Here is a 72,089-nt window from a genome sequence, read left to right on the forward strand (position 1 = left end):
CCCAGGAGCATGATGTGGTGCTGCTGCCAGATGTGCTCACTCCTCAGATGTGCTTCTCAGGTGTCCTATGAGAGATACCTTAGGAGGAACAGCTTGAGTATATTCTAGCTTCAGAAGAGAAAAACAAGACTTGATGACACAAATAACTTGTTATCTTACCCCTCTGCTGTCAGTAAACCAAGCCATCCTGTGTCTTCTCTGCTGGTAAGGCCACCAAATCCTGAAAGGCTTCAGACCTGTTCCAAGACCCCAGGCCCTTTTTCTGTGGGAACCATTGAAGTTAAGTGGTTCCTTCCAACCCAGTAATCATACACAGTTTAGCAAACATGAGGATGCTGATTTCTTGTCTGCAAAACCATTTCAGTAGTAGCATCAACATACTTTGATGCCACTAGAAGAGGACCATCATTATACTCTTCAGTACAAGGAGAACTGTCTAAGAAAAAGCCACTAAGTACTTCTGTCTCTTAGATCTACCACACCAGTGGTTCACATCAAGAAAACTGGATTCCCTGAACATTGCTAATGACTGCTTTCTTTTTCCATCTCCTTATTATTATGGTACAAATCTCTGTAAGAAAGCCTCAAGCCTGGTGAATGGAAAACTTAATTGGATATGCCCTGCTGAATATTTCTATTTTTGATTGTATAATTAGAGTGGGCAAAAGACAAAACATTTTATATTCAAATGGCTTTATGGACTGTAGTGTTTTTCCTTTATTTCCAAAATCATATGTGTCTATTTTAAGCTCTTTATTCCTAAAATATTCTGTCCTGGAACCTGACAGAATCTTCCTGAAGAAAATGCATGAATGGTAATTGTAGAATTTGGATCATTTATGAAAAAGGATTCAAAGCAAGACACTGGAGACAGCTGAAACAATAGGCAGGAAAGAGTATTCCTGCTCAGATTTCAATGGAGTGGCCTGATGATATTTCTGCATTCAAGATGGGTGTCCATAAAAAGCTGGTGGACAGGAAATTTAGCACCTTCATCTCCCTGAGTCAAAATATACACACAGTATTCTCTTTTGCCAGTTGAAAACCACAATTTCTCAACTAATCTGTGCATAAAGATAGCATCAGATAATTCTTGTTCCAGCTTTTCCTGATATGGGGCACAAAGATGTAACTTTAATACGTTAATGAAATCTTCATCCCATTATATGTAAACTGCAGGCAACAAGCAGATGCTGTCTTGCAATTTTTTGAGGTTGTATCAGCCTACTGTAGTTGAAAATTTAACATGCTGCCTACTCCTTAAATATGTGGATGTTTGCCTTTATTTTTGTTCAGGTAGGCCAGATACACAAAGTGAATTTATTTTACTTCTTTCTCTCAACTACACTACAACTTTAAAAGTAAGGGGTTGTTTTGTGAAAAGAAGAATTTGAGCCTGAAATTAATTTGTAATGGGTTATCAAGAATAAGTTTTAAAAAAGTTTCTCCCAAAGAAGAAAAACAAAGAATCTACGTGGGTTTTTTTAAGGAGTCATATCTCCTATAGAGCAAGAAAGACACCAATGGTCTTTGGAGTTTCTTTTTTGTACATTGGATAACTAAAGATGAAGTATTTATATTTTTGAAAAAAAACCCCAACATTAGAAAAAGGGGAAAAAAAAAGATTAAATAAACCCCCACCTTTAATTTTTTTTTACAAAAGCATTTGGAAGCATCTGTAGTTCTGACCAAAGCACTGCTGGCAGCTGAGCCCTCTGGCTGCAGTCAGGGCTCTCCTCCTCTCCCTTGGAGACTGGGGAGGGAAGTAGATGTAGTCAGCTCCTGAGGGCACACAGCCAGCTCTGGTGCCTCCCTGGCATCCCTCTTTCAGGAGCTCCCATGCTTTCCTGAGGATGGCAGAAGGCAGAGAAGGTTCGGAGCCACCTTCAGAGGAGGAGTTAGTGCCATCTCCATAGGAAAGCAATGCTAAAGCGTGAGCAGCTTAGAGCGTTTCAGCCCCATAAGCCACCTGATCCTAATGAGGAATCCCAAACACATTTGCTTTCTAGTGTTCCCTGTGAAAGCTAATTTGTCATTGCCCTTACTTACAAGCAGTCATTCATATTTGCATGGGCAGCTCTGCCTCCATATGGCTGGTGATCCTTTGAGAGGACAGGCTTGCATGCACAGCTACCAATGGCATATGAGAACATAGGAAGGAACAAGTACAGCCTAGAGGAATATTATTTCTCTGCTAAGTTCTCACAGCCCTGCTGGTGCCAGGATTTTGGCATAAAATACTGCATTTCCTGTGAGAAGCATCCTGATGTCTCAAGCACTGAGAGCAAAGGCTGGATCTTTGTAACTCAGGTGCCCATTGTGCTTCCAGCTGCTGCAGGTGAAACAAAGGATGAGGTATTTGGGACCAGGCTTTTGCCTTCCTCTGTTAAACTAATTGATACTTTGGTGCAACTGATGCTTCTTCAGATCTGATTTTAAGTTACTTGCCTATAGAGTGAGCTGCTTTCATAGGTAACCAATGTAGGACAACATGGATTAATTAATTTTGTATTTTGTGAAGCCCATGGTCTCTGAAAAGCATTTTTGTGTTTGAGCACCGATTCAGAGAAAATAAAAAGAATAATAAAAAACATTGGTCATATTTAATGAACCCCAAACTATTCTACGCCAGTAAAAGCATAAATTTGAGACACTGTTAAGAAAAATACTATCCTTGTCTGCCCCATTAATGCTTAGGTTTCCTTTGAAATATTCTGGGTGAAATTCTGTATTATCACACCCAGAGTGAGCCTGGAAAAGAACCAGGAATTTTTAAATGGTTGTAATAAAATATGATAGTATTCTTGGATGGGAAATTTTAGACAGATGGAAGGAATCCTGCTAATGCCCAACAATGCATCAAGCAATGTAATTACATGCTGTAGCCAGGATCCAGTTACTAATGCTTTGCAAGGCCTAAAGGTATGTGGAATCAACTATTTTTACAGCTGCCATAAAATAGCATTCTTCTTAATATTCCTCTACCTTTCTTGAGAAGCTCTGTGCACTACAGCAAATAAAAATTCTGGGTAGTAGCAGAGAAAAATCAGAAATTACACCAGAACAAAGTCTGTTTTAAACCCACAGTACAGCATATTGCATTGTACTGGTGTGATATGGTGTAGACAGAAATCCCCTGACCTAACCCAGTAAACTGTGTACTGAATAGACCTGAAACCACAGGTACCGGTACATATCTATATGTAACCCTCTCTCTTTGTACTGCTAGTGTAAATAAAACTGGCATTTTCCAAAGAGTCTTTGCACTCCACTTGGCTAAGGAATTCCAGATGGCAGTCAGGCACTGCTGTCAAAGATCACATGGGTCTTGCTGGCACACTGCAATTCCAAACCAAGTCAGCCATTTAGAGACACAATATTTCTCAGGAATAATACTTGATGCACACAGCCAGGAAAATTGGAACCAGATCTGGGGCTCATGTGCTGGAAAAAATAACCGTGATTACAAAAAGAATACTCTTAAAGGCTACATCATTGACTTCGGACTATGGATAATGATTTTGCTGTGCACAAAACTCCAGTGCTGAGATTGCTCAGTTATGGAAGTGAACTGCATAGTTGTACCTTCATATGCAACTACAAGCTTACTACAGCTGCATCTGTTTTACAAAGTGTACCAAATCACAACTGTTCTTTTTTAATCTTTTAATATATCACATATAAAGAAATTACTTGAAAGAATGTTTCCCCTTGTAGTTCTCTTTTGCAGACCGTTTTAATTTCATTAATTCACTTAGCAAAAGATTTGCATCAGATATGAGGAGACCAAGGAAGACATAAGAAGCTAAAGGCTTAGTACACTTTATTGCATGTGGTAGCATTAAGTTCTGGAAGAGTTCACATTCTATTCTTAATAGTTTTTCCATTCATTTCAGTCTCACTACAGCTAAGTTATAAACTGGCACTTGCCAGAGTCTATCTTACTACATATCTGAGGTATATGATGATTTATTATATAGACTTAACAAATCACTATATATCTAATATACTGTTAGCATTTTAAAATTATTATAGTTTTCCCACCTTTCTGTATGCTGCAGTTCTAATTCAGTTCGTAGTGATGTAAATGATACTGTCTAACAACTACTGCTAGGGAGGTCATGGAACTTGCTCACATAATCTTTCTTGGCTATGTAAATGAAAAACTTGAGTTCAGAGGTGAAAAAGAGTCATCCCTAGCTTTGTTATTTTACATGTATTCTGGTTGGCATTGTCTTCCGTCTTATTTACACAACAGTTTTCCTGATTCATGTTTTGCCTACGCGTATTGCTAGAGTTTTTGTTTTGAGCGACCAAGAAGATACAGTTGACATGATTGCTTTAGATGCTGAGATACTGAAAAGACACATCTGATTTCTTCAGGTTCCTCCTTGCACTGAACTCCAGCAATATTTTTATTAAGTCATTTTCTAATAGAATCCATGCAGCATTTGTTGCTTTTTAAGAGAAGGGAAGATGGCAGCTAATTGTATGCTTCATACCAGGATGGGAGTGATTAGATAATGATATATTTTTAATAGCAGACTCTTCTAGAGCAGTTGTTTCTGTGGGGGTACTTTATATGTTGTCCCTTTCTTTTCAGAGCTTTTGCTTGGTAGAAATATATCTTTGGGTTTTTCTTTCACAGCCTGCCTGAATATTGCTATTGAAGAGTTGTGCTCCACACATACCAAGGAGAAATTAAATATAAATAAAGCACTAAGAAGAAAGCATAGAAAAGGTGGCACATGATGATAAACCAGTGGCACTTTTGCATAGATAGTGCAAAGCACATCCTGCACTAATGCAAATGCCAAACAGAGTAATTTCTACAGTCCTTCAGGCATATTCACCACACAATTTTTGGACCCAGAATTAGCTTGGGGAGTAACAAAAATCAGAGGTTTTGAGTTGATTTTATTTGCAGAGATTAAAGCAAAAAATTTAAATGAATAGTAAACACTGCTGAAATTGAGGTTTGGGTATCAACATTGTCATTCTTGCAAACATTTCCAGTGCTATAAATCTTCCCACATTATGCTCAAAGATTTTCTTCTTTTTTTTTTGCAGTGGCTTGATGAAAGGTAACAGCACTTTACAAATATTATAAATTGCATAAAATAATTGCTAGCCTTGGGAGTTCTCCTTCCTCTGAATTAGTTTTTAAATCTTTGAAATGTAATTTAAAATAGGTATATCATAATTGCTGTGCCTAATTTTCCCTAACACTTTGCTTTCACATCCAAACCATCTCATTTTCTATTTTTCCTACACAATGGTTCTCTGCTGGCTGGCACAAACTATTATGTCTATGTCAAAAGTAGCTGGTACAATGTCAAAGCTTTTTTCCTCTGCTAAACCGAGTCACAAGCATTTTAACGCAATACAACTGGGACCTCATAATCCCTAACACAGAGCACTGTAAGCATAAGCAATTGACCAGAAGTCTCTTCAGAGATATTCAACTTGTATAATCCTGAAGATAGCTGAAACCTGATGGCTTTAAACCTATTTCCTAGCACACCAGATATCCCTCTTGAAGCATGTCTATGAATGTTTTTTTTCCCATCTGTTACTCATAACAATGTAGATCATATTTTAGAACCCCACAAGTGAAAATGTTTTTTAAAAAAGCATGGGTTTTTGCACAAGCACATGTCTACGTTACAAGGATAAACATGTTTTTGAGAAAACATGTGATATTAGCTCTTCTATTTTCCCATTCAGGGACTACTGTATGCAGTAATAGACATTGTAATGTTGTTGAACAGCATATATAAAATGCATCTGAAAGTTCCACACCACAAATCCACATACTTCCTTGTTCTACACCCAGAAACGTTCCTAGCAGCAACAAATGTAACCCATTTTATTAGATTGCTATGAAATCTTTCGCTATGTTTCAGAATCTATGATAATCCTCACTGATGTAAGAAATCCACGGATGCAAAATAGGTGGAGAACACACTAGTATCCTTTTTCATATATTGACTTGGTGAGAGCGTAGTCATTTGTTTTTACCTTAGCATCTGGACAGGATGATTTCAGTAGTCCCACTACTGTAGGGCAGCAGCAGACCCACAGCTTTGCTATTTTTGGGTTTCATACCTCTTTCCCTGCACAGGCAAGGAGAGGGAGTCTGGACCAGGATGCAGGAGGTCTCGTGTTTGCTCCTGCGTTCCTCAATGGTCACTGAGGCAATCTTGGGTATCTCACCCCCCTCCTTCACACTTTGATTTTCCTCTCTGTAAAAGAAGAATCACAATACTGACTTCCTCTGTGGTTTGCGTTGAAATCCATTGATGCAGCTATTGCTACTCTCAGAACCTCTTTAAAGCTGAAATTATTTTCTAATGTAGTTCATCTTTAAAAGACTTTTTTTTAATAAAAGAATCTTTCCTTTTTATTTTTTAACAGTCCATTTAAATTCATATTTTATGAGTTCCTTTAGCTTAAACTGTCAGAGATATTGTCTCTCTTTTTTAGCAGCTCTTGAAGTGGTAAAGTTAAGTATTACAGAGTAACTAATTAGGCCTTCAATTACCATTAAAATTGTTTTTTTTTTTAACAGCTACCTACTGAAATGAGAAACTTCTGGTCCTGTGGTGGGGCATGAAGTATCTCACTGTCCAAAATACAAGATCAGTTTACTCTTACATTAGATGGCTCTATTTATATATAAACTATTTCTAACTAAACATTACAAAGGAGTCTGTATTATCACAAGCAATTATGTAAGAAATAATCAAAAGACTTTTCCCCTTCAAAATGGAATTTGAGCCTAGCTATAATCAAAACTCTTCCCAACTTTGTTTTTGTTACATTCGTAAAGACTTGTTCAGAAGCCACCTTCAATCAGATCTGTAGAATACCTTGCATATATTTAAAAGGGAGGTCATTTTCTTGAGGAAGAAAGCTCTGGGAGATGTCCTAATTAAGATTATCCTCTCAAAAACTCAGCAAGGAGGACGAGGTCTTTTCTTTAAAAAGATACTGTTCTTAGTTGATTGCTGCTTCTTTCCGTTTTTTTAAACCCAAATGGCTGCTTTAATTACAGTCTGCAGCAGCCTCTCCCCAAATTGAAGGTTATTGTCAAGCACTCTCTGCAAGACAATGCTAAAGCAAGCTGAAAGATATAAAAATACATCCTGAAGTTTAAGCAGTTGAGACCTGGAGGCAATAAGCCCAGTTTTATGGTGAAGAAAAACCAGCATCATTCTCATTAGCACTCATTGTGCCTGCCACTTTCTGAATGGAGCCGGTAATTACCCAGGAGTCTATATAATTAGTTGTAACCCTTTCTTTAATAAGACAAGGAATCAGAAGGATGTGAACTATCATCTTCTTTAGGTCTTAGGCATGCAGGGAACCTCTAAACACACCAGAAATAAGGACACATTTGTGTCCTCAATTAAATTACCATAACAAAGAAGAGCAATGTCATTAGCAGCTAGGTTCGTACTGGTGGTGAACTGCTTGTCTCTGCACAAAGCTGGTGGTGAGCAACCCAAGCACACCAGCAGGGAGGAGGAAGCATGCCTTACCGTCCCTGGAAGGCAGCACTGCATCCTATCCCCAGGGGGTACGGAGCACTGCAGGCAGGTTGTAACTCCCAGGGCACAGGCAGCACAGAAGGACAAGCTGCCCTGCCAGACAGGGAACATGGAGCTGCTGCTTCCCTTGGCGTTGCAGTACTGACAGGCGCCAACTGCACTTCTGATCTCTCTGTTTTCAGCCTATTCTTCTGGTTATTTTGTTGTATTTTTGGCCATAAGTCTGAAAAGACTCCAGCCAATAGTTCCTGCCTATGAGGAAGAGGGTCCCAGCTACAGAGGTAAAAGGGAATTAAAAAGACAGAAAAGAGAGGGAGCATTCCCTTTTCCCTTCTTATTGCGGCTGTGCTGTGTGCAGAAAATGATTTCTCATCCATCCAGAGAGCCTCAGGGAGAAGCATAACCATGTATCTGAGGCTTGGATGCCTTTGCCTGCAGCACTAGATGCATATTTTGAGGACTCCCATCCATACACAGATTTGGTGTGACTGTTAACTTGTGAAATATGATCACAGTATAAAGTGATATGACTTAAGGCAGAGTCGTGGCTTTAAGAAAGAGAGAAAAATGATCGTAGTGCAGTAGATAACAGCACAAGAAGCTCTGTACAACATAACTTTCAGCCAGATTAAAGCTACGTTGGATTCCAGATTTGTGTGACCTTCTATCAGTTACATTAACTATTTGGAAGCTGGTGTTGATGGAGTCTTTAAGACAGAAGAATGTAGCTCTTGAGTCACATGTACTGAGATCATACACCAATTACTTGATCTCCCTCTGCAGTTAACTCCAAATAGACTCCTGTAATTATAAGAATGGATAATTGTATTTATTTTAGAAGAACTAAGACATCATTTTCTGTTATCATAAATCAAATCAGAAGAGTTCACTGTAACATTTTCCTAGAAATAGAGATTGCTTTTCTTTTCCTCACCGGATTATAAATGCTAATTCTAATCATGCATCAGTCTAAAGTTAACTTCAATGAACTTAGTCTAGTTGTACAGTAGTGTAAAGAAAGTCTGCTTACACTTGAGGATTATAACACTGATGAGTTTTCTTGGCAATCTGAGATCTCCCCACGTACCTTTGTCACTGGACAAGGCATCAGTCATTATACTCTCTGCCTGTTGGACATGTCAGGTTCCAGATTTAGACATTTTTATGGCCATGAGTCTTATTCTCCTCAGTTTGACCAAGAAAGATAGGAAATGCTCAAGTAAATATGAACTAATATATCATGGGAAGGTACATGTGCTTCAGTTTATTTACACTGAGCAGAAGCTTTGCAACTTTATATATGAGCACGTATTATGCTCAGATTTTATATCTATAGGGTCCTTGGAATGATTAAATCAAGAGAAAAATATGCAAGAAGAGGAAATATTTCCTCTTCACACTCTTTGGTCCTGTCTCACTTGCTTCTGAAACCTCACCATTGCTTCCCATAAAGCCAAATTGTGGCTGTGCCTCTTCTCTGTAATGGACACCAGCCAAAGTCAGAGAGCAGAGCAATATGGGGGTGGAATATGCTTGTTCATACTCCCCAGCAATTTGGACAAAAAAGCAAGCTAAAAGGAGGCAAAAATTTACACTGGAAAAAGCCTGGCACACCACAGATTTAGGAAGTCCATATGGGAAAAAGCATGAAAATTAAAGTTGGGGGCAGATTAATGTTTTGGTCTTTGGAGACTTCGGGATCAACATCTGAAAGCTATCCTGATCCAGAAACCTAGAGGTGGGAACTGCATCAGATCAGCCAAAATATCCTGACCGCTTATCTTAAGCTCTAGATTTTTATGCCTTTTACTTCTGTTTTTGCTGTTAACTTTACTTTAAAAAAATGAAGAAACAAAACTAAAAAGAAAAGTTTGATGATTTCAAGCTTTTCAGGAAATTAAAATTGGATATCTCTCTGAATCTGTGCTTTCCACTGAACAGCTTCCACTTAGATGAATTGGCATTTCCAAGAGAATTGTGTAAACAAATCAGATCTTCCCCGGGTTTTCTAGGAACCCCAGTGTTTTTAGCAACAAAACCTGCCTGAGATACGCAGCTTTCCAAGACTTTCTGACTGAATTTGTATCAAGATAAAATTTGAGGAACTAATCAGTTTTACCCAGAGGCATCTTTTTAAGAGTGTAACACTCTGTTACCTAAATGTAGTCTGTTGCTAGTCATAGTACTATTAAATAGACCAGGAGGAGAAATGACATCATTGCTGGTCCCAGATGCCTCCTCAGAGCAGTTATGAAAGAAGCAATTTCTAGTTTGGAGGTAAGGACAGAGCAAAGGAAGCTTCACAGAGCTTTGCAGTGAGGCTGGTACTGCCTTTTGCAGTCAGCAGAGCAGAAGTGAGGATGGGTTTTGTACTGCAGTGTGCCAGGGACAGCACTGGATGCACACAGAGCTAATGGGGAACATGCTCAGAAATGAGCTTGCACCACAACAAAGAAATTAATCACAATTTGTTGGCATGAGTCTGAAAACGATTTCTCTGACTTCAGTTATATTTGGCTCCAAGTCTCATCAGCATTTATAGTACTCAAAACACAGTAATATAAACATTGTTTCATTGGGCCAATCTACTACTGGATTTAAGGTCTATGAGAAGAGTGTATTTATCTTTGAAACATCATTGAGATCAAAGCAGCAGCAGTTTGCCAGCGCAGGCTCCGATGCTGTGTGGTTAAGAGAGCCTGCAAAGCTAGCAGAGCAAAACCAGCCTAAAAACAAGATGGAGCGAACTCTCTCTGTAATCCCTCCTTGGGGTTGGGATGCACCACAGGTTTAGTTTGGTGCTGCAGCTGGGACTAGCTAGTGATTACACTCCGAACATACTTAATCTCTCAGGCACATGTATCATTTCTTCTCATTGAACCCAGCCTGAGTACAGGATGGGCCAAACAGCATGAAAGGACAGCAATGAGAAACCCTGAAACCAGTTTTTCATCTGTCCCTTAGGATGAAAGAGGAATATATGAGTCATTTTCTTGTACAATGGAGAAGCCTGAATCCCACTGCATCTGGTTAATACCAAGGACTGTCCAAACAGTATTCCATTGTAATTTGTCACAGACTAAAATGTGACCATGAATGTTTCCTGCAGTATTTTTTTTGTGGGTTTTGAACTCAGCAAGAAAATGCTGTTCTTTCAGTGGAATTTCAGTTACAGAACTCTTTCACTAATGCCTAGTAATAAACCAATTCCATTAATAAATGATAAATGATTGTCATTGTTTCTGCACCTATACACTGAGCAACAGAATATTGAAGCACAGTGAAATGTGGGCTTGAGTTTATTGTTTTTTCTTCTTTTCAGAATCATGTTTTGTGTCTTTTTACACTAATGTTTCATAAGCTGCTATTGTAGCAATAAAAACAAAGCAAGGGAAAACATTCAGGAGTTACATCTGAGGTTTTACAAATGTTCTTTCTGAACATGAAATTGTTCTTTCTGAAATGCATGCAGGCTGGTGGGAGGGAAGGAGTTTTTCTTTTTCCTTTTTTCTCTTTTCTTTTTTTCTTCTTCTTTTTTCCTCTTTTCTATTTTCTTTTATTTTCTTCCTTTTCTTTTAGATTTTTTTTAAAACCAATATGGAGATTCTTGCTGAGTGAAGCAGCTTTCCTTTTTAATCGGCCTGTTTCATGTTCATAAAGATCCTTCTCCCCCTGACAGCTGATGACTGGTTGGTGTATTAACAGCTAAGCAGTATTCCATCACATTCCATTTGTATTGCTTTAGAGTGATTCTCACTTCCAGTAAAAGTTAGTCTGAACAGATACCTGGGGATTCAAGTGGTGTGTAAAAGGAGCAGAAACATTGCTCTGGCTTCTCCTGAACAACCTTATAATAGAGAGGACGTTCTGCTGAGACACTGGTAACTACTTACCTCGGAAAGAAAGTGGAAATGAGCACCATGCTAAACATGGTACATACTTCCTGCTGGAAACTAATTTTGTGAACCACACAAACATAGGTGGAACAGACAAAGAGACCCAGTGCAAAGCCTACATGAGATAGTTCTTCACCCTACATCAGGCTACCAATGTCTCACCAGTGATTGGACCACCCTGGACACCCCATGCTGCTCCACCTCCCTGAGATCAGCGCAGCCAGATCTCACTGCTTAGACTCAGTCACATAAACCAGACTGGCAGGCATGGAGCTAGCGCAGATGCGACCGGGCGTGTTGGCCCAGGCAAGGAGCTGCACCAACAGGTCTCCACTGCTTCAAAAGCGAGCTTGGGAGCATCCCCTGGCAGTGACTCCATCCAACAGCAGGCAGGATGATTATCCATTTCAGGAGAGGGAATGCAAGGGAGTGGCATAGAGAGAAGAACCTGAGCTCCCATGGGCTCTGTACCCCTGGCCAGGTTGTGGCCTCATACTGCTGCCTCCCTGCTTTCTCCACAGCACTTGTGGGAGCTTCTTGGCTCTGGCAGGGGGGCTCTTCACTTGGTCCTCATGCTGCAGATGATGTGTAAGTTCAGGAGCACCTTTGGCCTCAGCTGCCTCCTCCCACCTTCTTGGTGCCTGCACTAATCCACCCTGTAGAAGACAGGGTGCAGGTCAGGAAAAGCTGGTGTTGCCTTGGGGCTAATAAACACGCTGACCTGTATGTGGATGTTTGCACACTGCATTCCCACACACATCCTACAGTATTGACGCCTGAGAGAGCGTACCTGTAGAGTCAAGGACTTTTATTAATCTACACTAACAGGGAACGAAGTGTGTCATAAACTGGCTGCATTTCATATTTAGAAAGAGACTCAAGCTCTTAAAACAGCCTTGAACGACAGAACATATTCCCAGGAAGTCGACCCTTCCTGCAGCGGTGGTCCAGGTGGTGGGCACTTGCAGACATGCTGCCTGCCTGGAAGGCTCCTGCCCTCAGGCAGCTGCCAGAACTCGACACAGTGACCAGGCTGCAGTCCCAGCCATGCTGCACACAACAAGCTATTGCTGGTCTTAACTGCACAACAGTCAGACAAACATCCTCAAACAGAAGAACCCCACTTGAACAGCCTTATGTAATTTCAAACTAATGACACACGGATTAAAAGTCCACATCCTAAGGGAGCGGTCACAATGTGCTGGCCTGGTTCCTACCTTAATTCTATCCTGATATATGCACAGTGTCCTCAGACCAGCTGTTTTGATACAGGTGGATTTTTTTCTAGTATGCCACCTTTCTCTGAATGTTAATAATTTCTCTGCAATATTAAAATGAGCTATTTGTGTTTCTTTTTGAAGGCTTTATTCCCACTCACACCTCTCATTTGCAATTAAAAGCTCAGCTCTCACTCTGGCCAGCCTGGGATGCCACTGCTGCTGCCCACCATGGGTTGGGATGTTCACACAAGGTATTCTGCAATCCCACCTGGACTATCCATGACAGGAATAAACACACACACTAAGCCTCTCTCTACCACATCCTTCTTAAAAACCTTTTGTACCTTGAAGCATTCAGAACTTCATCTGTTAGGAACAAAAATCAAATACTGTTATATCACTTCTGCTGCCTCCCTGTCTAGGCATGTTGCCTAAAGTTGGTACATGCTGCTGCGGCAACAGGCAGTGCATTGTTCTGTTGTCCATGCCACTCTCAGCAGGCCTTCACCCCCTAATTAGGATGCCTAAGTAAAGAACATAGCAAGTTTAATTGAGATTGTGGTTTTGCTGTGTAAAGAATGGTGCCCACGACCTAGCGGTCCTGCTGTAATGGGAACGTAGGAGCCATGGAATACTTTGGCCATGGTATTATGTAAATTTTGGCAACTTCCTTCTAAAGGAGTAGATTTGGAGTGTGGGGAACATCAGGTTTAAAACAGCGTGACACTGCTCTTCTAGTCATTGTCTATGTGATCTATGAAAGTCACAGAGTAAAACAAAACCAGCAGGGCAAGAGCTTGATCCTGGGAATGCAGGTTGGCAAACTGAGAGCTTAGGAAATGCAGGATTATTAAATCAGCAAGATGAATTTTCCTTTTCACTGCTGTGCTGCATGGCAGTCCTGAGACATGTGATGGTAACACTCCCTTGCACCCTTGTTCCCCTTTGTGTACACTTTTAGTTTTGAAAACACTCGGTTTTCCAAATGTACATTCCTCGTTACTGACATCTGATGGCTTTGACTAATAGTTGAAGAGATGGGGAATCAATATTCAAGTTTGTTCATGTTGTTAACTGGTAATAAGGAAACAATAACTTTTAAAAATAACGTTTTCGAGTCTTGGGATTGTCTTGTCTATATGCAAAAAGATCTACTAACTTCCCTACAAGGATCAGGGGCAGTGCATGTTTTTTCTTGCTTGTTGCAAAGCAGGTTTTTAGCAGATGTGAGGAAGTCCTTTTCTCTCATGTAATATCTTTACTTTCTGCACTGTATATGTTAATATTAAGCACTCCACAGATGTTCCATATAAAAGAAGGAGTTTTTGACGCACAGAGCTCTGGTGTAGGGATTAAAATTTGTGTTTAGCAGCTGATTGCTCAGTGGTCTTACCCTAAAAGAACAATTAATTAAATAATTTTTCAAAAATCACAATGTGTTTTTTCCATCTCAGCCACTTGTTCCTGGCTGATTTAGTTAATATTGACCAACAGAAAAAACTATTAAAGACAAAGACACCATCAAGGTTTGGAAACCCTTGAACCACAAACTGCTGGAGAGCATTCAGAGGAAAAATCATTAAAAATTTATCCAGTTCTTATACTCTTCTATTCACATCTGATACTGGGTCATTGCTAATGACAGCTTGTCGGCTGGATGAATTTCTGATGTGTCCTGAAATTGCTGTTGCTAAATTCATCACCCCATCATGGCAAAGGGGAAAGGCTTACCTTTTCTAAAAGCAGCCTTCATGTGAACAAGCTGTCAGCATGAGCCAAAAAGCACCAGAATATCAATTTAGGAGCAGATTCTGCTGCCTTTCCTTCAAGCGAAGGGAACCGCAATCTTGAAGTACTGCTATGGAAATCAGTGTGACTACTCAAGGAGGGAGTCTCTGCCCCATGCAAATAAGAATGTCCCTGAATAATTTTGTTCATTAATTTCACATGTTAAAAAAATAATTAACAAAATAATTTCAAGAACAACTTCATCCAGTTCTCTTGTGGGAAATCTCCAAAGAAGACAAGCAGACTCAATTAACTATGGTGTTACCAGGGCAAGCACTCCAACAGAGCCAGAAGGCACTTCTGCCTCCTCCATGCTTTGCCATGAACACCTCCTGAAGCCAAATGAGGACCCTTGCTTTTAATTATGAACCCACCAATAACTTCAAATTTAGTTCTAGTAATAAAGTGTTTAGATGTGGCAATTATTAGGTACTAAGAAAAAACTTCCCTGTGAGGGTGGTGAGGCCCTGGCACAAGGTTGCACAGAGAAGCTGTGGCTGCCCCATCCCTGTCACTGTTCAAGGCCAGGCTGGACAGGACTTGGAGCAATCCGGTCTAGTGGAAGGTGTCCCTGCCTGTGGCAGGGGTTGGAACTGGATGAGCTTTAAGGTCCCTTCCAAACAAAACCAGGCTGTGACTCTGATTCTATGAATTCATGAACTGCAATTTGAGGACTTCCGAGATGACATGAATCTTTTCCCCCCACACCATGTTTTCTCTCAGACAACCAAATCTTGTATGTCAATGGTTGTGGACCTTTTCTGCCTTTCAGAGAAGCATAACTGGAAAGATGCATATAGACAGCTTGACCATACCCAGCTTCTGAAAAATTTCTATGCTTTGAACACTGTGCTTGTAAAAACATTTCATCTCTCAACACCATGCATGGCATCAGATGACAGCCTTCAGAAACAGACAGCCCCATTGTCAAAAAACTGACAGCTACCCAAGGCATGAGGAAGATGTTAAATGCTACCAGAGACAGAAGTATTCAAGTTGCTTTATCTTCCATTCAATTCAGAGTATTACATTCAGAGAAAGCTGGCACCAGAACATGAAGGCATGCTCAGTATGGCTTCTCCCAGAGTCTGAAAAACTTTGGAGTCTTTCCATAGCTGTCAGTCAGGTTCCTTGATAAGCCTATTTATCTATTTATTTATTTCAAGGGGAGCTTTTGAAAGAGCTGGTTGCAGTAGCAGCAATGAGCATAACCAGCTCTCCCACGTGCTTGGCCAGCAGAGCAGACACCAGGCGCAGGGAGGTAGTCCTCTGCCCACCCATACAGACATCCTAGCCGAAGGGCCTCCAGAGTGGAGCAGACTCATCTCCGCCAGCTCCAGCTTGAATAGCTGCCCATAGAGCTGGAGCTGGCAGCTCGCAGCTGCATGGATGGCCTCCAGCGAGCTCTGCTGCAAGTGCAGAAAGAGCAACTAAAAAAAGCAGGGGATGAGTTAATGCCAGACAACGGGTTATTCAAGGTGGGAGAATTGCCAAATGCTGGGAGAGACCCAGGGGCTTTTCCTGCCTTTGTTTTTGGCTTGTTAAGTGACTGACAGGCAAAACATTTATTTAACTCAATATTCCTCTTTTCTGTGAAGAGCTTTTGTCGGTGGTGTTTTGTTTTTTTTTTTTTAATTTATTTATTGGTAAAAAGTAATACCTTTGATAAGAGCAATATATAAACCAGAAGTATAATTATTACATTACTACTATAATTGGCATTTAATTTTGTCCAGATATATTACTGAATAAGACTGGATTGTTTTGCACGTGGGGAAAATACAGTGGTAAACTGAATAGCCATTATAATGGAAGAAGACAGAATAGATCATAATAAAGGTCCAGTCCACCTTGTCATATATGAATAAAGCCTTGAATTTTAAACAGTCTCCCTATGAGGTTGCTTAATGCTTGCAAAGACATAGCAAGTACTCAACAGCTGTGCTCACAGCCTTAATTCATCATGGGAAGAGGAGAATTCTATTACTTACCTGATTTTAGTTTTTTAATAATATATTTTCCTTTAGGAAATGCAGACTGAAAACAAGTTACATCAAATAAGTTAAATGGGAAAAAAACCAAACCCTGACCTGAAACCACAGCAGCTTATTCTGTTTTGCCCCCCCCCCCCCCCCCCCCCCGACTCTCTTCTCTAGTTTTGGTATTTTCAGAGTATCAGCTTCACCAAGAACTCTCTAATGTCATCAAGAACCAGAAGGCTCCTTTGCTGGTAACCTCCTTTATTAAAGACATGAAACATCTCTCAAAAGGTCCTTAAAAAACTTCCTGCCCTCTCCGGCAGTTCCAAGTAAAACAGACTGCCTTTCTGAGTACAGCTCTGGCAATGTACATTATCATCACCATCCCAGCAGTGAAAAATGGAAAATCTTTGACATAGTCAAATGAAATATTATGAATACCCACTTTAACTTCCCCTGGTTTTGGCCTTTCCATTACACTCCTCGGCTGCTAATCTGAGCACACTTTTCTGTGTACTTCCTTCTCTTTTGGGAATACTAGCTTTGCATGCAGAAAAAAAAAATATATATATATACCAGCCTATAAAGAGGTGCTGTTCCCCAGCAAGAAATGTTTATGATTTGTTCTAGGTCTGTAATGAATGTCATTAGAACTGCAAGCGTATTCTTAAATCACATTCCAACTGCTCAGCTTTGACTGGAGAAACTGCAATAGGTGCCTGGGACTGCTTTCCAACTGTCTGCATTTTTATTTGCTCCCGAATCAACTTGTGAATCCAAAATTTCTAGCCTTAAACTCAATAAGTTATTTAGCTGAAACTTTGGAGTTGTGGGGTTTGGGGGTTTTGATTTGCAAATGCCTAGGGCCCCCTTATGAATTCAAATTGTCTGATAATGGGTTTGCTTTTTTTTTTACTTTTTTTTTTTTTTGCTAACTTTTTCATGAAGCCCTTAAAATTCATTCATGAATTATGAGGGTTTTGCAGACCACAGCTGGAAAACCACTGCTACCGAAGCAGCAGCTTGCCCACATTATGCGAGTCAGACTTCTCATCCTAACCCTGCAAAGTACCATAATTTAAAAAACCAAAAGAATAATAAAATTTAGGAATAGGAATCAGACTGGGATGAGAGTTTCTGCAACCTGGTCTATTTAACACAGGACAACAGCAAGTAAACCAGAAGTAGCTCTGTAGCAGACTAACATGTAATAAGAACAACTCCAAACATGGTTGTAGACTTGGAAGTTAAAGATGTCAGTCTCCCCAAACAGGCTAGGCAACTAGGCTGCACACTGCTTCTTTGTAAAACCATTAGCTTCAAAACGCTTCTCATGAAGAACTTATTTCTGCCCCCCAGAAACAGCAGAGTGTGTTCTGAATAAAGTCCTTCAGCAAAGATTGACTCTTACTTGAAATGCACATCCATGCGATACACCCAGAGGCACTGGATAGGGAAACAGTGATTCAGACATAAACCCTGAATTAGTGCTTCAACTGAAAGAAACCCTTAAACCAGAGATGACTGCTTCAAACCTTCCAGATTGGAAGTGGCAGCAATTATTTTTCTGATTAGCTGTATCTGGCATAGCTGTCCCCTGAATCATCCTCACAGTTTTTCAAGGATACACAAGAGCAATGGCAGAAAGCTACTGTAGCTCTGGCAGAATCCTATGCAAACACTGGAGCATGCCCCAGAAAGCAACTACAAACAGACTGGGGAGTCCAAGATGAACTAACTAGGCACAGAGATGAAAAAGGTCCCAAACCAAACCACAAAATGCTTTACTGTGTTCTGAGTTCATCAGAAATGTTACAGGAAGTGTACTGAATTCCTGCAGACACAAGATTTTAATCACAAGTCCATTACAAGTTACTTCTCTAGCTTTAAATCTACCTGCAATTGTAGTTCTGTGACTTGGTTGGTCTGCTACAAACTTGCAAGAATAGAATTGCAACAGTAGGTCTTCCTGGGACACCAGCAAATTAGATTTTCATTCTAAAGGTCAATTTGTTTATATATTACCTATATATAAATTTGGAGACTTTAATAAAATGATTTGCCAAGTAGATTTCTCAGTCCCATACCCTCTTTCTGTGACTTTTTCTGGCATAAAATGATTAGGATTTAGGACGATGCCAAGTTCTCACTGCTGTCTCTCAAAGGGCCTCCAACTGAAAAGTTTTAGTTCACTGTGCCAACATCGAGAAATACATGCAATACACAAGCCAGATTGTTCTGAAGTTCCCACAGAAGATTTGAAGTGCTATTCAACATGACTGTTTACATTCCATAGAATAAGAGATTAAAAACAGGTGCTGAATAATTTTATTTGAATATTATTACAGTGCTTATCTGAAGAAAATGAATCTCTGGAATGTAATATAACTTACTCAAAGATTAATTCAGTGAAAATGATTCTTTGCCTCAGTGAAAAGTAGCCACTGAACTAACGTATAACATACTCTGTTATTTCAGACATAAAGAACTTTACAAGAGGGTCAATAATTACAGTGAGAAACCACAGAAATACACAGAAAACAAGCTTAAAGGTATGAACAATTTGTCCTTCTCCTAATCTAGAAATCAGTTGATCAGTGAGCGTCAACTGCTGGAAGCAGCGTGACCTGGACTATATGGAGGTAAACTTGAAACATGATGTGCAGAAGAGACAACCAAACTCTCCCTTCACACTCAACAGCTCTGCAGAGAAATGACAATGGGTGTATCATCTAAAGCACAAGTGAGACAAGATCACAGAGGCAAATGGGATTATTGTAACAACTGGAAAACTTCTCTCTCCTTTTTTTTTAATAAAAACTTCAAAGAAAATGAGTAGTCACCATCAGTAAGTGAGCTTTTGTTTAAACTGGGAATACTATGGAGAAACATTGAAGAGGTAACTAATAAATACCATCTGAAAAGTAAAGAACTCGGCACCAATTGAAATACTGAATTTATTTGCCCTCCTGGTATATACAATATAAAAGGGTCATTTTAATCAAAATAAGATTAATTTTCTCTTGCAAATGTTCAGGATTGACTCAGATTACTATCAAAAAGATCAGTTGAGTAATAAGCAGGGTCATACAATCATAGAATCACAAAATGGTTTGGGTTGGAAAGAATCTTAAAGCTCATCCAGTTCCAAACCCTTGCCATTGGCAGGGACGCCTTCCTGGTGTAGACCCGGTTGCTCCAAGCTCTGTTCAACCTGGATTATGTCAGGGTCTGAGGTTTGCTAGCCTAGACCGCCTACTGGATACATATATTGTGTTTCATTAAGTACTACACAAATGCTAATCGACCTTTAAGTTTAATAACCTTCTCCTGAGATGTCCCAGGAAACAAGGTAGTAAAATTAAAACAGTTAAGATGTCTGCTGAAAAGCAAATATATTTATTATGCACTTTCATATACACAGGGATTTTTGCTTAATATAATACAAGGAATAAAATAAAAATTTTACAATGTGAAATTCATTCAATGTACATTAAAGGCTATTTACAACCCACTCCAGGAAAAAACAGTCTATCTGCAAACCAAGTTAACTGAGGATTTCAGATGGGGAATATTAAGCATAACAGACATTTGCATAGCAGAGTAACTGATGAGGGAAAACACCTTTTTATTTTTAAATAAATGGTAATGTTCTCAATACTGATCACAGAGTAGACAAAAATGCATCAGTTGTGCCTCTGTACCTCTCAACGCATTTCTCTTCTGAAGAGTTTTTCCATATGCATACTGTATTGATACTGTTGTTCACAAACCAGTCCTTTTCCCTACTTCTCCCATCAAGAATTTCAGATGTCTTGTGGACATGACCTTGGAAGGGCCAGTGAAATAGGATGAAGAGAATCAGGATTTACATTTTAGTCAAGTTTTTTAGGTTGTGAGAACTGTGACATTGCCAGAGGAAACCATGCTGAGTCACGGCTATGCAACTCCATCTACCTCCCCTTGACTGTACAAATCTGAAAGAGCAGAACAGAGCAAACAACTGGGGGAACAAACTTCTTTGTATGCAACCCCCTCACAAATGATGATATCAAAAAATCACATGTGACAGCAATGTGGAATTACACAGACCTTCTGAGGAAGCAGGTGTTTTAAAGCAATTCATGCTCTATCCCAGTATTCAAAAATCTCTAGGAACTGTCATTCTGAAAACATTTTCAACAGGTCTGATTTCTGCTGATTTGGATATGAGGTTTCTCCAACAAGTGTTTTAAATGTAAATATTATTCACACAAAACCCACAAGGCTATAACTTGCAGCCCCTTGTGAAACTGGCCATACCTTTATGTCCTTTGTCCACAAGGTGCAATTAATAACAACACAATAAAATTAAATAAATATAACCTCAATGACAGTAAAGGTCAGTAGGAAAATGTTGGTATTCAGGGATCCCCTTCTACGGAACAAAACATATATCTAAACCTAAGAAAAGTTGTGTTCTTGCACCACATTGCAAATGTACTATACGTGAGGTTCAGAACAAGTTTGCTGAGAACATTTTGGTACTTTCTCTTTACTGAGCCACCAACCCTCTCAAGGCCATTCTGCCAGACTCCTGTTACGTTTGCTTTATAATTATCCCACAGGGACAAGAAATTCAACGCATTAAACATTCAGAATAATCAATATTGCTGTGTGTCAACCTTTAACATCTAATTTTACTAGAGGCTGAATGCCTGACTATAAAAGATTTTGTTTTATTCTTTTTTACATTTAGGAGCAAGCAAATAAGAATGGAGGTGCAGGATATTAAAAAAAATGTTCTGATGATTGATAATCGTAACAACACGACATGGAGCCTTTTAGTGCTCCCGAAGATGCACTACATACACATCTGGGGCTGATTATTGAAGTTTAAGTAAGGATAGCCACATATCTAATTAATCCTCTATGAAAAATAACCTCAGTTTTTTATCATCTTATTTCTGGAATGATCAGAATTTGAGTATGAAAAAGATGCACCCCAAGCCTTTAGAAGAAATACTTGTACAAAAATAGGCTTATTTTCTAAAGAGCAAGGCTGCGCAATGGTGAATAGTAGAATATAACTTGCATTTGTAGGAGAAAATAACCCACTTGTTTCATTTTACCACTCACGGAGCTGTGCAAGTAAGATGTGCGCATTCAAAGGAAAAAATCATACTGTTCACTTTTACAACAATGGCCTTGATTTTGCTCTCTTTCATATAAGCAAAATTCTGCTGTAAGAGTGGGGAACCTGCTTTCCATTATCCATAGATGGACTATCCAGACCACTGATCAACCGTGCTCCAGGTACAGATACACTCATTCTGGCTCTACCTAACCCATCTGAAGCAGTAACCACATTCATACAAGTTTGTGCTTTAAAAGAGTTATTGTCTCAGGACAGGGCTAACTCAGTAATCTCTGTATTCCCCAGATAACACTAACTGTTTGGCTCTTCCACTGTACTTTCACTGCATATTCTCTCAGCCTCAATAACAAAGTGTATTCTCCATGGTTTATTTACTGACATTCGCAATACAATACTTTAACTTAGAAAAAAGAAAGAGCTGTTTCTAATGTATAAAGATATAGATGAAAACAGGATCAGACCTTTTACTTTAGCACCTAAAACATACCCATATTTGGTTACCTCACTACTGTAACAATAACAGAGGCTATTTAAGATCAAGTGTCCAAGAGCAAATTTGCCTATTGCTTTCAGTGCTCACATCCATCCAGATTTGGAGCTGCAGTACCAGATAGTGGATTTTTGTCTCTTAAAAAATCCCAAACATACTGCAGATGTTTGCAGTCTGACTCCTACCACTGAACAGCGATTACATAGACAGAACACACAAGTACAGTATTTATAAAATACTGTTACAAGAGTTGTATTTCTGGAGATAACTTTTTGAAGAACACAGGGAACTGACCATACATTACAACAATGCAAATGTGACAAACTGTTTGCTTATTTTCTTTAGCCACAGGAAAATAAATACAAATAGCACTGCCTTTCCATACACAGCTCACTGTGGCACATGCACCTCTATTAAGAGTTCTGGAATAGGAAATCAGAATTCCTTGTTCTTACCATTTTCAGCTGTTGTCAGAGAAATACAGCATATATCTTTCTGCAATTAAAAAAAAAAGTGCTCATTCTGTGTATTAAATACAAAGTACACAAAATAAATTTTTTTGAAGCACAGAGGGTTATACTGAGAAGGCAGCCTGAAAATGTAGGCACGTTACAGTAATTAAGGTAACTGTACTGTATAATCACATTCTTTGAATTTCTAGGTGGACTAAACGAGCATTGTATGCTTTCGTCCCAGCCAGCTGATAAATCATTCAGAGCAGAAGCACTTCTGTTCGTAGCATCATGGAATTGGTCTGAAAGTACAAAATAAAAATATTAAGGTTTGAAAGACTCTATAATATGACCAGTGTTGTAAAAATGACAGCTATACCATTTCTAATTGAAGTTAAAAGCACACAACAACACTCCAATAACAAAAAGTATTTCCTGCCTAACTCAAATCCCATGATTGATCCCCTGTGCTCTCTCTATCATTCAAAGTAGCTACTATGTCCCCGCAGCAGGAGAGCTTCCCAAATTGAGCTCGGAAGTAGCAGCCAGGGAAGGAAAGAAATTCCTCCTGTGCTCCAGTGGAGCAGTTCCGATATGATTCTCCACAGGTGACTAATTCATTCACTGGTCAGGGAAATTACTGTTTTGGTGTTCCCAACGTGGCAATAAGGGAGGTAAATTATAGCCTGCACCAAGCAATTCATAATCCACACAAAACTGTTTTAAACTTCCATGTTTAAAATGATGCAGTGAAAAATCATTAGAGAAAAAGCAGAAGGAACCACTTAGTTATCCATCACCTCATATGCTTAGCCACTTGCATAATCAAGTACTTGACAAAATTCAGTACTACTGAGTTTTCAATAAAGTGCTATTTGTTCTAGACACAGCAAAAGCCCAACTTGAGTTTTAAAACTAATGTGGAGTGTTCAAATTTTGTTTTTTCCTGCTTTGCTTATCTTTAAAACCAACAAAGATGGCAAATTCATAAAAACTAGTCTTTTGATGACAGGTCAGGGCAAAATCAATATATCCTAGGTCAGAACCATACGATTTATTTACAATACAGTGCATCATGAAAGGAAGCAATAAATATCAGGTACAGGTACATAAGAGTTAGGAAATAAAATTCTTGATTATGTGTTTTAACATGTTTTATGGAGCCAGGAAAAAATACAAACAAATTTAAATGCTGTTTAGACATGATGTAGAACTGTGGGAATCTGAAATCCTTTTGACTTTTATAAAAGATTTAGGGCCAATGCTCTCTCACCTGCTTATTCCTTTCTGTGGCTGCTCCTGTTCTACTGCCTCTGCATTTTTGCCTGCCCCAGAGCTCATCTGACAACTCCCAAATACTTGCATTTATTTTACTAATGCACAGATTCTAGTATATAGTTTTTTAAAACATCGTATTGTTTCAAACATTTTAGTTTAACCAAAATGCCAACACCAAGGAAACATCTTACAGTCCTGCACAATATTCTAACACTCTGCAGTTCCCAAGAGATCCCAGCTACATCTAGAGAGATGCAGTTCATTAAAATGAAAACCATTTCCAGCACATTTTGGGGAAAAAACTACATGTTTTTACAGCTAAAGCCTCCCATCTGTGGATTCTGCACCACCTGCAATTGTCCTAGAAACCTGCAGCCTGTGCTGATCTGCAGAACTGAGTCAGTAAGCAAGAACTTTCCTGCTCTAAGGAGCAGCAATCTGATCTGTCAAAAAAGCAGCATTTACACAAACAAAAATATGTTGTCAAAAAAAAGCAAATAAGCAATAAGAGATGTGCATGCATTTCAAAGATGCTGCTTCTTTGAAATTCAAATAGAAAACATTAATTAATACATTCCCAATACCCTCAAAAAGATAAACGTCAAAGATGGAGAAAATTAGTTCTATTTTAGCTGACTCACTGACACTTTACATCTAAAAAAGCTATACAAAATTCCCTTAAAATGCAGTATGGGAGAGAATGTAAGAAATCTAAATGAACCCCAATGATTAAGAACTATAGAATGGTCAGAAAATTGGTACCATAACATAGATTCTAATCTTGCTCTGAAAAATGCCATCTCTCTTATAGGAAGGTTACCCTCACAGTTACAGAAATACAAATCCAAAGCTTTAGCTTAGTATTTTAACTTTTTAAATCTGTAGATAATTATGCTACAGAGATTTCACATTTAAAATCCAAATTCACGTAAGTGGTTGCCTGTAACTTACAAGAATCTTCAGAAGCTTCCTGAAAATCCATTTTTGTAAATGAAATAATTACTGTATCTGAAAATCACACGCATTAAAATTCCCAGCTGTCAATATGTTTGAAAATTCCAAATCAATGCTCCATAAAACTTGCTGGTTTACTTAGTCACATATCAACGATGGGGGGGGGGTATGATTAAAGCAATCAGAATGCAATTGAAAATATGATGGTGATCCAGTTCCTCTATGGTTGATGCTTTTAAACAACAGCAAATAAGTATTTACCAAGTTAAGATTTTAATATTCATGGTTTTCATTAAGAAAGCAATTATGATATAAGCGACAATGAAACATGATTTTAGTGTATGTAAAATGCACATGATGAATGCATTTGCTTCGTTTGTGCTTGGACAGGTTACCTTTTATAATGGTGTTTCCTTCTTGTAGTTGAAACTTGGGTCACTACCTTCAATCTGAAGTTTTAAGGCTTGCTTAAGGCTGAGTTCTGTCTCTGCAGGAGGATAGCCTTCCAGAACTTCCTGATGCCCTCTATCCTGCACTGTTCGTGGGACAGAAACCCTACCAAGAAAAACCTGATTGCTCTGAAGATGGTAATTTGGATTTGTCATAATTCCATTTCTCTTCTTCTGCTCTCCACTGTGTTGGTGAATTAGGAACTGCTGCTGAGATCGACCAACTTCTTGCTGACCTGGAGGGACCAAAATTTTGCACTGTGTCTCTGTCGGCATTGATTTAAGCTGCACACTGGTCCCAGATTTGGCAATAGGTACACGTTTGTCAAACTGAGTCATTTCATACTCTAACACTTTTGGTTGGGAGGAACTACTTTGTTTTATTTTCTTTCCAGCTGACCCAGATTTACTGGCGTTGTCCATTTTCCCCCCTCTGTTAGCTTTCGTTGATTTCAAACTAGGTTTTACTTGGCTCCATTCAAACTCACTGCTTGGTGAGTTATGATTTTGGCTTAGGGAATGAGTTGTGGAAGAAGGAGAAACAATAGACTGCCTACTTCTGCTGCGTGGCAGGGAATGTTGTTGTATTTGCTCTGTGAACGACAGGCTGTGGAAACTATCGATGGGCACTGTCTGAGCAGTCGCAGTTGATGATGTGGTGCGGAGAGAAGAATTTTTGGAGCTTTTCAGGGAATTATTTGATAAAGATGACTTCTGACGGTCAACTGTAGAATCAGGTGACTCTGAAGGAGAACTGAAGGCATGAGCAGGTCCATTAGATAAGCCACGCATACTAGGCTGCAGATCTCCACCAGTGCTCCCTGAACTATTCGACTTCATTGTTAAGGACTGCATTTTAGAAGAGACGGACTGTAAGGGTTTTTGCTCCATTGTGTGGACTGGGGATGGAGTGCAACCATTCAGAGTAGATGCACCATATTTTTCCAGTAATTTAATGATCTGAGAGTGTCCATTTTTGGCTGCAACACGCATTGCAGTGCGCCCAAATTGGTCAGCATGATTTGGATCAGCACCATGCTCCAGTAATACTTGTACAACATCAATGTGCCCTTCTTGGGCTGCAATGCAGAGTCCAGTAGCACCTTGATTACATGTATGGTCAACAAGAGCTCCATGCTCGATGAGAAGCTGCACTACCTTCACATGACCTTGCCATGCAGCAGACTGCAAAGCTGATCTCTTCTCATTATCTGCAGCATTCACATCTGCGTGGTATGTTATCAGCACCTGTACCATCTCAAAATGGCCCTGCCAGCATGAAACATGGAGTGCTGTTCTTCCCTCAGCATCACTTGCTTCTACGTTTGCACCATTTTCTAAAAAATACTCAGCCATTGTAAGCTGGTTTTCTAATGCTAAGATATAAAGTGTTGGCCGACCATCAGCATCTTTGTAGTTTACATCTGCCCCATGGCTGAGCAGCAGTTCAACTATATCTCTGTGACCTTCTAAAGCAGCAACCCGGAGAGCATTTCTCCCATCATAGCCTTTCTGATCAATATTGGATTTATTTTCCAGTAATATCTGCACACAATCATAGTGGCCTTCTTGTGCAGCTAATATGAAAGGTATGCGTCCATCATTATCAATTTCATTTGTTCTAGCACCTTGTTCTATAAGAGCTTCACATATCAACCTGTGACCTTCAAAAGCTGCCATATGCAAAGGTGTCCAGCCTGCATCATCTCTGTGATTTTCATCTAACCCCCTGTCCAGCAGAGTCCGAACTACTTCAACATTGCCTTGTGCAGATGCTATGCTCAGAACAGTTCTCCCTTCACTATCAATGCTATCAACAGCTGCACCCCAAAATAAGAGAGTATTTACAACTGATGCATGGCCCATTGAGGCTGCTGCCAGAAGTGGTGTACGACCATTGTTGTCTGTGTGATCAACATCAGCTCCTCCTTCTAGAAGTAGATCAACAACATCTACATGTCCTTCATAAGCAGCTACCAGCAGTGGAGTCATGCCATCTTTATCACAATGATCAACTTCAGCACCGCGGTCAATTAGAAGGCTAACCACTGAGGCATGTCCTTTACTGGCTGGTACACAAAGGGCAGCAACAGACAGTGCAGTCCTTCCATCCACATCCTCATGGTTTACCTCTGCACCATGATCCAGCAGGTGCTCCACGATCTCTTTATGCCCCATGTATGCAGCTGCAATCAAAGCTGTTCTGCCCTCATTATCAGCTTTATTAACTTCAGCACCATGTTGAAGCAGATTCAGCACAATATCTTCATGTCCTCCCCAAGCTGCTGCTCGCAGTGCTGTTCGGCTATCAGCATCTGCACAGTCCACTTTGACTCCAGCATAAAGAAGAGCAGAGACCACCTCTGTGTGCCCACCCCATGCTGCAGATCGCAGTGCTGTCCAGCCATCATGATCAGTGTGATTAACATTAGCCCCACAACCAATCAAGCAATTGACAACCTTGGTATGTCCCTGACGAGCAGCTAAGGTAAGTGCTGTTTGCCCATGAGTGTCTTCTATCTCTAAATCTGCTCCCCGTGAAACCAGTAAGTTAACGACATCGAGATTGCCGCTGTATGCTGCATTGGCCAAGAGCGTTCTCCCATTGGAATCACACTGGTTTACTGATGCTCCATTGTCTAACAAGGTGCGAATGGAATCTTCTCTCTCCAGAGCCTGCCGAACAATGCAAGATGTGCGGTCATCTTCACTGTTGACGTGAGCACCAGCTTTTACCAGCAGCTGTAATACTTCTTGTTCTTTAGGAATTAGGGTTGACAGCGAGTCTTTAACAGGTGTGCCATTCCATATCATCCATAATGCCAGCTCTGAAGTCTCTAATTGTAAATTGGAATTAATTAAATGCAATGCAAACTCTTGAGCTTCCAATGGTGTAAGATCCTTTGCTCGGCAAGTGTAACTCATTGCCAGCATTCTGTGTCCCTCTGCTGCATTGCACAAGTATTTTTGTGTACAGTGCTTTACATCGAGCAACCATTCTGCAAAACTGTAATGAAACAAGATTTTTGTATTTCCAAGTCCGTCAACAAGGACTTTTGACAAGACATCCAATTTGCGTTGAAAGTCTTCCATCGTCTGCATCATATTTTTGGTCCACACTGCATGATACAGTTCTGTTGTGGTTAACGGTCTACAGGCTGCAAGAATGACGTTAAGAATAGGCTGGACCTTTGCAAATTGTTTTCTCACAAAAAGCCTCTGACAGAGCCAAAGGTAGAGGCCATTTAATGTCCCTGGAATATCACGGATCTCTCGTAACATAATAAAATTCTCCACAACTCCATCTAGGACACGTTCTAGATACAAAAAGCAGCCACTGCTTTTGATGTGAAGCTGATTCAGCATTTCTGCAGTTTCTTTTGTAAGATGTTGTCTCAGTGCTTCTTCCTGATCTAAACGATGCAGAATATATTGCTGCACATCTTTCACAATGTAAGCCTTTCGAAGATCATCCAGACTTATTTTTCGAAAGCCTATTAAAAAGGAAAAGATATATTATTATTATTTCTAATCTAGTTTTGCTTAACTCAATGTTAAAATAAATAAATAAATGTCAGACATTTCTGGGTAGGGAATACCCACAATAATATATTTTGTGTGTACACATATTAAATGTAAATAAGAATAGCAAAGAACTTTGATAATAGACACATTTTTATCATCATCTACTATAAGAAGCAATACATGCTACTAATGAAGAAAATACTAAAAATCACATTGCACCTACCTTGGACAATACTAAATACCTAGGCAAAACCACCAGAACTGCAACCAAAACAAGTTTATTAAGTATTATTATATCATTAAAGGAATAATCCCTTCTCCAATGTGGTTAAAAATGGAATTCCAAATAATTTTCAGCTATTTAAATTTAGACAACTATTTTATTCATATATTATAGAAAAAGTTAGTCACACCAGGTGCATAGGTATGATGCACATGCTAAATGTGAATATGCTAAATATGCGTATGTTAAAGTGATCTACATATACTGATCACTTTAACTTGATCACCTTAATTTCTCTTAAAAGATAGCTTTTATGATATAACAGAGAGACACCCTCAAAAGTAGTTTCTCAGTATGCACTGAAAATTACCTAGTTACAGTAATAAGGGCTGAGTTTTAGATGAACACCCCGGTTCTTTGGTAAGTGACTCACTCTATAAGGAAATAGGTTTTCTCACAGTCAGGTGATCTCATTGTTCTTCCAATTTATTTATGGGAAAAGGGGAAATTATTTCACACACGTACTGTGCATATCTCCTCTCTACCTGCACACATGTACATCTTCCCTGCACAAAGCAAAGAACACTATCCTTAGCAGCACATCCAAAGAAGTCCCTAGGCCAACCCCAGCAGCCTTAAGGCTCTTGGGAATGAGGAATGAAGATTTAGTTGTATGGTCTACACAGTTATTGCTGCCATTTAAAAGAATGCTCTGGTTGTGCCAAGTTAAGCATTTGACGAAGAGCTAGCTTATTTGATTAATGACACATTGCACTGTTTGAACACTAGCTTTCCGGAAGCTATGGGAAAACCACAGAGGTCACAGGCACAGCAGTTTAAACTACAGTGTTTTAGGGCAGAACTGTACCTCATTTCTCCAGGAACAGGCTGTAATCTCTTCCTTCAGCGTAGCAGACTGCAAACATTTCCTTACAGTCAGCTCAGCTAGTCATAAAAACACCCAACTCTGCTTCTCAAACCAAAGCAGTTACTAATCTCCAAACTATACTGAAGAAAATGCAACCACAGAGCAACACATTCAATTTTGGCCCTTTTTCCATGGAAGAAATAATTTTAAGTGAGACTCAGAAGGATGTTACTTTCAAATCTGTATTTTTCATTGTATTTAAACATTCAGTGGATCAAACTGCTCAGTTTGTGAGCTTGTTCTGACTGAAAATTATGCCTGGTAACAGACCTGTGTTTTTTGTTCCCAAGTGTCTCTAGCAAAGGTTCTGAATGTCACATTAAGCTTACTCTGTTTAGTCTACAGGAGTATTGTACAAACACAACAGATTAGAACTGAGAGGTAAACTGTGTCAGTGTTACTAAAATATTTATTCTCCCCTTAATAATTATGGTAGCACTACAAACCTAACAGGAGTGAATCAATAGAACACCTAAACCAAAATAGAATACTTAAACAAAAATCATGCTTCTCCCCAAAATCAAATCACTTTTGCACAGTCATTTCTTAGGCTAAGACTACACTGATATGATTGTTTTCTTTAAGATTTGTGAATGAGAAGGCCATGAACTTTAAGTAACGTCCTAACCTGACCTGCAGAATGGCATAATTCATCAATTTACTATGTATTTGATTAGAATATTCTGTACATAACTTTGTAAAGCCCTAAATTCTTGCATACAAGCCAGATAAGAAACTTTACTGAATAAGAAGAGACAATGTCCTCTGATTCTGCAGATCCCAAGCTTCCACTTCAACTGAATGCTTCTAGGTTAGGACCTTTCAGAAGATACAGAAGTGAAAACAGAGGCATTAGAACCAGGACATTGCTTGGTGCATGCCTTCAGAGCTGTATACATACTCAGAACTGTAAACAGACACAAGTGTCCCTCTGGTTGTCTGGTGTGCAGGGAACAACTCTTTTGCTCAATTCAGACCAAATGCAACCACTGCATTCACTCACCTTGCAGCTCTCTGAATCTCTCTGTACCCTCTCACTTGGCTGAATAATAGACAGAGCGCTATGCATACTCTTCCTCAACATGGTTAGTTGTGACTCTGCTCACAACATACCTATTTCTCCCATTAATCCCATGCCCACATCCTTCCTTCCAATATATATCTGCTTATGTCAGCTATTTTTATTTTAAAATTACTGGGTTTTTTTTCCTGTTCTTACAGGAATTAATTTCATTTCCCCACAAGAAAACCTCTGACTGACTCAAGACAGCAACCCTAAGATTTTTCAGCTAATGCTCAGTATTGCCTGACAACTACACTTCATGTCCCTTGATACTTAGCCTTCACATGAAAGCTTGTAGGCTGATAACTGTTTAAGCATCTTTGTCTCAGTATGTGTGCTTCAGAAGCAAAGAACTTCCTATGTTCTTTGAATACCAATCTTCATTTTGCTTCCCAAAAAGTGAACAAAACTATTTTGGATGGGATACAAAAAAAAAAAAAAACAAGCCCTCAAAAAAAAGTAAAAGGGTTAGTGTGTTTGGTTATTGCTTTTTTTTCAGTGGGGGTTTCTTTTATATGAGACTGTATCATTATTTTATTCCATTTTAGGGTTAAATTATTGCCCTACTCTCTACTTAAGATATACCAAATGTCTAAGCACTTTAGCCAAACAAATTTCAGAAGGCTTCAGGACAGTGAGTACTCCAGAAGTCAGTAATTTAAACAATTTGACTGTCTGCATGTTCACAGCAGCTAAAAACCAGTTTTTTTCTTTTTCAATATTTCCAAACATTCCTTGTTAATGAGATCCTCTATACTGAATCTGAAGACCAGTCTGTATAGCAAGCAGCACACTACACTCAGCTGTTCATACATCCCGGGCATGATCTGCTCTTTAAGGCCTGGGATTAACAAACTGCCATTGAAACAGACTTTTCAACAGAAATAGGTTAATCTTAACCACTTCACCATGCCATAGTACAATAAGCAAATAATTCAAAGAAGGCCTTATAGATAGAGCTATTATTTTAAAAAATAATCTCAAATTCTTGTTGCTAGTTTGAAGGAGCAACACAAAGCTGTATTTTTTTTCCCCCCAACGAATGAGGTCATTTTACATTCTTAAACAAAGATCCCGCAAACTTGCTCTTCAACCCTACTAAATACAATAAGTCACTTTCATGAGCAAGAAGCACCAAAACATTAAGAGAAAGCTCATTTTGTTTCAGATGCATTCCCATGAACTACTTAAGCTCAGCGGAACAGGAGACAGAAGTTGAAGTCCCATGACCCTGTTTTTTTGCATTGTTAAAATTCTTACAACACATCACTTTCAACCCAATGGAAGCTCTGATATGGATTTTCTTGATTTATTAAATTCCTGGCAGTTCTGTAAACAAATTAGTTCAAATGTATTTCTTGGCAAGATCCAGGGTCATTCAAAGTGAAGGAAAAAAAAGTAGCATATTGGCTATATAAACAGTTTTACAGTATGTCAACCTTTTCAAAATTTAATAATAAAAGTAAGCGATTACCTGGCAGGTTCCAGAAAACACTTAAAAATATCCTTCTACTTTCATATCTTTAAATACATTTACATAATTAAATTACAAAAGTTTTAAGTTCATTTTAATATACTTCATTTAACTGCATTGTTAGCTTTAAAATAATCAAAATTATTAAAAACACGGCGATTGTTTGGAATTAATAGCTGACACTGCTACTCTAAGCATGTATTAAATTACTTATTTCTATAACAATTTATGCACAGCTGCTCAAAATGAATAAGGTGTCCAGCAGAGTAAGATGCACCTGAAACTCTTTTCCATATCACCACTATTTTTGGCTAAGGAGATGACTGCAGAGGCTCATCTGTACTGGACACCCAAAAAACATTGTCAGGACCAGGCTACTGCAGTAATCCTGCTCCTGGCCATTGATAAGACTTGCTGACAAACAGGTTTAGCTCTCATTTCAGCAGATACCTGGAGAAAGTTTTCACTGCATGAAAATTTGAAGTGAAAACTGACTGTAACCAAATTAATATTGGTTAACATAAATTTCATATTGTACTCCAAATTTTTTTGCAGAAAAAAACTACAGATGGGACACATTTTCCTAAAACAATCCAGAAAGGATTCCCATCTTCTTAAAGTAAGAATGAAACTGAGTTGTTTTTTTTTCTCCAAATTAAAGAAACAAATTTAATGAAAATTTACAGTGATTATATTATCATTATGATTGCAAACATTTATTTTCTGTGAAAATGGAAGTACCAGAAATTCAGTACAATAACATTCCATTATATACCACTTATTTATTCAGTCATGAGGGCATAAAATACTTATCGCTGATCTTGAATTCTGTGTGTCCACCAATTAAATAGCTTTATAAATTGGCTCCAATAAAAGTAAGCATTCAAATACCATAAAGGAAAAGAAAAGTTTTCCCTAGTACAAGCTTTAATGACAGTCTATCCTTGTCAGGCTAGAATGAGAAAAGAAATCAACATTATCTCAAGTTTTGCAACACAAACTTGCAATGTGTCTGAATTTAACAAAAGCTTCAGCCACGCTCCTCACATTCTCACTATACCTTTCACAAACTTGAAAACAGACTGTAAACAGGAAAATCATCCAACAATGTATTAAGCAGGCAGTGGTCACTTTGGCTGCAATGTCACAATTTTCCTTTATAAGTGGGTAAAACTAATTTCTCCAAGTAGACCCTAAAATTTCTTCTCAATTTCTATCCAATTACTTTGAGATTCATTCTTTTCCTGCTGTACCTTTTCCACAATGAAAATGGGATTTTAATATCATAAATCAACTTTATGTTATTCATCAAGTCATTCTCTGTGGAAAGGAGAAACTAACTCATTCAAATTACATTTATTTTAAAGGCATATCCATTAGTTTGTCTGACTAATGGGTAAAAACCCATTACGAATTCCATGTGGAAACACACTTAGAAGACAACAGCAATTTTTAAGGACTAGTCTAACACATTGTATGATTCAATGGAAAGGAAATAGAACTGCTCTGAAGGAAGTTTTGTCTGTTACTTTGGCAATGACAACTTATCTAATCAGCCAAGCTTTGACAAAACTATTCCCATATGAACATCCAAAGGAGCCCTGTGAAGCTTCCCCAACATTTCTTTTAGTTCTCACATGCTCCCAAATACCAATCTTCATGTCTGCCACTGATTAATACAGTGCTTCATTCCAAAATGCAATTATCCCATTGACCTTTTGCCACTGTGGAAAAGAGCAAGCCTATGGGTCTATGCTCTATAATCACATTTTTGTCCTAATTGTGGCCTTAATACACACAGGCTTTATACATAGGCCTGGAATCCAGTCTAGATATTGCCCTTTATTAAATTTCAGAGAACTTCCAATAACAATGTCATTATAGTGAAGAAATATTCTCATGACACAGTAAAGCCTGGATGAAGAAGCTGTAAAGAATTTTTTACTATGTAACCTTTGCCAAAGGTATACTCCAAGAATCCCCATCTACATTGTTTCGCTTTCAACTTCCACCTTCAAAGATTATTCCCTGCTTTCTGAAAATGAGGGGAGAGATTTTAATGGCAGATGAAAAAAAAATATTCTTTTGAGGTTGTAAGGAATGTGTGTACACAGCTGACATACTTCCACATCACCACATTATTTTAAAGCTTTTTAAAACTAGCAAAGCACAAGGAAAAGTCAAAGCAGAAGTAGCATATTCTTTGCAGAAGTACTGCAAAGACGTAACTTGCCTCTAAAGTGTTTGGCTGATTTAAGCTTTCTATAGTCCTTAGTGAACTGGAATGTGTGTTTTTTAGAACTATTATTGTTATGATTGCCATTTTTTAGAACTAAGCATGCATCAGTATTTTCAGCAATGACCAGGGGTCTTGTGAATACCACGTTCTAGTTACAGGCACAGGCAGCTAGCACTTCTTATGCTCTGTACTCACCTGTAAACATTTTTGTAATGGCTTTACTCTGCTTGCGGGCAGAACACAGGAGAAGCAGCCAGGGAGGGAAGAACTCAAAGTGACCAGCTAAAAGTTCTGCTATTGTTCCAGACAAACTTGTAGAAGTCTGTTCACCCTCAGAAACGTTACAGCCCTCATCGACAGAATCCACAAGCAGGAAGAGGCTCTGCTGAGGGGCCTTCATTCCCAAGAGAGGGAGTAGAATACACCTGCAAGGAATGTGAATCAAAATCAGTATTTTAAATACATTTAACAGAACATTGACTATCATACGGTCATTCAAGTCAGAGCTATGTTCAACCTAAAATGCAAAGCTACCTTTTTAAACAGTCTAAGGAGCTTTTTAAATAGTTACCACAGAAAATACTGAGGTGGACTGAACTAACAGAAATAGTTTGAACAATCAGTGAAGCAATTCTTGTTTAGACAATATTACTTTTTAAAGAACTTATAACAACACTTTAAAATTATGTCATGCTGTTCAAGACTGAATAGAATACTTGCAAATGTGATGCTTCGCTAAGAAAGAAGCCACTTGGCTTAAAGTTTAAGAACTTTAATTACGGCTGTCTCTGCCAAAACTGTTGATATTGCTTATCAGAAACTAATAGCAAACAATAGTCAGTTGTAAAACAAAAGTTGGAATAAAAGACACAAAGTTCAGAGTGGAACTCTGAATGAGGAACAGTCTTACAAAGGACAGAATTACTGCCACACCTTCGTAAATGAAATGCAAATTAATTTAGTAGCAGACTGAGTAGTTATTTTGATGGATTAGGTTTTATTTATATTGAAGGTGCCAAGTTCCTATTACTAGAAAAGGATTCTCTGTATCCTCAGGATGATAGCATCTATAGCAATGCATCCAATTGTGTAGCTAAAAATCTCACCTGTGCATGTATGGTTGCCAACCTTAACAATACTCTTTAAAAATATATTTAACTTTGCATTTATATATCTTTACATAGCTACTACACAATGGCCATGTGTCTATCCAGTATTTCCAGGCTACAATACTGTTATTTGGGAAACTGCATAATGATTTACGCCCATAAGTTTCACTGTCTAAATTATCTTTGAATATATTTCACAAGCAAACTTTGACATTATAGTAAAAAGATTCAGAAAACTAAAGGAGGTGAGAAAAAAAAAGTGCCTAACAGTTTACTCTTTAAGATTTGTTATTTGCATGTGTCCAGAAAGCATGCACACCAAAAATACTTTTTCCATTTACTCAAGACCATACTAATTTTTTTCAAGTTTTACTGAAAAAATTTATCTTCAGAAGACTTTGGTTGATACATTATTTAAACTGAAATTAAACTGCAATATTGCTACAAGCTGGGAGTACCACTGGGCTGTGGTACAAGTCAGAAGGTAAAAATGACACAGAAAAGGGGAATATGACATAATTGCTCACTATCCAGTACGGAAACTGTAAGGTATCAAAGGTAACAAGGACATACTAGATTTCAAACTATGAAAAGGAAGATTTTTTTAATGCAGTGTGTAACTAAGCTGCAGAAGGCCTTGCCATGGAATGTTGTGCATTTAAACTGAAATATAGACAAGTCTATATTTAAACTGAAGCATTTAAACTGAAATATTTAAACTGAAATATAGACAAGCATTTAAACTGAATTATTTAAACTTTTAACTGAAGTTTAAACTGAAATATAGACAAGCATTTAAACTGAAATATAGACAAGTCTAGCCTGTTAATGGAATAACACTACTCATTTTAGAAAGGATTCATAAGCATTGTTAGTAGAAGATTTTTTCCTTGTTTTCTGACTGGGAAAAAAAACAAAATTAAATAAGAGTGGTGCAACTTTCATGCCTGATAGTAACACAGTAGAATCTAGCATAGGTAATCTATTACACTTGGAGAAATTTCCCCAAAGGTATAAACCAAAGTACAAAAGAGCTGTGTTCTGAAAGTATACAGTATTATATGGATTTTAAATCCCTAGTACTGTCCCCGTCCACCTCCCCCTTTCTTTTTCAGGTGCGCAAGACTACTGAGAACTTTTTGGTACTTCCACAGCTAGTTACTCTTTCAGAAGATGCCTGAAGTACAACTAAAATCACTGTTCACTAAGCTAGGAAGTTAAGCAGCTACCAATTTACAGAACAGGAAATTAAAGTAGCCATAAGGTTAAAATTACTTTCCTAAGTGATGCCAATCCCACAGTGAAAGGAGGCAGCTGGAAATGACCACATTTTCCACCCCTTCCCTCACCGGAATGGTGCCTTGACCCCTCAGCTTTTTATATCATGGCATTTTCCCTGCACTATTCCTTCTATCAAAATCAATTTTCTTTTCACATAGTTCTTGATACGAAATTACTTTTCAAGTATTAATGTTACTATGAGATGTGAAGAAAGAGTAATAGTAGCTTAACTTAAAATTTCACTTCAAGTCTGTGTGACCCTAAGAGAATACCTAGAGAATGCCTATCATAAAGGCATCTGACAGCATTTTTGTATTGGTATTTACCTATTGGTAATACACCAAGACAGCTAACTGTCACAACTGTGAAATGTGAGCACTGGGTCACGCACTAAATGACATTTTCCCAGAACTCTCAGGGACTGCAGCAAACAGCACTCCTGGGACTTTCTGAACCAGGAATTTGGTCTTTGCATTTAACACCCCTTAACTGAGCATGCTTCCACAGGTTTGTACAAATCTACGAACTGATTTAAGTCTCTGCATCCACAACATTCCATGGCAAGGCCTTCTGCAGCTTAGTTACACACTGCATTAAAAAAATCTTCCTTTTCATAGTTTGAAATCTAGTATGTCCTTGTTACCTTTGATACCTTACAGTTTCCGTACTGGATAGTGAGCAATTATGTCATATTCCCCTTTTCTGTGTCATTTTTACCTTCTGACTTGTACCACAGCCCAGTGGTACTCCCAGCTTGTAGCAATATTGCTATTATTATCAAGACATAGATAAGATTTTCTTTTAAAGTGCCTTTAGAAACATTTGATCTTCCTAGACATTTTGTATCTCTTGGGTTCAGAGTAGATACAAAGTAACATAACAGTGAAACTACTAGAAACAGTAAGTTCAGTGCTATCTTGGGAGATGTCTTGTCATGTTAACCACAGTAACATGACTTAGTAATTCCACTCCCCTACAATTTCTTGCTTGCATAGGAAAATTACATAAATAATACAGAATTAGCAATGTCATGAAATACTTCTGCAAATGGTGATTCATGTAGAGATTGTTGTAACAGATTGCTTAATCTGGCAAGTGCCTCTCAAAAGATTAAGAGTTGATTTTCTTTACCTTCTGAAAGGGTAACAGATTTGTATCTTTTCTGCTCAATATAAACATAAAAGTGGTCATCATGACAGAAAATTTCTGAAATAGAAACCATCATTTAAACCAGCAGAATTTAGTCAGTAAAAATACAAAATCTCTCTCGAAAACAGCACAAATAAGTATTTTAAATTATGGCATTCATCTTAATGGCAGTGTAATGACTTATTTATGAAGAGTAAAGATGTTTTACATGCTCACTAGCAAATAAGGAGTTCTCAGAATGATGAACCATCCCACAGAGTTCTTCAGGATTGCTACTGAGTTGACTTAACCCACGCAAACATGAATTTCCACATATGGAAGGAATATATACAGGCTTTGCCGAAGTTCTGCTTATGATTATCCTTGAGATATCCACAAACATACCAAGACAAAACAGAACAACGTAGAAAGACAGCAGTGTTGTACACAAAGGCCGAAAAGAAAGGTATAGTGCAATGCACATACTTGCTAAAAAAAAAAAAAGAAAAAAAAAGGCAAACACACCCCACAAATAACAACTGTGTGGTTCTAGGAGCAAAAGAAATTATAAATCTTACTTTCTTATGTGTTTCCCATATTTGATTGTCTCTGGTGTACAGGAAATTGAGTTACATCCCCGTTTAAATTGTTAGATGTTACAGCATGAACATAACTTATCCCTAAAAGGGGTCCTTTTCCCATGTCCAGCTGCTAGCATTCATGACTGACAAACACACAGAACAAGCATATAAAACTCATCTCCTAAGCAAGCCAGAAGTAAGAAAATGAAACAATATCCAACACTTTAAATTTCATGATAGCAATGACTGATTTGGAAATGTGCTTAACTACTGCTGCAGCTTAACTACTGCTACAAAAAGTACTTACTACTACAGCTACTACTACTTCAATTCTTATGGTTTTTTTTCCACATCAGTATGACAATTCTTCGAACTGCCTTTTGAGTCACCTTCTTGACAATAGCTTATAGCTTAGGTCTTGTGTTCTGTTACAGCTGCTGATCCCTATTGGAACCATCACAGAGGCCTGCACTGGGAATTTACAAACTCTGTTCTTTTCAAAGCAAGACTGTAAAAAAAAACCAGAGAATATAATTATCCCACACATAGCCTTCTTTGTTTTTCTCCTCCTGCTTTTTTCCAAATGCTTTTACATCAGATTCCTTGAGCAAATTCACCAGCTATTTGTCATAGTCCTAGTTTCTGCATATTAAATTAGCCTTTTCTCACCCTGCTTCCTTATTATTGAGGGATTAACACTTCCTCCTAATTTCAAACTATTAAATGCCTCCAAACATTTTTCTTCAGAGGAAACAATCTCTGTAAACTAGAGTTAGAGAGTCAACTTAAGGATTAATTCTGAAAGTGGGCCAACACCCTGCCCTCTCACAAAGGTGGACTGAGAAACTGATTTTGCATCCACATACCAAACCAGTAACATTTTCAACAGGGCTATGGAATGAAGCCTACTGTCCTCTTCCAACCTTCACAGCTACTTTCACCAAGCCCACACTGAACCTCCAAAATGGTGTAAATTTTCTCTTTTGTACCAAGAGAACAGCACTGTGCTGTGTGCTTGTTCTGTCTGGAGGATGTGCCAATGTTACCACCCTGACTGTGGCTGGGGATCCAATGTTTGGGTTGTAATTTTTCATTGCTGCATGTTGTCAGATTGGAAAGAACAGTATCTCATTGGCAGTGCTGCAAGGTAAAACCACCATTACAGGACATGAGTACCAGGAAAGAAAGGCAAGCATCCCAAACTGATTTTTAAAAATGGTGCTAAATGCTCTGAGTGATGCTTTTGATGTCAGGTAAGGTTGTTCTTACCCTCTACTTCATCTCATCTGTCTGTCTCTGGTTTGGGAGTTTTTAGGAAGTTGGCATTCTCCTGCTTGAATTCACCAGCACCTCCCTGAGAAGATCCCCACAGAGTATCTTCTTCCCTAAAGGCTATTTACATTCCAAAAAGGAAAACGCTATTCATTGCTGGTGAAACAGTTCATATGTAATATTTACAACTAAGTTAATATTAATGCCCTATTCTGAGTCACAAGAAACAGTACTAGGCAATCACATGGAATAACAGAAAGTAGCTGCAAACTCCAAAAGAACTGTAGTTCCTTAGAATTAATCATTGAGGATTATAAACACATGCTGAAAAAAATTATTCACAATACTTTGGATTAATAACTTCAGCCATTACTAACAACATGATAGAGGTGATCAACTGCTATCAGCAACTGAGGTTATGCTGAACTTTACCTGAATTATTTTATTGGCAAAATTTGCAACAGAACTTTATTAAAAATTCACCTTACATGAAAGAGGCAAAACAGAGCTGTCATCTGTAAGAGATCTGAATGCCTTGTAGAGGTCCTAAGGAAACTGCCCACTTGCACATTTGATCTAAAAGAATTATTGAAGATTAAAGTAACAGAGGAACATATCTATATATATTGGATGGATATCTGTGCATGTATATAGTCTAACAATAAACAGTGTATAACAAATTAGACAACTCTTCAAACATTAACCTCAATGTTCAGAGAAGCAAACAAGCATCTTCCTTCTTACGGGTGGTTTATAACATGATGTTTCTCAGAAGTTTACCATGTGATTTTTAAGACATTCATTTCCATTTATGTTGTATCAGAAAATACAGAAAATCAAGTACATAGTGAAACTGTAAATAATCCAACTGTATTTACATAATGTAATAATTTTTGCCAGCAACACAGGAAGGTGTGGGATTTTTGCCTAATAATCACACACAGACCTAGCAAAAATCTTCACAATTCCTGCTGCTCAGGTGAGGAACTATTACCCTCCTTCTGAGAAGACTCTTGGAAGCTGTATTCACACCGTAAGAAATATCAGAGCATCTTTACAAATTACTTGCAATACTGGTTGCATATTAGTGAGTTTTACTTTGTCCTGTCACAAGGCCTTTATGTCTTATGGACGACTGACAGTAAACAGTTTATTTACCTGCCTTCTAATGCATTCTAGCTAGTGATTAAAAGGGAAATTCTAATGACCAAGTTCAATAGCTGCTTTCAGTATCATCACCCCAATTTTTGGCACTATATACATGCATAATACAGGCCTTTGCTTCTTATTTATCACTTGTAGAAACATCCTGAAAAACATGCGCAAGACCTTTAAGTAATGGTGAAATATTTGGGAAAGACAAGGGCTGGGAAAAAACTGTAAGATAAAGCATATGGCTAAGAAGGTGAAGTGACCCAATTTGATGTCTGCACACCTGTGTATGCACCAATGGCATGTGATTTGTCAACATGATAAAGTGTACTGCAACTGCTTATGACTGACAAAGTACAATACTGGAATTACACACACTCATGGACTATAGTATAATATTGATTATTGTTTCTAGTAAATTATTTATTTACAGGCTGGACAGAAAGACAAATGGCTCTAGCAGTTCTTCTACTCAGCCTTATGAAGGAAGAGGCAAAAAGAAAAAAAAAAGGAGAGAAGAAAAAAAGCCCACAAAAAAACCCCAAACAATGTAAAGCCCTTAGAATCACCTATTGAGAAAACTCCAGGTACAGCACAGTGATGTAAATCTAGGGTCTGGTCTTTTCTGCAGCAGTGAATCAGAAACAGCAGGCAAGTCTTGCGCAATACAGTACCTGATTTTGCAATGTCTTGTAGCAACCTGACTTCGATCTGTAGACCTGCAGCCCCACAAGGAGAGCACAAAAGCAAGCTCTAGGGCATCAGGCCAGACAAAAGAAGAGTTTATCCTAGAAGCAGCGCCATCAGTCACAGGCAAACAGAGCATGCTGGATGCCTGTGTATTGATTAGACACCTCTTGCTGTCTCACACAAATATACAGGTGATCTTTGTCTATAAAAATTGTCAGCAGATTTACGAGTCTACTAGAAACCTTAAGAGCAAATATTTTGATGTAATAGTTGGACTGGCTAGAACAGTTTGCAAACAACTCAGCTGTTAAAAGGACAGACAACTGTATCTGAAACCCATTCACACCTGCTACCATGAGCAGGTTGACTGTTGCCATGTATTTTTAAATGGAATGTATTTGCCATATGTGCTAACATACACAATATGTTCTAAACACTTAGTCTGACATAAAAAAAACCCAAAACCAAACAAATCTGGGTCCCTACATAAGGCAAAGAGTAGGAGAGTACAGGAAACAATGCAAGTATTTTCCTGAACATGCAATATAAAATAGTAGTTTTTTCTACATACACTTTCCTAGTTCTGTTTTTTAGTGAAGACACCATCTAGCCCACTTCCCTGCCTACAGCCAAATAAGTTCTACATCTGTCATCCCAGAGATACACTAGCACAGGCATTCCTAAAGACTTATACTGATCAATACTCTGCCCAGACAATTCCAGGGCTTCAATACTCTCACAATTGGGAAGTCTTCTCCTTTCCCCCATGTGCCTAAACTTACTTAACCTGTTTCCTAGCAAATTAAACTTCTTGTATCACATGGATAACACGAGGGTCATAACAAGGAAGACAGAAGTATCCAAAATTTATAACCATTTGCCTCCATTCAAGTCAGCCAGACCTCTAAAAAACACATTCAAAAGAGGCAGAGGCAAGACATATCTCTAAGAAACCCAGTGTACTGTGTCAGTTTGAAAATGAACTACTGATAATTACTCTCCAAGTACAGTTACTCAACCCTATTTGCACATAGCCAAATGTAGTTTACCTTGCACATTGTCTGTCTGCATGAGTCTCGTGTAAGTATCAAAGCCTTCCTGAAGTCAAAATGACATTTATGATTATCCCCTATCCACTACTGTTCTATCTCTTACAAAACCAAGTTGGAATAGATTTGTCAAAACCAAGCCATGACACACCATGTTAGCTGTTTTTCAACTCTGTTACCTTCCAGCAGCTTGCAAATAGTTTGCCTAATTATTTGTTTTGGCATTTTTTATTTCAATTGACATACTTCTAATTCCCCACACCTTCCTGTCCTTTTTTAAAGCAAGGCACTAAATATACATCTTTTTCTTTCAAGTCTGAATTTTTACCCATCCTGGCAAAGATAACCTGTTCTTTCAGAATAGCAACAGTTCATAGGCTGAACATTTTGAAAACATCTCATATACTCTATGTTTTTCTGTTGGTTTTGTTTTGTTTTTTGCTTGATTTTTTTTTGTTTGGGGTTTTTTTGGCTAGACTATGGTTTTCTGTAATCCTACAGCTTCGTTGCTAGTTTTAATTATGTTAGCTGACTGCAAAATTACTATTTTTAAGAAAGGGCAAATAATCAAGCATTACACATTTTAGCTTTGCCAGTGCTATGAGTTTTTCCTCCCCAGTGCCCAGCAGACCAACAGTTGGTGGATATTGTCTTCCTTCTGCTAATGCACATATGAAATTATTTATTACCAAACAAATATGAACCTTTAACTTTCAGTTTGCCCTCATTCACACATCACTCTTTTGCTTTCACATTCAGTAGTTCATCTATTTTTTTTCTGCAGCCTTCCTCCTAGTGCTTAATACATGCATGACGAATAGCTCAGTTTCACTATATTGGACATTTCATATACTGCTTTGAGACATCAGTGTTCTCTCCAGCTAATTTCATTATACTTGTCTTCACAAGATCTCAGCCACAAATAATCTGAGGTCACCAGTATCTCCAAACCCACTGCTTTTATTTTGCCCTTCTTCCTCCTCCTCTTTTGAACATCAGGTATTTAAAATCATTTCACAGTCTCTGTCCCCAGAAGTTACTTTTGATTTTCTCTTTCCAATCTGACTGAAGCAAATTTATGTCTTCCCACTAGCTATTTTGTCCTCTGACATTAGAAATATGGTCATTGACAGAGTACCACTTATACCATGCTTTCCCAGCTGATATTCATTTCCTGTTTGTTGTTCTAATTTTTCAGCTACATAGACATTATCATTAAATTCTATGCGTTGAATAATTCCATTTGATATTTTAAAGAAGTTCAGCTTACTTGATCTTGCTTGTTTGGTACAGTAAAACACGTGTATTTAGGAAAGACACAGTTTAAAGGTGTGGGAATCTCACTTAGTTACTGACAACTACTATGCCAAAGCAAGTAAACTTTTACATACACATATGGTCTAATTAAGGTGGTCAATAGGTAGTCTTATTTATGGTCCATAAAAGGTAACTTTTTTAGCAACAAGCCTTTAAATAGGTCCCACGTGTGGTGTATATCTTTTATTCACAGATTCGTCAATGGATTTAACTTCTTTACTCTAGAACTACAAGCAGACAAAGCTACTCCCACCAAACTATTTGTTTGGTTTTTTTAGACATACCAGTTTTACAAGTCATCCTGACAGATCTTTTAGAGCATTTAAGTCTATCTTGACTCTGTACTAATATTTCCAGTTCTGCTTGCTTACCCCATACCTTTTTTCCATTAGTATAAAGATACCTAAGGCATTTGATTAGTACCTCACTTATCCTCCTCCTTGTCCGTCCCATGACCCTATGTGAATAACCTTATTTCCTCTCTTCCTCCACCTCCAGTTTTTTCAAGCTGGTCTCTAGGTTGCTGTTATTTATGTTAACTCCTGGAATCTATCAGCCAGCAAGTGTAGTTTAAAAGCTTTCTTTTATTAGGGAAAATAAAAAATAAACAAAACCAACCCGCTGCTTTTCTTTGTATTAAGCATCAATGAAATTCTCACTGTTTCCACAACTCTTTTTTTTTTTTTTTTAAGAAAAACAAAAGATCAGGTTAGGGGGTGCCAAATAAAGTCCACTTTACATCAAATGCATGAGATGAAAGTATCAAATCAGATTCACTGAAAACTATTACTAGATGAAATGAGAGAATTAGCTATACCTCACCATATTTTCTATACCTGTAAAGTTAACAACTTATTTTGTAAATATACAGCAGTCTGTGGTTGAAATGCAACATGGAGGAGTGAAGTACGACAATAAGAAAACTAACAAGTTTATATATGCAACAGAGTATATTAAAGTTAGTTTTAAATAATTTACAGAACCAAAGTTACAGCATAGTCTTTTCTGCTTTCCTTATTAACTACCTGGTGCCTCAGCCATACATTTTTGTCTAAGAAACAATTTTTGTATCTTGTTCTATGAGCAGTGTTATCTGAACACACCAGCGTACACCTGAATTGGAATTCTTGTAGCCTTTACAGGCACTTGAATTCATTGGTATTATTTCACGTTTTGAAAATAGGAAAAACCTGTTCCTTCTGCCTCCATTTATGAGGAGCATAAATATAACTGAAGTAACAGATACTGTTTTCTATGTATACAATTATATTATTGACATGAGAGAAATGTTAGTCACAAAAACAGAAACAAAATATACCCCAAATGGATGAGACTGGTAGAAAACTGCACTGACACATTTAACAATGTGTTTTTTGTCAGGGTATATTCTAGCCTACTCTCCAGCCAGTCCAATGTTCTATTATCATAAAATCATAGAATAGTTAGGGTTGGAAAGGATCTTAAGATCACCTAGTTCCAATCCCCCTGCCATGGGCAGGGACACCTCACACTAAACCATATCACCCAAGGCTTCGTCCAACCTGGCCTTGAACACTGCCAGGGATGGAGCATTCACTACCTCCCTGGGCAACCCATTCCAGTACTTCACCACCCTAATAGTAAAGGATTTCTTCCTTATATCCAATCTAAATCTCCCCTGTTTAAGTTTTAACCCATCACCACTTGTCCTGTCACTACAGTCCCTAATGAATAGTCCCTCCCCAGCATCTCTGTAGGCCCCCTTCAGATACTGGAAGGCTGCTATGAGGTCTCCACACAGCCTTCTCTTCTCCAGGCACAACAGCCCCAACTTTCTCAGCCTGCCTTTATATGAAAGGTGCTCCAGTCCCCTGATCATTCTCATGGCCTCCTCTGGACTTGTTCCAACAGTTCCATGTCCTTTTTATGTTGAGGACACCAGAACTGCACACAGTACTCCAAGTGAGGTCTCACAAGAGCAGAGTAGAGGGGCAGGATCACCTCCTTCGACCTGCTGGTCACACTCCTTTTGATGCAGCCCAGGATACAGTTGGCTGTCTGGGCTACAAGCGCAAACTGAGACTGGCTCATGTTCATGTTCTCATTGACCAACACCCCCAAGTCTTTCTCCACAGGGCTGCTCTGAATCTCTTCTCTGCCCAACCTGTAGCTGTGCCTGGGATTGCTCCCACCCAGGTGTAGGACCTTGCACTTGTCATGGTTAAACTTCATAAGGTTGGCATCAGCCCACCTCACAACTATTATTTCATGACTGTGTAACAAAAGACAATAGCATAATGCACATGGTACAGTCACCATTATTACTAAAGTTCAGTCAATTCCCAAATTAATCAAATTTGTCAAATACATGATTCCAAAAGAAAGAAAACAAAACAAAACAGCCAGAACCCAGCAAAAATCCAAGCACAAAGAAGAGGTGCTGCAGTGGTTATTTCAGCAGTAAGGTGTTTCTTTAGGAAACCAAGATAAACAGTATACCTTTTGAAGTCTTGATCATACCCTGATTTAGTTACACTCTACCTGCCTTTCTCATTTCTTGCACATCATCACAAAGCACCCCACACTTCAACTGCTGAACTAATTGCACGATTATACTGTCCAACCTCATATTCAGAAAAACATCTGCACAAATACCAGAAGAAAAGCTGTTAAGATTCTACCTTACTAGTCAAGCACTTAAGAAAGCTTTCCTCCTATGTTTGCATTGTCATGTGTCTTTTTCAATCTTATTTTCTCAAGTAAAAGGGACTATCCTAACCTTTCGTTGCACTGTCTTAGCTGAAGAGGCAACAGATGGAGCATCTTTCATGTGTCCCATTCAAAATTATTCACCCAAACTCCCCAAAGAAGAATTCACAGCATATGTTCCTCATGCGTCACTCTTGGTCTGTATTAGTTACCTTCTGGTTTGTGGACTATTTTCCTCCCCCAGCCCCAAGCAGATAGAGTTACTCTTAATTTGACTGTAAATCTCCTGTTGATCCTTTCTGTATCTTTTCTGTAATTTACTTTAAAAAACATTGTTAGGCTAGCACCATGTGAACCTGATTCTATTATCTTACAGCAGTGGTGCGCTTTGCTTTGGAACTGATTCTATAGCTTTATATTTAGTAAGATTTATTTTTAGACATAACTACAATGGAAGAAGTAACAGAAGCTTCCTCCTCTCCCCCCAGAAATTTACATATAAAATGTTTACTGCAGATGGCAGTTTTACCATAATTTAAAACAGAATGAGGTACCAAGGAAAAAAAATATACGTGAAGTCATAAAAATCAAACTTAATGTGTAGTGTCTGCTACAACCTTTTGGGGGAAAAATAATGTGTTTTTTCTTCATTTTTTAAGAAAAAGTAAGTGAATGAGGCTGAAGCAAAGGAAGTGGCAACGCTCCAATACAGAATAAAGCAATTGGAACCAAACTGGTGCATGCAACTGCCAATGGAGTAAGAAAAAGTTTAGAAAGTTTACCAAAGTGTTTCTAGTCTAATCAAAACTAATGTGTCTTGGTACCACTACCATCATGCACACCATTGCAACAGTGAGGGAATACCAGAGAAGAGCTGGTAAGAGCTTCCTACTTAAACTCATTGCATTATTGACTGCTTAAGTTTCCACCTGTTAGAGAAGGCAGAGTTGATACTTCTTTGCTAATTTTGGGTAATTCAAATCATATATGACACAATTTTTCCTATAATGAATTAGTCACACTTTACCTGTAGGGTTTTCTTCCAATGTCCTGTTGAACTCTTGGTTCATGCAGAGAAAGGACAGATAGCTCAGTGATTGTATCATGCTCACCACCATCGCAGGAGAGCTAATGTAGTTAAACCAAGACTTATTAATTAACTGCTTTGAGATGTAAATCATGCTGTAACCCAATTCTCAATAGTTTTTCCTCCTGAGGTTCATTCAGAGTTGCCCATTACTGTCATCTCTATAATGCTAGTATTTTCCCTAACCAACCTAGAGCTTCTGACCACTTTTCTGTTTCTTCCAGGCTGTTCTTCAAATGACCTTAAATAAGATGCTGCCATGCCCCTTTCCTCTTAATCTCTTTCATTGGGATATCTACAAGATATCACAAATTTTTAGCACCCAAGCGTGCATCTGTGCAGCCAGATGCTTCTCTCTCCTTTGCACAAGCACCAGTATTACCAACTCTTCTAAGTATATAACAAAGAAAAAAAACCAACCCCCCAAAAAACCCCCAAACAAACCCACAAAAAAAACCAACCAAAACAAACAAACAACAAACTACACCCCCCCCCCCAAAAAAAAAAAAAAGAAAAAACAAAGACATTGTTAATGGGCCATGAACTGTAAGTCCACTCATGTATGATCCTTTGTTCCCATTCTTCCTCCCACTCCTGCCAATTTAATCAACAGCATCATCTTCTATCAACAACAAAGACTGCTTGGTCCTTGCTTTGTGTGAAGGTGTCTGCAAACCCGCGACTTAAGAGAGGACTTTGGTTGCAATTGTTTTGCCCCTTTCACTTCATCAGCTATATAAATTCCCCCATTTACCTTCCCTTCTTGATCTCATTATCAGTTCTTTCATGCTATCCTATCACATTTTGATGTCATCAAGTGTACTAGGAACCTAGCACCTACTCATTCTTTGCAGCACCTCCTCTGCAATACTTTTGAATACCCATCTATGACTCAACCTTTACCTCAACATAATTAAGTGGATTTTTGTCATCACACTTGCCTTTTTTCCAAATTGTTTCTTTTTGAGCAGTAATTCTTCTAGGAGCAGTAAAGGCTGCTCCTAGACAAAGATGGAAGATTTCTCACCATTCCTACTGTATTGTACACATCATCAAGCAGAAGAAACTGAAACCTCTTCAATGCATTGCTTCACTAACACTTTCAGGAGGTGATGTTTCAATCCTATCTTTCCCCAGTATATTAGACACACTAAGTCCTTTCTACTTCACAATCCTCCAAATCCTTTTCGTTTTTTCATTAAAAAGGAAGAAAAGAAACTTAAACCCTTGCACAAGCTATGAACATGTGCATAGAAAACTGGAGGGAAGGGAAATAATTAACAAGTGAGAGTTGCCATGAAGCTACATCTAACTAAACAGCTTATAGGAAAACCTGTAAGGTTTAAGACTGAGCCACATAGATTAAAGGCAAAATGTTAATGCCTATAGAAGTAGAAGACAAAAAGGTCTATGTAAGTTGACATTATTAAAATGCCTTAGGGAAACTTTCTTATGGTAATTTAAACTGAAAAGGTTAAAACCTTAAATGGTATTATGTTCAGTCTATATGCAGTGCTTCCATACAATGAAAGAAGAACATGCAACTTGCTCTTGCAGAAACACTAACTGTTGCTATGTGACCCGTTAACTCTATGGATTTAAAGGAAAAGTCTAAAGAGAAACATACTGCAAAGTACTTAAGCTTCAGGCAATGCTCAACTTTCTAATAATCTAGAGAGCACCAGAACATAATGTCTTCTATGAAACCTAACATCAGTTAAAAGTTTAAAGCATCAATTACACATTGTACATACATACTAGAACCAGAAGCCCCATCAGAATGAAGATGCTCTCACAACAGCATAGTGTTTATGAAACACTAGTTTACATCCTGCAACTTCACTTTCACTGAGCTGGAAATACAAACTGAAGTGGCAAATTCTTTTTAATCTCTTATGCAAAACAAACACAGTTTTCTCATCTCACTCATGAATTGGTCTGATTTTCAGTCAGTGTTCTGGCTCTATCACTTTTGAGTATAAAATAAATTATGTTACTGAATAATTAAAATGTAGACAAATGTATTTACTGTAAGTCTCTATAGTATACATGAAAAATACATAAATACCTATAAATTAACAAACTCATATCACACAAAAGTGAAAGCACAGAAACAGTATTTGTAATTACATGAACTGTTGTAACGAGTAAGCTACACTGAAGACAAGTAGCATTTTACCACACATTTAACATCAATACACCTGTAATAGTTCACATCATCACAGGACACCACTGCAAGGGAGACAGTATTAGGGTTCAACGCAATATTTTTTTTACTGTCCTTTGCTTCTTTCATGCAGACTGGCTTGGTCACCACTTTTCTTCATTAAATCTCAAGAGATCTTTTCATTTTGCAGCTATCAGCTTACATGGAGCTGCTTCTTATAGAGTTGTAAAAGGCTTTGTGCTGTATAGCCTGTCTGCTATTTTTAATACTTTATATCTCTCAATACACAACCACTAAGTGTAAGACTCCATGTGGGAGGATTAGTCTACAAGGGAGCTAAAGCCTGTAAAACTGCCCAGTCTTTCTGATGGAATCTGTAGGAATAGATTTTTTTAAATTAAAAAATACCTCAGCCACTTCATGTTAAATGTACATATTATTTGACAAACTTTCATCACTAGAAATATGATACTAAAATCAAACTGTAATTATTCCATTATGATTGAGTGCATAGTACTGACAGTGAAAAGAGAGGCATGTGCTCCTTATGTTTTGGCATGACTATGTTTGACAGCCTCAAGTTTTTCAAAAAGCAGAGAAATTTAAATCTTTTCATGAATCTAGCATTAAATCATGCAGAATCGAGAACTTGTCATTCCAACACCCAATGTCTGTGGAATCTCAAACTGAGTCTAGAAACAGGCAGAAGACTACATGGGAGAGACCATGGAGAACCTCCCTCACTAGAGCACTGCTTGCACTTCTCCTCTGGCATGCTGTAGTTGATGAGATCTTGAACAACCCATCAACGCACCCCAAGAAGTCACCAAAAAGGCACCTAACATACACCAGCTTGCTGTTAGCTGAAATTAGCTAGCTTTTAGCTTAAAATGGCTGTGGCTCCTACTAAAAGCAAAATTCAATCTTGCAGCAGATCAAGCTCCTCTGGGCTAGGATCCAACTAGCTTCGGGATTCTAGTCAAGCATAAGTGAAAGATGTAGGAAATGTACAAAATTCTGGGAAACTACAGAAGTACAATGTACCATATTTACACATCTGAAGTGTTGCTATGAAAAAATCCTTTTAGATTCAGAAAACTGTATTTAGCTAAAAGATTTTTTTTAATGTCACATTTTAGGTGCAACTTCTGAGGAAAGACTAGCAAATCAGAATTATTTAATTTAAAGATGAGACAAAAGAGAATAAAGCATTACTCAAATCAATAAAAGGCCTTATCCAAAAGGAAAGAAAGCATCTAATCTCCAAGTCTCTGGAGAACACTAAGTAGTAACAAGCTTAGATTACATCAAGAAAATAAACCAGGTTAGACAGATGGAATTTTTTTTCTGATAAGAATTGTGAAACATAAAAGAGGATGAAGTAAGCATCTCTAATCAACAGACTTGGCTTCTTCTGCCTGGTAAAGGTGGACTTGATTTTCTGAGGTCCCCTTCCAACCTCCTCTTTCGAGGTCAAAATCAGTCACTTGCACATTTGACCTTTATGTGTGGTAAATGAACAAACACACTGAAAGTTTAAGAACTTTCTTCTTTAAAGGGTCTTGGAAATTAATTATTATGCATTCAGATCTTTCTGTCCTGAAAGAGGACAGTTAGCCCTTGGCTTAGTTTCTTCCGATTGTAGTTCTATGAAATTATAGCGTCTGACAAGATCTACGTTCACATCCTCCTTGTTACTGCTGCAAAGCTACAGCTACTAAGACTGTACTGGAACTGCAGAAGAAGAGGGAGATGCAGCCCTTTTCAGAAGAAAGGAGATGTAGATAACTTCCAGACACTTCAGACTTGGATGAGAAAATTCAAGGTATTTCTTTTCTATGAAAAAGATTCATACTTAATTACTAGTGTCATAAATCAAGAGAAATGCCAGCAGCTTACAAAGATTCCAGTAGTCCAAGCTCAGGCATCTATAAACATCGCCCATGCATTGCCTCTCAGTGTATCTTTTATTTCAATTCCTCCTAAACTCATGGTAAACTCAGACTTTTACTAAATGCATTTCATTTAAAAAAAAAACACCAAGAAACAAAAAACAAACAAACAAAAAAAAAACAAACCAAAACACCAGTAGCAGAAGTATGTACTGTGGCTAATTCACTAGCAAGGAAAACTCAAAGTTTGTAGTGTAAAGTATCAAAGGCTAAACCTATGAAAGTTAGGATACTCTAATTAATTAATCTCTGGCCTCTAACTAAATCTCTTACCTCAGCCATTAAAGCTGACTTGAAACTTTGTTAGCTAAAGACAATGCAGTAAACAGTTAAAACAGGAAAATAATAAAAAGTGAAAGGCAAGAACTAAAGAGAACCTGGCCTTCAACTTCTCAGAATTACTTCAAAACTCACTTAAGTTATTATGATTAAGAATGAGCTATTCTGAAACAGTGAAAAGCTCACTAATTTATTGTTCAGTGAAGCCCACACAATCCATGATAATTTTAATTATATTACTGGCTTCAAAGATCATACAAGGAGTTGTAAAAAGAACAGCTTCTTCACACTTCATCTGTTATTGTATACAACTCAATTTCTAAACCTGTTCCTTCATCTATGCTAACTAAATGGCAAGAAAAATGGTATTTCAGTACTGCAAACAGTAACAGAATAATTGCTAAACAAACCTGCATTTTTTCTACACTGTCAAACAATTCAAAACTTGAAGTAAGACTTGTTGCCCCTTAATATTTACGTAAGGGTAAAAGCTCTCTGTCACCTACAGTCTGCAACTTCCTGATGACACACTACTCTTTTCAGAAAAAGGGAAGAAAAAAAGAAAAAAAGGAATCAGTTGCGCGGAGAGCAAATGCAGCTGAAGGACTGGACCTGGGATGGGGCAGTGAGGAGAGGAAATGCTTGTTAGCATTGGTTGACAATCCTAGGGTTTTTTGCACTGAATTCTGGTGTTAATGAGATTTCTCTCATACTGCCAAACACAAAACTCTAGAGGCTTGATCCTTTGGAGCTTTCCTCCAAACAGGTAGCTGGATCATTACATAGATAACAGCTATTGGCACAAGATCTGTTGTACTTTAACGCTGTCCAAATGAATGACTCATACAAGGCAGCTTTCAATGTTAATCAACATAAACCCCTGCTTCAAACTCACAGCATAAAACTTTATATGACCTTTCACACTTTTTACATCAAGCCTACAGATATTTGCATATTCTAGAGAACTATAAAACTGTTTTATCTATCACTTAACATTATTGGTCACATTCCATTACAATGCAAATCTGTTGTGCACACGGACACACGGGAACTATAATACAGATATTTAGTACAGCCTTACAGAGCACTACCTGCAGACAGAACAACACTGAAGTTAGCACCAGTGTGCATAGAAAAAGAAATAAATCTGGTGTCCTTTTTGTATTTAGGCATCCTTTTTGTCAGGGTCATAGTTTCCTCTATATTCATCCTTGGTAGAGAAGATGTGACATCAGCTTGAGAGAAATTCTATGCAGTTCTATGCTGAAATTTGTTCAGCAGGGGTTTTTTATTTTTTTAAATTGTTTTCTTGGCTCCCTACCAATCAGGGATGGCTACGTGCATAAAGATGCAATTTCTAGATGCAATGCAAGTAAGTGGAAATCTGAATTCATAGCTTCATTTTCTCCCCAGTAAAAGTCTCTTTGATCAGACCATCTTACATTAAAGTAATTGTATTAGAAATACTTTGGTAATAAAGTCCTAGGACACTTTGCAAGTAAATCACACTTGAACATCACTGACCCAAATTCAATATGTGAGAAGTAAGTATGTGAGAAGTCTCACAAGCTTTGAAGTTTCTTGAAAAGACATGCAGAAGACAGCAGGAAATTTCAGCTGTGAGTGACAGTAAAGCAGTTTCATTTGCATAAGCCTTCTGGGAGATGTGGAAATTTATCAATTTGGGGGGATTTAAGTTTGTACAAGACCAATGAAAACTTAAGGTGTTTAGTGCAAGCTGAAAAACATAATGTTATTTAACGGATATGTTCTATCTCTGAATCCTCTGAAACTGGCTTAGGAGCTCTAGTTATGAATGCCTTTGAAACTCAGAGTTGACATTTTTTCCCAGCCATTAATCTGCAGGGTAAACTTAGGTCTACCCTTCCTGTAAAATCCACTTTCTGGGCTGTGAATTTACCAAGATCTGCCAGTCTACAGTTCTAACTGCAGAACAGCCTTTCTCTGCTGTCTGAAGGTGTTTAATGACATCTCCTTTGTCTGAAAAAGATAAACCACAATCGTAAGGGCAAATGCCTTTCTTTCTACAGACTAGTTTGTACGAATTTCTTGGTTTATACCACAGTTCCTCTATGTCCCCATGGTGCTGGATAACCAACTGCCTGTACTTCTACTAAATGCTGGAGGTATAAACTTGCTGCAGCAAAACCAGTGTCAACCCCATTCACAACCCTAGAGACAGTACTGCAAAATTTGGGTTATTTAGATTTTGACTCTTCTATTTAAATGGGGAAGAACAGCCTAATAGACCTTTTTAATACAAACCTTGCAATTTAACACATTTTTTTCTTACTTTTGGAGTTTGTAACACTGCAATTTCCTTTATGCTTTCTGCTTCACTTTCACCTAAAATTTGAATGTGAGGCTTCAGCACTCCCTACATTTAAGACTGCTTTCTGCTCCAGTAATGCACATGTGAGAAGAAAAATGCCTCAGAAGCGGTGCTGGAAGTATCAGTTCTCTCTCTCAGCTGTCAGTGCAGCAACAAATGCTTGTTAAATCTGTTTGTACAGATCACCCTTTGCAGCTCTTCAAATCTGTAAGATCTGTCCCGAAAGAACTTTTAGGGCATGTTAAGATTAAAAATACAAGAGAAATTTTTAAAAGAAGACATCCAAACAGGAGAAAAGTCTTTACGAGTCATCACCTGCACATGTATCACTATGACTATCACTTGCTAAAAGCTTATTTAAAAAGCATTCTTCAGAAAAAGATTCACTATTTTAACTAGTGAAATTTATGTTGTTTATAAGCTGGCATGTTACATGGCATTTGAAAGTTTTTCCTTTCTGACTATTTCTAGGACAATTAGCACAAAAATAGAATGGTGTAATCTTGTTCAGCACTTTTGAAGAGAAGTCTTTCCATTTTAGGCCATGAATACAAGCCTGGCCCAGAGCAGTCATGCAAAGCAGAGCAAAAATTTGACAGTGTCCTTAAAGAAAGATCTTTCCCTTCTACTAAGTTAAAATAAGGTAAAAATCAATGGAACATTGAGATGAGAACTTTCTGCTGTTTCAGTGCCTTTACACAATGTGAAAGGCAAGCACCTGACTGTTAAGTCTTCCTAGAACTCATTTCACATTACAACAGCTCTCACTGAACAGAAAGCATATATAAACACACCAGACAAGAATAGTGAAGCATTCAGCACGAAGTCTTTGAAATAATGAAAAAATATTATGTTGTATTTTTGTTAAACATTTCTCACACTCATTATATATATTAAAAAAAAGTTCAATTAATACATGATAGAGGTTTTTGATGGTGGGAAGGGATTTCCCAAGTTCCTCTGGTTTGTGGCCAGTGATTGTATCATACAGGCAGCAGAACAAGCTCACAGAACAGCTGTCAACAGCCATCTCCTGGTCCCCTGCCACAGTGCTGAAAACTTATATTCCCAGTATAGTACCTTGTCTCTAACACCTCACCTCCCTCAAATCTGAAATGTGAGAATGAATACAATCTACCACAGCTGCTTTTGAGAGCAGGAGATCAGGGTAGGTGGGCAGCAAGGGAATACATGAAGAACCAAAAATAAAGAAAGAAAAATCTTCACTGAAGCTGTCATGCTACAATGTAAGTAATTTTAGTATAGTAAGAGTTCACAGTCACCACTGCAAAATTTGAGAACAGAAAGACTAGTACCAGATGTTGTGTCATATTTTATTTTTCCAGTAGAAAAATCAAGAAAGCTATATATTGACCTAAATACTCAACCAACCCATCATTAAACCCTGTGTTCATAAAAAGTACCTATCTCAAAGGCTGACTGACTCCCAAATACCTTTTATATTTCTATATTGCATTTTTGTCTAAATACATTTACCTAACTCCTGTTTGTCACAGTAAGGCAATCACGTTTAGGACAGAGAAAGAATTCCAGCTCTTGGACTGAACTTGCCTGCACCAAATTAGTAAGATTTCCTTCTAATGGACTTTTAAACATAAACAGGCTCTTACCAGATTAATCCACTTCCATGATTTTCAAAGACTGCCTAAAGCTAGATGGCCAGGCTCCTACTCAATTTATAGACCCTTAATTTCACCCAGTTTTAAGTCATTAGAAATTGAGAGGGCTTAATACTTCTGAAATTAGGACCTTTATAGCTGCTACATGTTGCATCTCCACTTAGCAACAAACAAAAAACCTCCAGAATTAGCCTTGGTTTAGACTTTGTTTTAAGACACTACACTGAGAACAATGTAGACACACATCCTGTTTATTCAGTGGGCAAGGACATAACAGCCATCAGACCCAGAAGACTCTTTTACACCACCATGACAATGTAAGCAAGCACTACAGCTCAACCTCAGTACTTGTTTACACACTGTTAGTAGTCAGAAAAAAAAAAAAAAAAATCAGGATTTTTTTTATACTGCAAACACCATTCAGTAAACCCTTAAGTACTGCAAAAAGTTGTATCTCTACACAAAACTGAAGAACTCCAGTTTAACTAAAATTCATTGTAGTGAAATAATATGCTGGCAAAGCCTTCTGCCTTCTGAATTTTCCTCCATTGTGACCCAAAGGAATAAAGACCAAATAGACACATGCTTGGGAAAGCTGCACTCAAGACAGCACGCTGTTCTGAGCCATCTAGGGATATACACTCCTACAGACATGTTAGTATCCTTACAGAAACAAAAATTCCCAGTGACACACACAAGAGACTTTGGTTTGTTAGGGAACACCAAGCAAAATAAATAAATAAATAAATTTCATTCATCTTAGATAACTGACAAACCTTCCAAGGGACAGGGTGAGCCCTCTTGATAAATTTCTGATTCTCTCAACACTTTGGGGTATTTATAAAATAAGTAGCAAGGAAGATTTGATGTAATCTGTGCATACTGAGAGAAATAACATAAGGAGTTAATTGACATTTTCCCACCACATATTTTTAGACAAACATAAAACTGATGTGCTGGATCAGATCCAGAGATCCATTAATCCAGTTTCCTCTTAGAGCACGATATTCGAAGCTTTTGCAAGGGCCCTGTAAGGTATGCCTCAGGTCTAAGAAGAACAATTGGCCTACCTTTTGGCATGTGAAGACTACTAACTAGGTATCTTCCACTCTGAGGTCAATTACTTTAAAGTCTTTCTAAAACAACAATTACAATTGTGTATTAATAACAATATACAACTGTACATAAATTCACCCTTAATAATAACTTCTGCTTAAAAAGCAAATATTTATTTTGTCAGCTATAAGGACAAACTTAGTTTTTAACATGGTAGGTCTGCAAGCTCTGACAGAGATAACAAGCCATGAGACAAGTATGTTTTAAACCATCTGAATCACAGACTCTTCAGGAGGAAGACCTAAACAGAAGCCAGCATTTTTAAATTTGGGTTTTCTTTTCAATAAGGTTTTTTTTAAATTTATTTAGATTTTACCTTTTAAATGCTTCACCAGGGTTCCTCTCACATTCCCCAGGTTGCAAGAGACTTTGAATAGCAGGATCTCTTAGTTTGTCCTCATATCCCTGAATCAGTCCACTGCGGCAGATCTGTGTAACTAAACCTCTAATAAACCCTCCGACACACAGTGTGTCAGAGTCTTGGGCCCTGCAGAAATGGAAGGCTAGAGCCTGACGATGTAAGCCTCTTTGTAGGTTTGCAGCTGAACTTGGCCAGAGTAACTCAGTACAGAGGGCCGTCTTCCCACTCCCGGGCCCTCCTACCAGCAATACACCCCAGGCAGCTCCTTTCCCAGAGAGAACACCAGTATTATTCCCAGAATTCGCTACAAGAGATGGTTTGTTGGCAACACTACTGCTGCAGTTAGCTTTCTCCTGGAGGCAATGCTGAAGCTTGTGGAAAACCCACTCCCTACAGTAAAACTGCTTTCCCTGCAGCAAGCTGGTTTGAGCCATTTTACAAAGCTTCTTCTCTTTGGTTTGTCATAAGCAGCAGTAGTACACCTTCAACATCTCAGAGCATGGAGACACTCATTCGTCTTGCACAGAGAAGTCTTCTGCACACAACTTGACAGAGGTTAGGGTAATCAGTTCTCACAGAACTCAACAGCCTCTTCTCAGGATGCGTGTCACTCCATTTGTATGCTTCATTACAGTCAACGTAACACCATCACAGCTCAGCTGACATCGTGAAGCAGTGTCTGATACCAACACTCAGCAATGCTTCTCATATGGCTCAGAAGTTCACACAGCTCCATGGCTGCATCTGTAGTTTATGCAGTTGTGTGTGTTCCCAGTATACAGGGGAGACAACACATCTGGAAAAATTGAGGGAAAGCCAACTTTTCAGTGTATACTAAATGCCTTTCAGTTCTGGGCATTAATCTCTCTGGATATACATCCAGAAAAACCTGTCCATAACAAAATGTTCCTTCTGGGAACTTTATAGAGAAAGCAATTTTTCTTCAGAGTACTATATACATCTCAGAAATGTGGATAAGTACCTCTTACTAAAAAAGGGTCAGTCTGGACAGTAAGCTTTGCAGACTTCATGCATCTGGGTGAGGTTCCTTATACAGTACAGAGAACAGGAAAAAAAATATGTTTACAGCTTCTTATTTCAATACATTTGTAATAGTCTTCTCCAGGAACTTGGATTCTTACTGAACCTGTTCTCAGGTATCTTAATCGCAAGATGTCAGAAGAGACAACATCTTCCCCTAGAGCTCTGAAATAAAGAAGACAGCACTTTTAACCGTGCATGCAAGTCATAATTCAGTCAATTTCAGATGCAGACAACAAAGCGCAAAGCAGACTCATTATTTTTGCTACTAAATTAATCTAAAAAGCTGTTTTAAAGACAATTGTTGTGACAAGTTATGATGAGCCACACATAAAAAACCCATGGCAATAAACAGATATGACAGCGGACTCTAAACCACAGGAATCTTGCATTTTCTCCTGAAGAGAAATGAATACACCCCTTCATCTTAGAAGCATTCTTCCTAACGAAGCTTCACCACCGAATTCTCTCTTCCCCTTATTTTTCTCCTGCCGGCTGAGGGGTATTTTTGAAGTTTATTTTACAGGGGATCGCTGCCGCCGGCTCTTCGCACACTTCTTTGTTCCGGTCTCGCCGGCAGCAGGGCGCCCGGCAGCCCCGGGGTCGCGATTTAACACCCGCACCGCCGGCACCTCCCTCCCCTGTCACCGCTCCGCTTCACCCGGCCGAGCTCCGACCCCCAGAACCAGCCCTCTTACCCTGGCTGGCCTTCACCCGCGAGCTCGGGCTCCTCTCAGCGAGGCACAGACACACACACTCGGCTCACAAGTCACTTCGGCAGCGCCCCGGCTGCCCCACTGCCTCCCCCTGAACCCCCTTCCCGAGCCAGGCGAGCAGCTGCTGGCTCCCCGCCCGCCCTTCCCCTGCTTCCCGTGCCCCCGGCGCGGAGCACACACGCCCTGTCCTCGCTCCCCACCCCCAGCGCACACACACGCCGGGCTCCACACAAAGATCCCGGGAACCGCACCCGCCGCTTCGATACGAACGCCTCGCACCGGTGTCACCCCCATGCTCACCTCAGCCGGCAGGTACAGCCTGCCCCACCCAACCGTCGACCCCACCAGGCATGACCAGGCGAGGGGCCTCTCCGCCGCTGCTCGCTCACTCGCTCACTCACCTCCGGCGTCGCCCCGGCGGCTGCTGCTCCTTGCAGGCTCTCCCCGCTGAGCTCAAGCACGCTCCTCCTCTTCCTCCGGGCGCCCAGCGCCACCGTTCCAGGCCCACGACCACCTCTCTACTCCACCGCCGCTCAGCCACACCGGTGCTCTCCCCGGCGCCTCCCTGACCACCCTCCGCCCGGCCAGGCCCCGCCCCGGACCCTCCCCGGCCCCGCCCCCTTGCCTCTCCAGCGAGGGGGCGGCGGCGGATGAGCCAGATGTCGATCAACATCTGGGACGAAGTAGTCCGAGGCGGAGGGAGATGGGCGGCGGCTCCACCCCCACCCAGTCGCTTCGCCTCCCCGGGCTTTGTCCCGGCCTCCGCGGGCCGTCCCGCCTTCGTCTCCCCCGCTTCAGCGCCCGCAGCGGCGGGACCGTGCCGGCGCGGTCCTGAAGGGGGCGGTAGCGCGGCTGCGGCCGCCGACGGGAGGGTCGGGCACGCCCGCCTTGTGCTGTGGGGAGCCGGCCTCGGTCCCGAGCGGCGGAACTTGGAAGAGGGAGGTAGCGGCTGGAGAAGCCCGGGCGTTCAACCAGCCCTGGGCTGCCTCGCCTCCCAGCCCAACTGTGGTGTGGAACCGGCGGCCTTTTTAAGGGCCGTGTTTCCTTTAACCCAGCGCAGGCCTCGGCTTTTCTGCCCTTCTGCCGCACCAGCGCCTTTCCTCATTTAATCCTAAACCGTGCCATTTCAGACAGAATTTCATGATGCCGACAGCAGAAGCGTAGCCTCACTAAACACATGAGCAGTTTTAGACGGGATTCACCCCACTTCATTACTTCTGGCGATACACAGTAGCAAAAATAAAACATGCCCGCATTTTTCCACGGCACCAGGGCTCCACTACAGCCAATGGAGATGCTCAGGCTTTAAAAGTTGTAGATCCCTACAGACCCTCGGAAACACAGACCGAATATGATAAAATTGAGGGTGGAACTTGCCTCTGTCCATCCATGACAAGGGATTGCGAGCTGTCCATTTTAGCAACGTGACAGGGAGTGAAGGAAGGGGTTTTCCTTAAAATCTGCTCCGCTCAGAGCTGACTGCATTATTCACCGTAAGGCACTTTGCCATTAACTGTTGGCTCAAGGTCTTTATGATTGCTAAACAGTGCCTTAATTTTAGCACGGCTCTGTATGGTTTCGTATACCCCATAATTAAAGTATTGTTGAGCACACACTGAATACATCCATAGGATACAACGGGATGATTTAGGGCCCTTCAAGGAGCATCCCGAGATTCTTTGTAGGAGCAAAGTGAAAAATTGCATTAAATTCAATTGGTATACTGAAGAGCTTAGGAAAACAAGTCTGCCTGCTTCTGAAAACCAGTAGAACAAGTTTGAAGAACCTTTGGAAGCAGTGAATTACGAGCTTTGCAAAGCAATCGGGAGTGGGGGAAGAACAGAAATAAGATCAGTAGTAAGAAAAAGTTGTGTGGTTGTTTTGGTTTGTTTTTTTTTTTTTAACCATGCAGCTTAGGCAAATAGTCATCTCTAGGCTTTTTTCTTTTTCTCCAGCTGCACCATCCTTCCATTTTGAAATACTGTGGAAACTCAAGGCTATCAAAACTTATGCTAATACAATTTCTGAGAAACTCTAAACTGTAAAATCTATTCTTATTTTCAACAATAAACATAAAGATACATAATATTTAGAGTGACAAATTGCAGGTCTGATCAGCTAAGTTGGTCAGAGACAAAACAGAGGTTGACAGAAGGAAAGAAATTGTACAACACTCACAAGGAATAATTGCAGATTCAACACCTTAAGAGACAGATCTTGGGCCACAAACATTAGACTGGTGGATGATTGAAGGGGAAGAAAAAATAGATTAAATAGGACAAAGGTGAGGAAAGTGCAGCTTCGGCTTTTTTTATGACCAAGATGCAAATGAAAACCCAATGTATATGAAAAGGTGTTGTCAGATTTCACAAGAGCCAATATAAATATCTCGCAGCAGGAGGAATAATAGCACAGTTTGAGTTTGCTAAAATCAGAAATATTTAAATGTAATCACAATGGAGTTCTACATAATAATTGTAAAAATACTAATCTTTCCACACCAATACAAAATAAATTCTACAACCAAACTGATGGCAACAATTTAAGTTTAGCATGGGACAGAGAACACAAAATAACTACCCCCAGAAAAGCTTCCCTTCAGGGTATCACTTCTACACCTAGCAGGAAGAGCATTAAGTACTTGTGGAAATGACGAGGGTAAGAAGGAGAGGGAGGACAGGAATAGAAGTTGTAAAACAGTAATGCAGCAGGCCCTCAATGTAATTGCAGCCTTATTACTGATATGATTTGTAGTCTTCCATTCAAAAGAAGGCAAAATATTGCAAGATCTGAAGTGACCTGCACAGTTCTTCCTAAAAGAATGTATGTACAAACTAAAGGTGAAGGTTGATAGTAGCCTTGTATTGACACTCTGATTTACTATTAGGAAGCAAAAGCACATAGATACTTTTGAAGATTAATCATATTTATAAATAAATAAATAAATAAAAATCCCAGAAGTTCAAGGGGTTTAAAATCATGAGATTGTCATGAACAGGCTCAGTCACTCAGGCTGGGATCTTTCATCTGTACGCAAAAAACTAAGCCCCTGAAGTCAACCTTCAAAAGCAAGGAAGGCATTTTGTTATCAAGTTTATTTGCATAGCACCTCCTATACATAATGTGACAGATGACATAATAATCCTAGTGAATTATTATAGCTGAGGGTCACATATTGCTGATACAATTGTGCAATGTTGTAGTTAATGAAACCATATCACTGAAGAACCAAACTTTATTTTGTGGTTTTGTATAACTTAGTTTGACATCTCTAGCAATCCAATCATGATATAATTGGCTGCAATCTTGCAGGCTACAAGACTGACAGATAAGACCTAAAAGAGACATGAAGAAAATGAAACAGATCAAAATTTTCTATCAAAAAAATCCACTTCTCTTTCAGCTTCAGTGGTCTGAAGTTGTAGTAACCTTCTTACTTAACCTGTCTGAGTCACAGCACCTGGTTTTAAAATATGACTGGAGGTTTATGTCATACATGGGTTTAGGTACAGTTTTATACTTAAATATTAGTTAAGGTGAAGAAAATAAGAAACTTTTAGTAAAAAGATTGCACAAAAAGCTGTAGCATTACAAAGTCTGTGCTGGCACTGAAACACCTGAAGGGGTGGGTTAAATAAGAATGTTACACTTTCTAAATTATCTGCTGCATCTTTTCCAGGCTATTAGGAAAGACTAGGACATGTTTTTCAGTTATTTTAAAGTTTCCATACAATGTTATTTGAGTATGAAAGTAGTCAATCCTGACAGTCAAGAGAATGTAATTGATTACAGTGAGAAAGGCAGCATGAGGCTGATCACATCATCTAAATCTCAGCCTGCATATGTAAACTGTGGGTTGCTTTGTATGTATTTTGGAGCACTATTACCAGTTTGTCACTTCTCTTTCATGCAAGACTCAGACACACTGTGGGTCCCAGGGTTCGGGTTCATGCCCATTCCAGCCAGTTGGGAGCTGGCTCTGCACGCAATGGGAGTTGAGCTCCAAATGCTTGCAGGCTTGAAATGTCTTTTGTAAAGCTTCTGGGAGGCAGTGATTCACATCCAAAAATAGAAGTTTTGCAAGGATGGGCCTGAGGCATGATTATCTACTTAAACATGTAGTAGTCATTTCAAATACTTTTCTAACTTTTAAGTTACTGATTTTCATGCATCATTATGAATTCATTCAGATACTTTTACTCTATGACAGGTAAAATCAGTGAAGTTGATGGTAAATAAAGATAGCATAGACTTAGTATAATATAAGAACATTAATATTTTATAATATCCCAAGCAAATTCTGGAAGTCTTATCACATTAAATATTTAGGCAAAGGCATTTCTCCGATACTGATGTCTCAGTCCCAAAATCTGTCTAGGGTGAGGTGTGCTTTCACCTTGAGCCTCTCAGAATAAGATGCTTCAACAAAATCACCTGCACATCCTGTACTAGGGAAGCCCATGTTCAGTCTGGTATACACCTCAATGTTTGTGATCCCTTTCGTCTGATCTGGTGATCCACTGGGTGCTTTGCAGCCTTTGGAGATATCTGGGTGTGCTCTGTGAAACAAACAGAGCTCTGCACCTCTCCTTATTCAACTTCATGAGGTTGCTACTGGTCCAGTTTTGAAACCCAGGAAGCTGCCTCTGGACTGAATCTTGCTGTGTGCCATTGCAGCAATTTCTCCCGTCTAGGACAATGCTCTCCACAAGTTGCGCTCCATGTCATCATCCAGGCTAGCAATGAATATGCTAGAAAATATCAGTCCTTAGCATTGATCTTAGTGCCCCTCGCTAGCCAGTAACTACCATGTGAATGTTGCACCGCTGGTTGCCATTCTCTGAAGCAATTCTCTGTGCAGCAGTTTCCATCACACCAGTTGGAACCCATCCAGTCCTCCAGGCATAATTCCTGAGCTCCTGAATGAAAACACTGCATAACCTGGAAAGGGTCTGGTCATATCACATTCACTATTTGCTGATCGAGAACAGAATCAGTCAGTCACTTGTGCTGGTAAAGCACAGTTTGCCTGGCTACTTTGTCACATACATGGGAATAGACTCTAGGAAGGGTCTCCAAGAGAGTCCAAAGAAGTCATTTTATGAGCTCCTCAGAATCTCAGTTGAAGCTGACCATCCATAACGCTTGTTTTTCCTTTCCTCCACCCCAGTCATGATTTTCATTAGGTGAAGGTAATAGCATTCTTTTACATAAGGATATAGCCAGAAAGTGTAAAAGTTGCTTTCAGCTCCTTCCTCAAGCCTGCCTCATTACCCAGTAATTTGGGTAGGAGTAATATCTGTCTATTGAAACTTGATCTCAGTGAACAAAGGATGCAAGAACAATTGAGCTGAAGCAAAGCTTATCAAAAGGTCCTGGATAGGATCATGCAGTGGCTGGAACATTTGACCAGGAGAAGAGGGAGCTGCGTTCTCATTCCCCTTGAAAAGGAAATTGCTCCCATTTCCAGGCAGACAGCATTAATTTCCAGGTCATTACAGAACTGCAACCACAAGATATTCAAGTTGCACTTTGGTAGAAAAAAGGGCTGTTGTGCTTTGGGTTAGAAAAAATTATCAGCTCCTTGATAAACAAGGGCAAGAATCTGTGTCCTCTTTCAAATAACAGTATCTGTTCTGTAGCCACAGAAGGAAGAGGGGAGGTGGTTTGTATCCACATATCCTCATCCTTTGTGCAAATACATATGTATATTGAATATCCCAGCAATGGCAGATGGTCATTTATGTAGCTTAAAATGTCCCATTCCTGAAAGTGTTCAAGGATGGGTTGGAAGGGACTTAGAGCAACCTGGCATAGTGGCAGGTGTCCGCATCTGTGACAGGGTGGTGATAATTTTTAATGTCCCATCCAACCCAAACCAGTCTGTGATTCTATGATCCTAAAAGCATAATTAAGACAAATTCAAGGGATGTGCTGCCCATGCCTGGAAAAGATTATGGGTGGGAAGAGAAAGCAGGCACGGGAGAGGCACCCATACCATCTGGCTGAAGACTCTTACCAGTCAGCAGCTTAGCCATAAAGAAGCAGGGTAGGTAGGCTTACCTGAGCTGGAGTATCAGCAAGTGATGAATCAAAGTACAGCCAAGCTGAGCTGCCAAGAGCAGAGCAAAACACAGCAGCAGCATTGCAGATACCGTAATTATATGAATGCCTGATAGCTTGGATATCTTCTGTATCACATGTAGTTATAACTGATTATATCTACTACTATGTAATACTATCATCGTAGTAGTAGAATAGCTCATCACTGTTACGCTGTCAAAAAAATGCTTCTCCAGATGGCTATTCAAAAACAGCCTGATTTAAGTGCTTAGACTTGCTTTAGGAGTAGCCTTTTTCTTCCTTTCTCTTGTCAGTAGAGCACCATCCTCCCAGTGTAGACACCAGGATTGCACAGTAGATTTAGCCAGTTTAGCCTCTTGGGCAAAATCCTGGGCCTTGGCTTTCAAGATACGTTGCAGCATCTTTGTTTCCTTCCGTACATATATACACACAAATATGCATCCTCACAGAACTAGGAAGGTACTCAACCTCTGATACTCACTGGGCATGGGTTTAGCTGGGTGTCTGGAAGATGTGTTGCAATTTTTAGTCAGCTAAACAAAACAAAAAATAATAATTAAAAAAAAATCCCAAACCAACTGCTTTTAGTGTCTATCTACATGTTAATGTAGTGCCCTGGAGTGCTATAGTCTGTCCAGCCTGTGTCGTCCTAACCTTGAATATTGCTGTGTATACAAGAGCTACAGGAATACGGATATACTTCATGTTCCTCCTACCTTGAAGTAATAACATTTGACAATGCACAAGGCCAGGCAAAATTAATAGTAAAATACGATATTCTGGAAAACAGGTGCTCCAGTAGATAACTAATTTTGTTGGATGAAAACATGTGAGAAACAAGAAAGAATTTAAATGTCATTAAATGATGGCATGAAAATGTCTATGGATTGGAAAGAAAAAACCTGTAGCAGTAAGCCATAAAAAAACAAAAACAAAAACAAACCCTAAATCAAAGTGACTTTTTATGCAAATTGGATATTCAGTATCATTCACAGACTGGGCATGAAAAAAGTGATCAGTTGCCTAAGATTACAATACTTACATTAATAATCCAAATTACTACAATAACTGAAGACTAAGCTAGCACAAGATTTTGTGTAAGCTGTGATATCTAACAACCTGATTTATGTGAGCAATGAGTAAGCTGTAAACTGTGGGAAATTTTGTGTACGAATAGGTGAAGTACATAGCATATATTCCTAATGTAATCTCACTGTTCTCATCAGTTTGCATTACAGTGTCTGAATGCTTGCCCTGACCTGCTCTCTGATCTTGAGCAAGTCGTGTCACCTTACCTGCTTCTATTTCGCCATCAGTAAAATAAAAATAGTAAATCTTTCCTATCTCTGTCTTATGCCTGGTCAAATAGCAAGTCAAAGCAAGATTTGCCAAAATATTTTGTACCACACTTCAGTAGCTCAAGGTAGCCATAAACTTGCTCTTACTGGCTAAGTTTGACTGATGTGTCATTTAATCAGCATAAATTATCCAGGATAAACCATAAGTAATAAATAACCAAAGTATTTTCTGTATCTGCTTTTTCAAACTTCTTCCCTAAGCCTATAAAAGTTTATGAGCTTTCATGCATAAGGGCATGTTGATGTACTACAAAGAGTCAATTTAACTCATTTTCTGTCCTTGTAGTTTACCCTGTCTCAACAGTTTCTTGTTATTTTTGAATTTATGCATTTTAAACAGTTGCATTGCAATCTCTACATAGGCAGGACGCCCATTTGACAGAATCCCCTGTGTCAGTAACCACTTGCTGTTGCATTTTTTGCTGTTTTTCTGAATTTGTGGGTGATCTGTAAATCATCTTTAGAAGTGAGAAAATGGCAGGATTTTATTTTGCCTGTCTTTTTAAACAAATTTCACCTTAGCAGGAGGGAGCCTGTTCTATTTGTAGTTGGGGAGGCATTCACCATTCATTGCATTAGCTGTAAGGCTACTACATCTATCAAATGCAAGTTTGCTTTTATCTGTCAGCTAAGCTCTCAGATTTATCAGCATTTTAGAAAATAATATGGAATGCAATCGTGCCCATCCTTATTCGTTAAGATAAGGCATGCTTAAAATAGCAAATACGGATCTTTTCTTACCAGATGTCTAAAGTTACACAAAGCACATACAACATAGAGCTTGATGGGGCTTTGAGCAACCTGGTCTAGTGGAAGTTATCACTGCCCATGGCAGAATGGGATGATCTTTGAGGTTCCTTCCAACCCAAACCGTTCCATGATTCTATGAACAGCTCAGTGAGAACACTGGAGGAGCCAGAAAAGAGGAAGCTTGAAGCTGTCTTGGTGGGCCTTGCAGACAGCATCTCTTGGAGGGGTCACAGGGCTGCTCTGGCCTTTGCCCTGCCCAGGCTAAGGCAGGGTAAAGCGCTGCTTCTGCATCTTCTGTTTCTGCATTGAAATCTACTTGAAAAGTCATACCAATCACTTGCAGAATTATCTTTATGCTTATAAAGTTAGTAAGTACAAATAATCAACATAATCCTAAAAATTTGTAATCTAAACTATATTTCTTACAAGCTGGGGCCACTAAAATGTTATAGACACTCAAAATTAAATTAGTCATGACAAATTGTAATCAACAAGGAAAAAGAAAAAAAATTGTAACCTGTTTCACTGCATTTGTGAAATCACTGATTAGTCCTTTTCTAACACATTTCTAAACAGAAAACACATGGTGAGAGGATGAATTTTTAGGGCATATTTTGCTTAGATTAATTGCAGATTGTCTGAATCTAGGAGAGGAAGCTAAAATACATTCCTATAAATGTCATGTTAGACTTTGAAAGTAAAATGAAAAAGAAAAATTAACGTAGATTGAAAAACAGCATTTGCATTTTGTATGCAAATGAATCTAGATTGATCCTTGGTGTCATTTGGTAACCAGAATTGTACTCAGCTCCCCTAAATAGTCTCTTATTTTCCAGACTATCTATTGTAACATATTTAGACAACCCCAAATAATTCCTTTTATAAAGTAAATAACCAAATTATGTTTCCTTATGCAACACAATAAAATAATTTAAAGTTTTAAGCACATATTGGAAGAGAAGACTCGAATCAAAGCAACTAAGTTTTCCACTTGTGATTTTCCAGCATGAAGAAGTTGGTGGTTTTATCAGCTGAAATTTAGTTCAGCATATCACAGTATAGATTTTTTGGTACTTACCAAACACAGAAGTCACATTATTTAGTTTTACTTTACAAGCTGAGGTAGATTAGTAGAGATTCAGAAAGTACATAAAGCTGATCCTGGGCAGATACTAAATCTGAGCATTAAAGAGTATTTGTAGAAAGTTACAAAACCCAATCTTCTTCATAGGGCAACAGAGTGGGTCTTCACTACCATACAGAGAAGAGTGGGGTTTGTGGATTTCTACTTGATATGTATAGATGCATATAAAGTTGCACTAAGCACTGCAGAATGAAACAGAACATGCAGGTAACTGTCCTCCACAGAAGCAGCAGAATATCCTTTCTGTACCTGGAATCATGCAGTAAGCCACAGCAATCTGTATAGTAGTAGTGATACTGGTAACAGACTCCATAAATATCCTCTTTTACAGTAATTGGCAAAAACTTATCCTAATTTAAAGAAATAGACTTTTACAAAATAGTTTGGATTTCAATGGCATTTTTTTTGGACCAGTTGGCGCACTGGGAACCTGGAAGACAAATGTGACGATGACTTTGAAACAGCACTTCATCATACTCAATGCTGCTAATACATTGCTGAATATCTTGTTGTTTATGATTAACTATCTCCTGTTCAAGTTGCATTACACCAAGTACTCTGTTTTCTGCATTGCTTTAGCACACTGTAGAAGTCCAAATTGGAGTTAAAATCCAGGCCACATTTTTAGAGCTCTAAGGGTTTGAGTACAGGTTGTGTCCATGAGTGCCTCATCTTTATAATGTCCTGTTAACACTCTTACAAAGCAGACAATGAAATTGAAACCTGTGAGAAGAGGTGAAAATCTAGCTTATACAGCAGATGGTTTATGACAGTGGTTTTTGACTATATTTAGATGTAGGACAAGACTCATTATTTTAGTTTTTCCTTTAAAGAAAGTCTCAGAAAAGTCTAAAAAACAACAGTTGATGTTAGAAGAGAAAAAAACATTAATTTGATGATACAGTTCCTGTAAAAAAAATGAACAAAATAATATGTGTTGAAAATGGCAAGTAAAACTTAACAGATTACCAGTCTGACCTATAATTCCTTATAGATGTCATCCTGAACCTACAGGAAGACTGGGAAAAAAGCACAAATACTGGAAGACTGGGAAAAAAGCACAAAGTCCATTTTGTTACATAGGCATAAGCAGCAGAAAAGGGGCAAAAACTAAGTTATCTTCAGTGGCTCTACTGAATCTTAGCAAGAACACTCCAGTACCTTAGTGTTGGATATACTTAAAAACATTAAGAGATAGCACATAGGACCTTGAACCTGGGGATTTAGCAGAAGAAAAAAGAATAGAAGGATTTAAATGGCTTAAGTGGGTGATGGATAAAGAGGTAACTTTACCTGTCTAATAAAGGAGAAAAGGGAGAGATGATAAACAGAGTCCTAAAGCTTCCACAGATTAAATTAGCTGGGTGAGTGGAAGGTGTGGATTACTGGGGAAGTGCAGGGACTAAAGGGATTTTTGTGTTTGCTGGTGTGAAGTAAGTTCTTCATGTCATGCATTCACAGTAGTGGAAGTGCTTGGAACTGGGTTCATCCATAAACATGTTAACTAAGGCCTTGGGGATAACTCTCAGCCTGAGAATGAACCTTCAGTGTCTTGCAAAGACTCTGTGAAGTGAAACAGAAGAGCAGCAAAAGATCAGCCTTGACATACGTCATTAGTCACCATGGCAAAGACTACCTTATAATGGGGAAGACTGAAAGTAGTCTGGAAAAAACTGGGGAAGCTGCCTATGCAGCAGATTGATATGCTGCAAACGTTTCTAGAAATCAGTCACATACTCGTGACACCAACAGGTTTGCAATCTCATTGCCAAGAGTCTCGTTTTAAAATACTTTTACTACAGTTTTCAGATCAATCTGTGTTTCTCAAGTGGTAAGAATCTGTTTGGTGGCTCCAAATCCGTTATCTGCCACAGTTTACTACAGTTTTTAGCCTATTTTTTCTCCCATTTTGACCACCGATTGAAAGAGTCTGTTACCCTTACAATAAATCAAAATAGCCAGGTTTATCAGAAGTTATCAGGTTTTGTCAGAAAAGTAGAAAATCAATTTAATGACTTTCTAATTAAGAATGATAAATTATGTCCCTATATTAAGCAACTAATTAACTCCTCATGTTAAGACACTATTTTGTGTTAGTGCCATAATAAAAAAGTACTTATTTTCCTCCTTTGACAAGTATTCTGTATTTTCAGAAATCACTGAAAGTCAGGTAGACACTTGCTACTTTGCAACAGCTTTTAAGAAAAGTGAATAGTTAAGTGGCTGTTTTCAAGGAGTTTTAGACTCATCATGTTTTCTCTTGCACTATATTCACAGCAATAAATTCATTGAAAGAGGATTAAGTGTTTTACTGCTAATTCAGTCTTTTTACTGAAGGTAGTAGCATTCATGTGTATCAACTGCTCTATAACCCTATTTACATAAACCAAAAATTCAGATGTGAATAGCACACCAGTGGTGACCACAGCAGTTGTCCCAGCTTTATCACTTTATAGCAAGACTCTATGCTCTCATTTAGTAGAATTTCTTTTTCCCCCATCATTTCATACATACATTTTCTTCTCAAGCCATGCACCTTAACTGCGTGCATAAGCTGGTTATGTTCTTTAGTGTAAAGACTGCTTTCTCAGAGGTTTACGACCATTAGATCCCCTACTAGCTTGTTAAGTAGCTAGCTTGATTTTCCTAAATGCTCCTTAAGATCCACCCACATCACAAAGAATAATTCCCTGCAAATGAAATCAAATTATATTTAATCAGGACATTTAATTATGCCGTGGCAATAGGTATTTTTTGAATGCCACAGATGAGATGGATTAATCAGATGTTCAGGAGGTAGGGGGTTGATATTAATAAGGCAAAATTTGTTTGCACTGTGTGTAACAGACAATTCTGAAACTGCCAGCTGGATCAGAAAGGAAGGATTTGTACTGGTACTTTTAATGAGAATCAGGAGAAGATTTTATTTAATGAGATCAGGAGAAGCTGTGCAGTTGAAACAGAAACTAAAACAATCACTATTTTAAGCCATGCGGAAGAGTGCAAAACCAGTTTTAAGTTCTTAATACAGAATCACTGGATACTGACTGACAGCTTCAATATTATCTCACTATAAATGTGTCATTAGTTGGGTAATTCAGCCTTCTGAGGAACATTATTAACTAT

General features: G+C 38.8%; 1 protein-coding gene across 1 annotated transcript; it reads right to left on the bottom strand.

Moving 5' to 3' along the window:
- Positions 1-18,792: 18,792 nt before the first annotated feature.
- On the bottom strand, positions 18,793-60,178 carry ANKRD50 (ankyrin repeat domain containing 50). The gene is made up of 5 exons (XM_034062974.1): positions 60,029-60,178; positions 57,826-59,076; positions 34,844-35,073; positions 25,143-28,690; positions 18,793-22,817 (listed from the first exon to the last, which is right to left on the bottom strand). Exons 2-4 carry the CDS (start codon positions 58,302-58,304, stop codon positions 25,146-25,148), a joined length of 4,254 nt encoding a protein of 1,417 aa, XP_033918865.1. The 5' UTR covers positions 58,305-59,076; positions 60,029-60,178; the 3' UTR covers positions 18,793-22,817; positions 25,143-25,145.
- Between the last annotated feature and the right edge of the window lie 11,911 nt (positions 60,179-72,089).

Source organism: Melopsittacus undulatus, chromosome 5 (assembly GCF_012275295.1).
Source record: "Melopsittacus undulatus isolate bMelUnd1 chromosome 5, bMelUnd1.mat.Z, whole genome shotgun sequence".
Classification (NCBI taxonomy): domain Eukaryota; kingdom Metazoa; phylum Chordata; class Aves; order Psittaciformes; family Psittaculidae; genus Melopsittacus; species Melopsittacus undulatus.

Coding starts and splice junctions, on each gene's coding strand:
- ANKRD50 (XM_034062974.1), bottom strand. CDS start 58,304: ATGGCTCAAACCAGCTTGCTGCAGGGAAAGCAGTTTTACTGTAGGGAG. Junction 35,074..57,825: donor CCTGGTGAAGCATTTAAAAG/GTAAAATCTAAA, acceptor CATTCCTTGCAG/GTGTATTCTACTCCCTCTCT. Junction 28,691..34,843: donor CATTACAAAAATGTTTACAG/GTGAGTACAGAG, acceptor CCTTTTTAATAG/GCTTTCGAAAAATAAGTCTG.